The sequence below is a fragment of the Corvus kubaryi genome, unplaced genomic scaffold (assembly GCF_017639235.1).
Source record: "Corvus kubaryi isolate FWS band 111438036 unplaced genomic scaffold, C.kubaryi_AGA036_p1.0 65097, whole genome shotgun sequence".
NCBI lineage: Eukaryota > Metazoa > Chordata > Aves > Passeriformes > Corvidae > Corvus > Corvus kubaryi.
This window is the reverse complement of record NW_024581764.1, coordinates 53272-116899: the sequence shown is the minus strand read 5'-3', so window position 1 is coordinate 116899 and position 63628 is coordinate 53272. Positions and strand designations below refer to the sequence as shown.

General features: G+C 43.7%; 1 long non-coding RNA gene across 1 annotated transcript; it reads left to right on the top strand.

Moving 5' to 3' along the window:
* Window positions 1-10736: 10736 nt before the first annotated feature.
* LOC121673015 lies at window positions 10737-24600 on the top strand. Its single transcript, XR_006019114.1, has 3 exons — window positions 10737-10823; window positions 17624-17711; window positions 24455-24600. It is a non-coding gene; the product is annotated as an uncharacterized LOC121673015 (long non-coding RNA).
* Window positions 24601-63628: the final 39028 nt, after the last annotated feature.

Below are 63628 nucleotides of genomic sequence, written 5' to 3'. Positions count from 1 at the left end.
AACCTCCAAACCCCAGCTGTTGTCCATGGGTGCAGAGGTGTGGGGGGCTGGGAATGAAAGGAACACGAAGCACTCCGAGGGATGTGATCAGATAATAAAAATGAAGAGTTTTTTGGCTGCAGCCAAGCTAAGAGTTTAGAGCTAACCTGGCTTTCTCCAGCATACCTCAGGAATGACAAAAGGGGAAAGCAGGTGGAAACAAATCCATCCAGCTGCCACAGCCGAGGGGAAGTTGGAAGGAGCCTGGATCCAGCAGGTCCCTGCACGTCATGTGGAAAGCGGGTGCTTGTTCACATTGCAGTGGTGAAAAGCCCATATTTCCTTAATGCCTTTTCAATGAAAACCAAAAATCAGATGCAGGAGAACTTTCTCATTCCTTCTGCTTTTAGCTTGGCTCTCAGGCGTCTCTGAGTTATCTGAGAGCTCCCTGTAATGCTGGGCAGTTCAGAAAGAGAGGAGGCCCACTTGGAAAAATCTGTTTTGGGGAAGGTAAAGGCTTTTGTTTGGCTCTGAATGACTTCTGCAAAGGGAGTTCATTCTTTACATTCTGTTCTTTGTTGTGGCTCTGCCGAGTTATGAGTAAACAAAACACTTAATGCCCATTTCTGCGTAGGATTTGATGAGGATGACGTGCAGAGTTTGAAGGGAAAGTTGCAGCTTTTGGGGTGAATAAAAAAAGCAAGGCTTGAGAGGGGTGAATTCTTCCTGCTGAAACGCTGGGGAACAGCAGATTGTGCAAGAGTTCTCAAAAAGATAGAAAAAGGAGGGGGATCAGTAATGGTTCCGTGTGTTTGCTGCCTTGAGAAACAGGCTGGGAATGAACTGTTCCCTGCTTTGGGCTCTTGTTAAACAAACTCTTCTCCTGGATATTTTCATCCCACTTTCAAGAGAAATTTTCCCATCCTACTCAAGAGCATCAAAATCCAAAAGGAGGGTGAGGAAGATGCTGTGAATTTGAAATCCTGTGAAATATTGCAAATAATTTTGGTTAATTATTAACTCTTCTGTGGTCCCTGGCTTGTCCTTCCTTCTGGCACAGAGAGCAGGGCTCGGGGAAGCAGCTCCTCGTTTTTCCCCCTGGATTTCTCACGGCACAGGCGATTCCCTGTTCCTCCCTTCACCCCTAATCTCGGCTCCCTGTGTGGATTTGGTGCTGTGATTCATGCAAATCTATTGCAGAGCAATTTGCTTTCTCCCTCAAAAATCAGAGACATGAAAAGAGAGAGGGAGCGTTATTTTGGCAGTCCAGAGAATTTTCCTTCCTCTTTATTTCTTACCGTGAGCAATAACCTGAAAGCTCCCCGTGAAAGATTTTGGTGGATGATTCCAACTCTGAAAGATATTGTAGAACCTCACAGAAATTAAACATTTTTCTTCAGGGGGATGGTGTCTGTTCCTCAAAATTGTAAATAATATTTCATTTTTCCTACAAGGAGTCTGAGTTTTTCCCAGGAAAAAATCTGTATCTTTTTCTAGTGGGAGCTACTGGGTTGGGAATGAGAAGGGTGGCCTTGAGGTCTGGTGATTAAAGGGGGCTTTAAATGTTTGAGACATTTCTCACACTGAAAGTCTGTACAGGGAGAACAGTTAATATCCCAATTAACCTTTGTTAAAATGCCTATGATAACCTGTTCTGTTCTATTTGATTAGATTTATTATATTGCATATATAATGTAAGAAATACAATTAATATAGTATAATATCTGTTTTTCTGGTGTGATAAATCTGAGTTAGGGCTCTACATCATACAGGAGCAGCATCAGAAAAACAACCATCAGGAATTAAGCTGAGTTTTTGTCACCTGATTCTGTGTCTTATTTAAATCTTGTCACAGATGTCAGTTGAACATTTCAGTGGTGGTGGCAAAGAGTTCAAGGGTGAGAAAAATGATAAAGAATAATCCAAATTTGATTTGATTATTGTGTCCAGTCCTGGTGTCTTCAGTGTAAGAAGGATGTGGAGCTGCTGGAGCAAGACCAGAGGAGGCCACTAAGCTGCTCCCAGGGCTGGAGCCCCTCTGCTCTGGAGCCAGAATGGGAGAGCTGGGGGTGCTCACCTGGAGAGGAGAAGGCTCCAGGGAGACCTCAGAGCCCCTTGCAGGGCCTGAAGGGGCTCCAGGAGAGCTGGAGAGGGACTGGGGACAAGGGATGGAGGGACAGGACAGTGTCCAGGCCAGGTTGGACGGGGCTTGGAGCAGCCTGGGACAGTGGGAGGTGTCCCTGCTGGGAGTGGGATGAGATGAGCTTTAAGGTCCTTTCCAACCCAAACCACTTTGGGGTTCTATTCCTGGGATTTCTTTGAGAGCCTCCCACGTCACCCAGCTTTGGATAGAATGAGGCCAGCTCAGCACTTAGTGCTGGAACTGGACATCGACTCCGAGTCTTTTTGTCTTTAGTAAGGAATTTTTCCTTCTCTCCAAGTGGTCTGGAAGATCCCAAAAGTCAAGGCATGATCATTTCAGCTATTTCTGGAGGGGGTCCTGTCTAGTGAAATCCAAGCTACTTTGAACAGAGAAATAAACCAGGGCACATCTATGGGATAATGCACTGAAATACTGAAGTGAAAGGGGACATTTTTCCAGAACAAACACGGTTCCATTTCAGTTCTACATAAGCAGAGCTGAGGGAACTGAGCTGAGCAATCACAGCACTTTGCAGAGTCAGAAAAGTAAATAGGAGACTCAGGAGAACGGGCACTGGGAACCCAGGAGAGCTCCAAGAAGGAGCTTTGGAATGACAACAACAACAACAAAAAAGCAAGAGGAGTGTTCAACGTCAGCCTGGCAGAATCCCCTGTGTCATCTGTAAAATGAGCTCATCTGCCAGAGCCTGCTGCCAATCCCCACATTTCCCTGCCTTCACAAGTCACAAGTGTGCAGCTGGGAGGCTATTGAATTTCATCACTGTACACTGGCAGCTCGGGAATTTGTCAGCGGGCGCTTCCATCCCGGGAATATCTGTGGAGAGCCGTGGATGGTCTCTCTCTTGGATGTGCTCGGTCCAGTCTGCGAGTGCTGAGCAGGAATCTCTGCTGGACTGCAGGCAAAGGAGCTAAACCACACTGTTTTCTTACTGGTTTGCATTTATAGCTGGGTTTTTGAGAGATCTCGATTATGACTGGAACTTCATTGTGGAAAATAGTTCGGTGTATATGTATATATGTATATATATATAAATATATATATATCCATTCCTGGAAGTGTCCAAGGCCAGGTTGGACAACCAGGAATAATGGAAGGTGTCCCTGCCCATGCCCATGAGCTTTAAGGTCCCTTCCAACCCAAACCATTCCATGATTCTCTGATGATTCCATACTGAAATAGGGGAACATCATTCACTCAAATCACCGTTATTTTCTGTTCTTTGCTTTTTTTCTGTCTAGCCTCAAAGAACTCTTATTTCCCACCATGCAATACCTGAATGCCAAAATCTTGTTGGTCTATTATTTAATTGGTATTTTAAAATATTATTTAAACATGCTAAAAATACAACAGCAATGGTTTTTCATGTACATAATTTTTCTTTTTTTTCTTCTTCTTTTTTTTGCATTTCTAGTGAAAAGTAAGGAAGCATTGCTTTGATAAACAGAGGAAGCTAAAATGTCTGTTTCAAGTAGTTTGCTGAAGACCACGTAGGAAATCTCATTTTTAGCGATGGTCTGTGGACTCATCTCTCTTTAACTGAGTATTTGAGAGATTCTGGGCAAAACTGTGCCTTAAAGGAACAGCTCTGAAGTGATATCTGTGTGGAAGAAAGGAGACCTAAGAACAAAAAAGTCTCTTTCATTTGGAGTTCACTTTGTAATATCTGGGAAGCACATTTTGCAGTGGGAAGGCTGCCAAAAGCCTGGCTGTGTAGTAAATAAACATTTTGGGGAAAAGCTGGCTGAGAGAAGATGGTTGGTGAAGGAGGATCTTGAATGTTTGGTTATTCCTGTATTTATTCACTTTAATAACAACCTTGTATACGGCGCCTTTGTCTGTACGGTGGGTTACCGACAGCTTCATCCTCCTGGATCCTTGGACCTGGCCAGGTTGGATGGGGCTTGGAGCAATCTGGGATAGTGGAAGGTGTCCCTGCCTGTGGCCAGGGGTGGCATGGGATGAGATTTAAGGTCCCCTCCAACCCAAACCATTCTATCAAAATCAAACGAACCAATATCCTGCCATGGCTGCAGGTGCCGACTCTTCCTGCTCTGAAACGTGGTCTGAGGAAGCCCCATCCCACACGGAGAGAGCAGCAAATCCCAGGGTGTTGCTGTCTCCTCCTAACACCCAGATCCTGCCGAGTGGGGTCTGCTTCAGGAGTGGAATTGTCACACACAAAGGGGAGAAATGTGAATTTTTAGGTTAGTAGGAGCACAAAAACATGTCTTGGGAGAGGTCAGACCCTATACCTGCTGTGCTCTGTAGATATTTGGGATTCTGATGACAAAAGGAGGATGACAGGACCTTCCCCGGCTTGTGCTCTGGGTTGAATTAAGATCAGTAACTTCCCTCGGTTTGATCAAACTGTGCCTTACAGTGATGGATCCTGCTTGGCAAAGCTCCTGCTGCAAAAAATGCTGGAATTTGATTGCTTCCTTCGTCACACCCGCCGTGCTGGGGAGCACAAAGTTTCTGTGGGGGTTGCCCTGAAGGATCCTCAGTCCAGCACGTGATGAAGAAGGTGCAAATTTAGAGCTGGGTTTTCCCAGTGTCTCACAATCCGAGGCTGCTGGAGCTGCGAGCTGATTCAAGCACGGCTCTCGCTGGGATTATTCATCCCGTGCTGAAACCCCCACATGGCTGGGAATAACAGAGCTCTGCAGAAAGTCCAGGTGCATCCATGGAGCTGAACCTTATTTCACTTTCCTCACCAGCTCAGGGGAAGATAAACCTAAAATCCTTTTGCTGGCCATAAGTAAATAAACAAACAAACTCGGGAGTTCAAGTATGTGTGGCATCCTGCTTTCCCTGAGCAGGCAGTGTAAACAAACAAAGCAGCCTTTTTTCCCCCCCTCCTGCTGCAGAACTTTGCCAATTGATACTGGAGTAGGAATATTAACACATGCCTGCTCCAAAATGTGATACCCTTTGGGGTCTTGGAGATGAGTTCCTCTGAAGTGCTTTTTCTCCGGCTGCCTGACAAGGTTTTTGGCTCCACTTCAGTCTGGTAAGGAGACAGCTGCTCAACTTCTGACACAAATGAAGAAAATTGATGAGATGCCATCTCCAAAATTCCCTTTTTCCTGGCAGGCACTTCTAGGCTGAGTGCTAGGAGTCACTCAAAGGTTTGGGGTTTTTTTTTTAAACCTTAGTTAGAGCAGGATTTGAGGTTTGCTTTGTTGGCTGGGCTGTTTCTAATAATGCTCAACAAATGCATGGAAACGAAATCTTTGGGAACATAAACAAGGATCCCAGAATTTACACTTCCACTTCCACGGCTTGTTTGCTGTTGTGTACTGAATGATATCCATGGGTTTGCATGGTCCTGAGCAGTTTATTTATCTCTGTTTGTCGTGGAAATGCAGGGGACAGAATCTCTGGGGGGGGGGGGGCTGTAAGGAGGGGTCTTCTTGGGGTGTTTCTGTGAGTCTGGGTCTTCCGAGGATATTTCTTTTAGGAGGGTAGAGATGCGTTTGTGTGACCAAGAGGAAAAATGTCAGGAGCTCCCAGAATTTGTGTGCCCACGGTGAAATTCCTCTGTTCCTTCTCTCGAGTGGGAGAGCCTGGAGGTGCTCTCAGGATTTTGAAGGCCACTCGTTACAGGGAAAATGTGGTTACTTTTCAACTGAGCACAAAGGAAACTCCTCTCATTGTGCTTCACTGCCATGGTTTTCCTGCTCCTCAGGATAAAAAAAAGTTACAGTTTCCAAGTTCTTCTTGAGCTATTTCCTCAGAGTTTCATCTACAAAAGAGCTCAGCTGTGTAAAGTGCACCTTTGGTCCTGTCTGGCTAAAAAGTATTAAATTTATTGCATGGCCATCCTGTTACATTAGAAATAAACCCCTGTGCTAGTCCAGCTTTAGTCTTTATGTCACTTCATGATTATCTTGATCGTGGCAAAGGGTTTGGGTTTGACACATGGTTTGCTGTTCCTTTTTAAACCTCCCTGGAAAAGCAGCCATGGAAAGCTCTGAATAATGCACATGACATATGCTGCCTGTCTCTCAGAGGGATCTGAAGAACCTGACAGCAATTTGCATTTTTGGAGCTGCAGAAGTGAGGCAGGAAACTTTAGGCAGGAGTTTTTGGGACTCTGAGGTCAAATCAAGAAGAGGAGTTCAGAGAGGCTCCAGTGGAGATGGGAACTGGATGGAGAGCAGAGGATGAAGCACAGAGCTGGCCTGAGATGAAATATAATCCAGTTGATGTCACTAGAAGTTCATAAAGACACCGTTTTCCTTGGGATGGTAAAACTTTTGTCTCATTTGAAAAATTTAGAGGAACAGGCACAGGATCTCCTGGTTTTCCATGCAGGGAAATGCTAATAAAGGTGGGACTGTTGATTTCTCATGGCAGTAACTGATGGCTCTGTGCTCACCTGAGCTCTGTTTTCCTCGTTAGAGGTGGAGTTATTAATTAGCATCAATTTTCATTACTCTCTCCTGTTACTTAGCGTTCCCTGAGATCTTGTGGGAGATGGGTGATTCCTTTGCAGTAGCTGAAAGGAGGGTGATAAAAATGCCTTGGTTATTTAAGTAGGCAAAAATCCCTTGACCAAATATCATGGAATCACGGAATGGTCTGGGCTAGAAGGGACTTTAAAGCCCATCCATCCCCCCCCTGCCATGGGCAGGGACACCTTCCACTATCCCAGGGTGCTCCAAGCCTCATCCAAACTGGCCTTGGACACTTCCAGGGATCCAGGGGCAGCCACAGCTGCTCTGGGCGCCCTGTGCCAGGGCCTGCCCACACTCACAGGGAATGATTTCTTCCCAGTATCAAATTCTGTATTGAAGTCTGGCTGTTACTAATCCAGTACTTTGTGGAGGTAACCAAACACAGTCTGATGAGCAGCTCTGAGGGAAGAAGATTAAATAACAAATTCAGTGAGGTTTGGGGTTTGGTTTCCTTTTAATAAAAGAAATTAATTTACAAGAACCAAATACTGCACCCCCAAGCCCCATTTTCACTCCCATCCTTCACTGCAAACCACTAAGAGGCACAACCAAAACTGCCACTTTTCTGTGGAATTCTTGGACGAACTCTCCTGTCAGCTCATGGAATGGCATTTGGAGGTGCCTGCTCTGTGGCAAGAGAGGCTGTGGAGACACTGCTGTCCCTCCCTGCCTCATCCCAACAGCACCAACTTTGCATCCTTTAGTGACTGACATGGGATATTCTTGGATTGTATTAACTGGGAGCCAGTTTGGATGTTTTCATCTCAAACAAGTCCACTTTTATTGTTGTTGTCGTCGTTGTTGTTGTGAGGATCTGGTTTTTGTCTGGCTGAGCTCTCCCAGTGCGGAGGGTTTGACTTGGAGCTTGTGCAGGTGGGAGCGCAGGACTCGTGCAGCAGAATTTACCTTTTTAAAAATATTCCCCCAGCTCCTTTGTCTCTTGGCAACTGCAAAAATAACTCCATCAAGAATAAACCTGCAAACAAGGGCGAAAAAGCAGAACTGTGTGAAGACATGAAATACTCTCGTTTAAATAGTGCTGGAAAGCTATTTCCTCCCCCTGTACCCTTCCAAGGCTGGAATGATGCGCTCTGATTCTTAAACACGAATCCTGACTTGCATAAATTCAGAGATTTCATCTGTGCAGAGCTGCAAATTGCTGGGATAGTAATACCTGGATATTTTATGGCACATCCTTAAGTCAATAGGCAAAAGGGTTCTGAATAAAAGCCTTAAAATTACCTCATGAATTATTAACTCTTCCCTATATTACCTTTGAATTATAAAAGCCTGGAAAAATAGGAAGGAGAATTGAAAAGCATCAATCTCAGGTCCTTTAAAAACGTAATACTGATCATTTGAGCAGTGTAAAAATCTTTTATTAAGGATAAAGAGGAAGCCATACTTTTTTATTAACTCCAGGATATGTTCAATCCACATGATTAAAAATCTCATTACTAACTCAAGTCAGGGAAGTGATTTATTGCTGAAACAAAATCGGAGGGGTTTTGCTGCCCAAAGCTGTATTTATGGTGAAAAAACCCCTCTCAATTTGTATCTCCTTTCCTGGGTTAGGTATTTCTAAGGGTGGATTGGGTTTTCCTGCGAATGATGGGGTTTCACTCCAGCCTGCAGCTGAAACACTGCTACCTTAAGAGGGAAAGCCTGAAGTAAAATTATAGGTACCAAGAGATACATTTTTTCCTCTAGTAAATTCAGCTGGAGCAAATGATTTTGTCTGATTAGGTAATGGGATGTGCAGAAAAAAAAAAAAATCAGGATTTTATACATAGTTACCATTCAAGGGGAGCTAATTCTGTAAAGAAAGTGTAGATATTTTAGGGCTTCTTCGTGTATAACATATACTAATATTTCCTGATCACTACAGTAGGGATGTACTGTTCTAAAGGAGCCCTTGAAGTCTCATTTTACAACGATAAAGAAATGATCAACCCAACGGGATTTTTTCCCAGAAACACCATCCTACTTAGGGAGATATGTCTGCATATCACAGATAATATTTTTGTCCTGCTGTACCTGAAGCAGGTCAAATGTTTTGTGTTGTGTTCGGCAGCTCGATGGGTGAATTGTACTCCATGTCTCAAACACTGAATTATGCCCAGGACTATTTATATTCCACCCTACAATGTAAAATGGAGATAATACTGAATTTATTTACGTCACAGCAGCTGTGGAGAAACTGGGTTAGACACACTTGCATATAAAGACAAGACACTAAATGGTGCCATCAATTCCTGCAAGCCAGCAGAAATAGCTTTTCTCTTCCTGATAACCATGCCTGGATGGCTCCCAAGGCTGAGTGCGAGTTTTGCACATCCCACAGGAAGTTTGGATTCTCTCCTGCGCCGTGGGTGGAAAATGCCTGGTATTATGGTGACAGGTGCAATAGGTATTGAAACGTAAACCTTTCCCTGCTCCTGGGGAACATATTGCCAGTCCTGGGCTCTGCTCCAGAGGGGTGTTTTGGGAGAAATTACAGATCTTGAGGTAGAGAAACAGTTCTGGAAATAGGTTGCCTTCAAAAAATTGGCAGCTTTTCAGCTGTTCAAAATGTTAGGAGTGGGGAAGATGGAGCTGGAGCAGTGGGAGGAGGGAGGCTCGGGGAGCAGCGAAAGGGGCATCGTGGACTGTAAAGGTGTGGCAGAGATCTGGTGCTCAGCCATCGCGGTCACTCACGGAGGGCTTCCCGTGGCAGTCGGCAAAACGGCCACCAAGGGGTTTGTTGAGCACCAGGACTCGCGTCCCCTGTTGTATTTCCCTCTGGATTCTGGGGTGGATGCACTGAGCAACTTTCACTCACCAACCCCAAAACTTCAACTATTAAAATATAGCCAAGGTGAGAGAGCGTTTGCAGTTTCGTGATTTAAAACTTGGTCCTGATGATCTCAGCGGCGACCCAATGTAAAACACTGTGCATGTGAGCTGGAGAAGTGCTGAGGGGACTTTTTCCAGTGGGTAGGATGGAAAAGTTGTTTTCTAGCGAGAATCATGGAATCGTGGAATGGTTTGGATTGCAAGAGACCTTAAAGCTCAGCCAGTACCACCTCCTTCCATGGGCAGGAACACCTTCCACTATCCCAGGTTGTTCCATGCCCCGTCCAGCCTGGCCTCAGACACTTCCAGGGATGGGGCAGCCAGATATTCTCTGGAATATCTGAAGGAGGACATCTTCAACTTCCAGAAAGACCTAGGAATTCCAGGGAGATGTCAGCAGGCACAGCACTCTCAGCATGTCCCTCAGACTTTGTTCTGTCCTCAGTAAACATTCTCTGTGAATTTGCAGCCTTAAATCTGCCGTGTAAATGTGTCTTCAACTTGAGAAGTTCTGGAATATCAGGAATTAGAGGTGGGGTTCATCTTCTGCCCGTGTTTGGCCTGTGCTAATTAAGCCATGTGACTGTCAGGAAGAGCAAAAAAAGAAAAATGCCCCCAAACCATCTTTTGAAAAGTCTCCCTTAAATCTATCTCCAAAGTGGGTTTTGTTGTCATAATTTTGGCAGTCAAGGGAGGCTCCTCAAGAGAACAAGAACTTGTTTTCTCTGGAAAATATGCTTTTCTTTCTTTTTCCCTCCTCTATTTGCACGAGTGTTGTTATGTTTTCATTCCCATCTGGAAGGTACAATCTCACTCCGAAATCTCTTCAAAGCTGTATGAAACAGCACCAAAGGAGGTGATAATGAACACATTCAACATCTGGTGGTGATTAACAAGGGGGTCCCAAGATCCTGCTTCCTCACGTGTAGGAATTCGTGTCGGCAAATCCATTGCATGTCAATGTCTGCCCAGCCTGAATCCTTCAGGATTTCTCCAGCTTTCAAAGGAATGTTTTAGGTTGGGTTGGGAGTGTCATGTCCATATTTCTGTACTTAGGGCGGCACCTTGGAGACCCCCAACACCAATATTTTGCTCCATTGGGATGCTGCTGTTGGATGTTAGGGCTCACTAATTGGGTGAGGTGTCATGTTGGATTGTGACACGACATTCCTCGTGTCATGTTGAGAATGAAAAATCATTAATTAGACAAGATGAATTTTAAAACTATATGCTAATGTAGATGATAAATGGCATAACTGCTCAGTCTGGAGCTTCTATGGATTTTGCTTTTCAGGAATATGGTGGCAGCTCACAGATACTTGCTCAAATTCCTGCAACCTGGATTTCATCTGCCAGGCCCTGATTCTTCTCTTCATAAATCCTTGGTGAGTTTGCATTTGTGATTTGGCTTGAGTTTAACTTTACCGTGCTGTAACTGCAGCATAAATTTATCGTGAAGGTTATCGGAAAATCCGATTTGGAAAATCTCAGGGAAAGACAACAGCTTGAATGAGGAATGGAAAAATCACAGAGCTAAATAGGCACCCAAATAGTCTGTCTAACAACTATCAACGTGATAAGTTTGGATTAGGGTCTAATTTACAGCTTCTATATATTGTAACTTTTCCCGTGGAACACCAAGTCGATGTCAATGATTTGACATTGCTTTCAAAAAGTACAATTACAGTATATTCCACAGAAGAGTTACGTTTCACAGGAGCCCTTTGTTAGACTTGGCAATAAGTTTGACACAGCTTGGTTCAGAGCTATTTAACATTTTTTCCCCCAAAACATCGTTCTATAAGATGCTCAGAAGACAAAAAGCACATCTATCAGAACAGTATTTAATGGTATTTATTTGTGTTCCTGTGCCTGCCTGTATTTTATGTGGAGAGATTGGGAAGTAGGAAAAGTTTTCCAGGTCGAGGCTGGAATACGCGCCAGACCTGAAGAGGTGCATCTCTGATAGGTGTGTGATAACTCAAGAAACACCACAAATACCCTAAAAACAGAGCTGTGAAGAAGAGCGTGGTGTTGAAAGGGAATTAAAATGCGTATTTTTGTGAACGTCTGCGTCGTGTGAGAACAGATCCCTTCAGATCTGGCCTCTTTGTGGGGAGTGCTGTGAGAAGGGCTCTTTGTTCAGCCTTTGCCTGGTGTCTTCTCAAATATCCCTGTGGCTTTTCAGGCTGGGTTTGTGTCTTGGTATGAACCCCGGGGCTATGGATGGTTCTTGCTTTCACCTCATCCCATGCCAGCACAATTCCTTCCTGAAACCAGGGCTGGGAAAAGCAAAGACTGAAACAGAAAGCAATATAGATAATTTATGTAAGACCCTGTATTATAGGGGGTCTTTCTGCTGTGTTCATCACCCCAAATGTGCTTTTTGGGGGACAACCACAGGGAAATTTTCACATTCTATGTGTAAATGAAGGGTGGGGCCATGAAGTGCCTTATCCTGACCATGGCAAAATAAGGGTTCTGTTTTAAAAAAAACCCACTTAAATATGGAAGTAAGGCCTCCTATGGAGAGTTGAAGTAGATTAAACAGGTAACTCCTGGTAGTTCTTAGGGAAAACGTTACATCTTCAAATCCCCTGCATTAGCTGAAGGCTAAACCTGCTCAAACCCACCCCTGGTGTTAATTGTATTGGAAATACTCACATATCTTCTCCCAGCCGATGTTCTCAGGTAGTTTATGGATGAAAGGATTTGTGTAGTATTCCAAATTCTCCTGGCAGCACCTTTTTCCTCTCCAGTTTAATACTGGGACTAGAAGAATGATGAGAGCTGTATTTTAGTTCCTATATTCTGGTGGTGAAAAGCTCCTGTCCTGATCATCAGGACATTCCCCACAGCTCTGGAGGATCCCTCTTGCCTGACACGGGACCGAACTGACACAAAAGGGGAAAAAAAGTCACAAACACAGGAGTCTTCATGAAACATCATTCTAGGGCAGTTTTTGGGCATCTGAACACAAAACTTGGATGATGCTGAGTTCCAAGTTCAGCTGGGAGAGGGGATGTTGTGCAACATGGCAGCTGAGTTATCTCATGTGGTCAGTCCTCTACTGTTCACTGCCCCACTTTTGGAATCCCCCAACCTTCCTGACAGCAGGCATTTCAGGAATTTTAGGATTACCTGGTCCTTTTGGATTCACTGCCCTAAAAGTGATACCATACTTTGACAGATGGTGTCAGCTTCGCCTCAGATCTAAGATGTTTGCAAGGAGATATTGGCTTGAAAACACAAATTTTGGGGACAAAACAGTGAAAACAAATAATAATAATCCCTGTTAATACTGCCTGCAGTAATAAACTCTGCTTTATTTGCTGTTATTTCCAAGTTGTTTCCCCACTCCCAAAGAGTTTCCAGCTCTTTGGGATTGGTGCCTGTCATTAACTGGTTCTGAAGGACATTTGCTGGGATGCTTCAGGAGCAGAGATCCTGCCCTTGCCATGATTTACTTTAGGAATTAGGTGATTCCTTCAAATTCCCTCAGTGGCGCTGCTTTGGTGTAAAGGTGCTAAAGCAGCAGCTTAATGAGGTAATTATAATTAATATTACACAGGGGTTTAGAGCCCTCAGGCAGGAGTCTCAGCACCATGGTCTAACTCTTGATTTAAGGGAACATCTTGAATGTATTATTTACATCAGATATTAGAGCTGCTGTGCCAGTGACTGTGAGCCAGGGGATTTATTAGCAACAGATTGACTTTTTATTTGGAAAAAATTCTGTGTAATGAGCGAAGCTACAAACTCAGGTTGGAAATAAATGAATGTTAGTATCAGATAAATGATAGATAAGTTCAGCCTGGCTCCCGAAGAGATCAGGGCAAATGCTCTGTTGGAGATTTAATGTTAATTCAGGGATTGTTTTAGGATATCATCCCCAGTCTCATGACACATTGGGCTTCTGGAATCTCATTGCAGAGGTCTCTTGGATTTTAAGATATTTCAGCTCTTCTTGTGTTTACTGAAATACACTTGGCTCTCTTCATGTTCAAGTAGCTTCCAAAGCTTTAACCCATTTTGTTCCTTGATGAAGGAAACCATTTGTGGCTGTGAGATGGGATGGGCACAGGGATCCTCAGGTGCAGCTCTCAGACCTAATGGGGATTATTGAGTCCAGCTGAAAAAACCCTTAATGTTCTGCAGGTCCCCAAAACTCTCTCTGTGGAAGGAGACTCTGGTTTAATGTAGTTTTAAACATCCATTTTTTTTATCTTGAATGTCTATGAAGTTCTATGGTTTTCCTGTTAATATTTGGTGCTATTCCTACTGATATTACGGACAGGTTTTGAGGTAAGTCTGAGCAAGTTTTTCTCAATGAGTCCTGGCAGGAGGTTATGGCAAGGTGGGGGTTTGGCCTCTTCTCCCAGGCAACCAGTGATAGGACAAAGGGAAATATTTTCACCAGGGGAGGCTTGGGTTGGATATTAGGAAAAAATTCTTTACTGAAAGAGGGATCAGGCATTGGAATGGGCTGCTTGGGGAAGTGGTGGAGTCACCATCCCTGGAAGCCTTCAAAAGCTGGGTAGATGTGGCACTTGGTGGGTGATGTGGTTTAGTGGGAGTGGGGATGTTTAGCCAAAGGTTGGACTTGGTGATCTTGGAGGTCTTTTCCAACCTTAATGACTCTCTGCTGTGATATTCAAATGGATCAACAAGTGGAATAACTGAAGGAAATATGGGAAAAGCCTGAGTGTGGCAATGCTGAATCCTATTTGGGAAGATGCCCTTATGTCTGCCACAAATGCTGCAAGAGCACCTCATAAATTCTGGATCTGGGGCTTGTGTGATAACTCTCCTCTGGATTAAGATTTCCAAAAATACAAGGGACTGATTCCCCTGAAATGTTGGCACTTTGGGTGCTCTCTCTCTCCCTCCCATGAAGAGACATCTGCAGTTTTCCCTGGCGGTGTGAGGAGAGCGGAATGAGGCCTTGTTGCAACATTTTGCTGGCGTTGCTGGTTTGCCCCAAAAGTGAAAAATTCATGGCTCCAGGTGACATCAGTGTGTAAAAAAGAAGAATCTGGGCTGTGGCTGCAGCTTTCCTGACCCAGGAACTCGCCTGCTTGGCTCATGTTCCTGAAAGCTGATGTCCCAAAGCCAGCAGAAAAACCCTTTCCATAAGCACCTGCTGCTCCCACTCCAGGGCTCTGCTAGAGGAGGACTTCCTCCTGCAGGTGAGACACAATTTCCACAGTAAGGATATTTTCTGTAAGTGCTGCAGGTGAACTGAGTGGAAAACCAGAGTTTTGCTGATGCTGCTGTTCTTTGCTGTGGTTTTGCTGCTGAGGCCAGAAATTCCTTGATCTGTAAACGTGGGTGGGTTTTTGTGACTCCAAAGCAGCTTAATTCCATCAAGGAGAAGGCAACTTGTGCATTGTCTTTGTTCTGTGCCCTGCTCCTCCATGCACCATATAGATCTGTAAATTTGGGGATGAATACACCACTCTCTGTGGTGGGATGTAACATCAGGCAGTCTTGGTAAAGATTTTGATAAATAACTCCTGTAAGTACGGTCCAGGTCAAAGCAATTCTCCTCCTGCTTCTGCTTAGCTCTTTAATTTATTATTATTTTTTAAGAATTCATTTCTTGCCAGCACATGGGGGAGTGCTGCCCACCGAGCTGCAGCTAAGCAGGATTGATGGTTTGCTTCCTACCCACCCCAGTTTAATTAGGCCGTTACTATTTCCTGCCCCTCATTACACCACCCCTGCTCACCGGCACAGCACTGGAAACAAATTATTAGCAAAGCACAGAGGAATACAAGCTGCTAATTTGTTTTGGTCTCTGCTGGAAAATTGCAGTTGTACATATTGCTTTCTGAAGTATTTTATGGGGCCTGACACAGAGCGTGGTTATCTAACTGTTGCTTTTCAGAGGAGAAAGCTTTGGCTGTGTTATTAATTGTGGATAACTATAGATATAAAAATTATCCATTTCTCTTAGGACAGAGAAATGGTTCACATGGGCAGCTCAGGTGGATGCACACCAGGAGGGCTCTTGCATTCCATGACTGCCCAGGTGTCCCTGCAGCCACGAGGGAAAACAGGGGAATTTTCAACAGAGATTAACCAACACGTGTTGAATTCAGGGGCTGAGAACAGAAGTTGTGATTTTAGTGTGTGTCAGCTGGCTGAGTGAAACCCCAGGTCAGGGCAATGCAGCAATACAGAATTCTGGCAGTGTTTGGTTTGCCAGGAGGAAAAAAAATAAACACGAAAACAGAAACAGGAAAAGAAATGAATTCTGTTTGTGCTTTTCTAGTTCAGGATTTAAGAGTAGCAAGTGGAACAAATTCACAGCTGTGTGATGGGTTCAGGGTACTGGAGTGGAAGGAGCCACAGTCACAGCAGGGTGGCAAAGGCAGGGAAACAGCCAAGAAGAGACCCTGGTTAAAGGCTTACACTACACTGAGATCCCAGAAATTGTCAGTCAATGGGAGTTACAGATCCTAACACCGTTTTGAACTTTTCTGCTTGAAAGTTGAAATTTTGTCATTAAATAGTGTGAAATATTCATAGTAGTGACCTGGATTTGCTTGGTTTATCCTCATTACAAATGCACACTTCATTCATTAACTGTGTGGGTTTTGGGATACTTTCTGGGGGAGGAAGAAAGTTTATTCTGAATTAACAGCACCACTCTCCTCCCTCAATTTTCTGTTTCTGTGCCATGAGGGTTTGTGGTGTTTATTGTTTTGTAAGGTTTGGGATTCCTTGAATTTGAGAAAAAACTTCAGACAGCAACATCCAACCTGGCCTTGAATATTTCCAGGGATGGGAAATCCACCACTTCTCTGGGCAACCTCTTCTGTTCAGTAGGAGATAATATTGATACTGGAATCTGGGTTGGAATAGGATTGTATTTCATGTTGAGCAAAAATCTGCTTTGGAAGATCATTTTTATAGCCTGACAGAATCAAACCTGTTGTGGAAGGTGAGCTGGGGGAAACCCAGTTCTTGAGCTAAAGAACCAAAGTTCTGGACCAGAGCATGACCTCTTTTGAGTGAGAATTGACATCTTTATTTCTGTGCTCTCCTAATGAATCATGCAGGGAGAGCAGGACCTCAGATTCAGTTTGAGATTCTCCAGCTTGAGATAAGGAGTAAAAACAGTCCAGGAATTTACAGGAAGGGAGTGGATGATGTTTAAACATTTCTCCATCCTTCCTAGAGTGTGTGAAATGACAGCTGAGATTAAAGCAGGTCATCTCTGGTGAGTGATTTCACAATATCCCAGTTCCTGTGACCCTGTAAGATGGGGAAAGTCAGCTGCTGGCACGAGGCTGAGGAGAGAGGGTTTCGAAAGGGCTTTGTTTGCACAGCACACCCGAGCGAGGACGTTCTTTGAGAGCCTCCGAGCTCGTGCTGTTTACCAAAAATCCCTTCTCTCCAGAAATGTGAGTCAGCCAAAATGTGGTTTGAAGCTCTTGGGCTGGATCCCTTCCTGGTTTGTGGAGGACAGAGGGGAGCCAGTCCCACAGGCTGCAGTATTTCATCCCTGAGTGGTTGCTGGAACCACTGCTCCTTCCTGTGACTTCTGTCCCGGATCGTTCTGGGGGAGCCGATTCCGGAGGGTTGTGGCCACAGAGGGGACAGTGTGCACAGAAGAAATACAACCATTTCCTGCAGGGAAGAAATTCTTTCTGTGCTGTGACAAGTCAAATAGTAACAACAATGTTAAACAGACCAAATTGGTGTTTGCAGACCTTCCTACCTGTTTTTGTGTTAAAAAATTATAAGTAAGAAGTTTTCTGGTTCCCCCTTGCAGGTGGATGTGGGACTGAGCTGCTGCCAACACCACTGGGATTTTCTTTCTCTCAAATGTGGAACATCCAAAAATATTTCCCCTTTTGTAGGGGAACTTTTCGTCTTGGAGGGCTTAAGGGGAGTTATGTCAGCTGCTCTTGAATTAATTAATAATTAATAACAATTAATTCTTCCCTGTGAGGCTGGTGAGGCCCTGACACAGGTTGCCCAGAAAAGCTGTGGCTGGAAGCGGCCAAGGCCAGGTTGGATGGGGCTTGGAGCAACCTGGGATCTTTGGGGTGGAAGGTGAACACATGGAAGGTGTCCCTGCCTATGGCAGGAGATTTGGAACGAGAGGATCTGCGAGGTCCCACCCAACACAACCCAACCCATCCATGATTCTAATCCGTGTTTTTCATTGCAGCACCTCAGCTGTGACCAGGGGACTCCAGGGACCCCAGTGCAACCTCTACCTCCCTTGTGAAAGCTCCTTTTCCCTGGAAATGCTTCAGGTACCTCCTTTATCCCATTAAGTGCCTCAGCAACTAGGAAATTTCCAGAATCAGTCACAAATAAATAGGTTTTTTTGGGTTTTAGAACAGCATCACCTTCCAGAAACTTTGTGAACAAACTCAGAAGTTGCTGTGTCTAGATCTGCAGTCATGGCAAACAATAGCATTAGGGGGAAAAAAAAGCAGAAAGGATACATTTTTCATTTTAAATTATACCCAGCTTTCTTAAAGCAAATTAAATTGCACTTAACCAAAGAATACAGATAACAATATTAAGCACAATAGAACATTTTAATTACTAAGAAAAACAAATGTCCGTGTCCGTAGCTGTAATTAAGGCGAGCTGTATTTGCTGTGCATTAGTGTGACTTGTATGTCTGAGATACAGTAATTGCCCCAATCCATCAGGTGCTTCAGCCTTGACATCTTGGGCATGGAGAGGCTACATGGGAAGGCAGGAATGGGGTGAGGCTGTTTGGTGGCGTGTCTGACCAGTGATGGGGCAGAGCTGTTGTTGGTTTTCACCACAGCCCAGTTCCAGCTGTGCTGCAGGAGCCGTGAGCTCCCTGGAAGCTCCGGGTGTTTGCCATGGGTGACACTCCATCTCTGGAGTCTGGCATCCTCCGCTGTGGGATCAGGGATGTGGGGCTCAGGAGACATCGTGGGGATGGGAGACAAAGCAGAGCTTTGCTGGAACTCTGTTCTCCTAGTCACAGGAAGGGGTTTGGGAAGGAGGAGACGAAGGAGAGGATGGATGAGAAAATGAAGGAGAGGAAGTGGCTTCAAGTTGCACCAGGAGAGGTTTAGGTTGGATATTAGGGAAAATTTCTTCATGGAGAGGGTTGTCCAGCACTGGCACAGCTGCCCAGGGCAGTGCTGGAGTCCTCATCCATGGAGGGTTTTAAAATCCATGTGGGTATGGCACTTGGGGGCATGGGCCAGTGGTGGCCTTGGCAGTGGGAATGGTTGGACTCAATCTTAAAGGTCTTTTCCAACCTTAATGATTTGGTGATTCCATGAAACAGGGATTTCAGGGTGCAGAAGGTGCAGAGGGAAACCTGCAGGGATGGATGGGAAGAGCCTAAGAAGGAAGAGGCCACTCATATTTCCCAGATTTAGTCCTTGCTCTGTTCTCTCCTCTCGTTCAGGATGCCCAGTGACAGTAACACAATCCTCAGATATGGAAAGGGCTGGGAAGAGAAAAGAAACAATTTGTTCTCCATGTCCCTTGTGATAGAACATGAGTAATGACAGCAAAAAATCACAGCAGGGAAGAGTTGGTTAAAAATGAGGGAATGGTTTTTAATATTAAGGTAGTTAATTACTGGAATTAATTCCCTCTGGAGACTGTGAGAAGTTCTTCAGTGGAAGTCTCAGGGCAGCATGTGAGGAAACCTTCCTGAGAAGCACCATGGGGGAGCTTGTTCCATCCTTGGCTGAGGTGCATGGGAATGGGAATGGGAATGGCTCCTGGTATCTTTGGCCACCTCATCCAGCCTGATTCCTGTGACTCCAGGGTGGACTAATCCCACTGTTTGGGAGATATGTGAAAGACAGAAACCCCACATGGGATTGCCTGGAATGTCTCTCTTGGTCATGCAGTGGAACTGGCAAAATGGGCTCATAAGTGACCTCTCAAAGGGAAACAAATCCAGGGAGGAAATGATTCCTGGAGGTGTAACCAGCTCCCAGTCTTTTCAAGGATTAAAATAGGTGTGATGAGCAGACCTGGAATCCCAGAATCCCAGAGCAGTTTGGGTTGGAAAGGAACTCAAAGCTCACCCATTCCACCCCCTACCATAGGCAGGGACACCTTCCACTTGGTTGCTCCAAGCTCCATCCAACCTGGCCTGGATCAATTGTCTTGAATTCATTTCCAAGCAGAGATCTCCTCTGGCTGGAGTGGGCAGTGATGTTGTTTGTCCACAAACCCCACTAAAATGTAGGGAACGACCTCTTCTGACCCATAACTCTGCTCTAGTTTATGGCTGCAGGTGGGAAGAGAGAGGAAACATTTCTTACACTGCAGATCTGCTCCTCCTGCTGTGGCCTTTCAGTTACCAAAAAAGTGGGAGAGCTTTGTGAGGAAAACTGCTGGTTAATGGTTAATTCCCGGGTTTGAATGCACATTTCAGAGACGCCAGAGCTGATGTAGTTAAGCAATAAAATCCAGCTGTTGATTGCAGCAGTCCTGGTGTGGTGTCACAGTGCACAGGGTGAGGAATGAGTGACTTGACTGACTGGGGAGCTCTAAATCCACTGCTGGCTCTGAGGAGATGGACTTTGAATTAAAAAATCAGGGAAAAAAAGCAAGTAAACCAGGTAGAACTGTCAGTTTACTGAGTGTCAGTGGCAGAAATAGGATTTACTTGGCAGCCAGTGAGAAAACACTATTTATGCAGAAGTGCCAGTATAGGATTTGCATTGCAGGAACAATAAATTGTAGTTATTGTATAACCAAGTGATATATTTGATCACCTAATGCTGCAATATCTACCTCAGCAATGCTGTGCTTGAAGTTGTGTGTTGGATTTGAGGTACTTTCGCATGTGAAGTTCCCGAATAAGGTTAAAATAACCATAAAATTTCAGAACTTTGTTACTCCAGAGGTGCTCTGTGCAACCCTTCAAACAAAACAAAAAAAAGTATTTTCGCTTTTCCTTTTGGGCCATTAAAAATGACAATTCTAGGGTCCTTGATAGTTTTAAAGAAAGAGAATCCAAGCAGATTTCATACCCACCAAATGCAAGATTGAGTGGTAAAAATAATCCTATTTTATGTGGAAAAAACCTAAAGGGACTAAGGAAAAATCTTGCATGTGAGAGTGACCAAATAGTTCATAAAATCATGGAATTACAGAGTGGTTTGGGATGGAAGGGACCTTAAAGATCATGGGCAGAGGAGGGGGCTCAGCTCCCAGCAGGATTTGCTCCCTAAGCCTCCCTTCAGGACTGGAGAATGTTTCCTGGTTTTCCAGCTGGGTTAAGCATCATTCTCTGGTGTACATACCCTGATCTACTTTTATTTTCACCGATTCTCTGCTTTCATTTGGAAACTTCTTGGTTTTCCTGAGCTCAAAGAGAGCTGGCAGCTGTCTTGGGACATCACCCTGAGCTGCGGAAATCTGGATGATTCATTTGCCTCCAAAGAGAGAGCTCAAACCTTGAAACCCTTTTCAGACTCAGTAAAAGACATGGATTAGGGGGATCTTGGTTTCCATCTCCCAGAGAGCTGCCAAATTCCCTTCTCCTCTCCTATGGTTCTTATGCCACTCTTCAGCACTGTGCATTAAATAACGTGACTGATGTTTGTCATGTCTGACTTGTCCTTTTGGGCCTCTCTGGAGGCACAAATATGTGCATTGTTTTGACTGGCTCTTTTAGGGCTTTTTAATTCAAATATATTTCCCTGTGGCTGTTTGAGGTAGCAAGTAGTGTGGGGCAGCGTGGGATTTGGCCTGGAGAGCACTTTGCCTCCAGAGAGAGTTTATTCCACTCTGGGGTTAATTCCTAAGAAAAGTTCTTTTACAGAAGGACTCTGCTGTGTGAGGAACTCATGGCTGTAGTGGCCGGTGGTGGGGCCAGAGCAGGGAGGTGCTGGCAACCCTCTGGCTGCATTTGGTGGATTTTTATTCTGACTCTTTGTGGTCTGGTGCCATGGGAGAGCACCCTGGGGCACCATGGATTTTTCTGGGATGTGTCTTTTAGTTTGGCTTCATAAAATCCCAGCCTGGTTTGGGTTGGAAGGAACCTTAAAGATCATCCAGTCCCATGGCACCTGCCACTGTCCCAGGCTGCTCCAAGCCCCAGTGTCCAGCCTGGCCTTGGACACTTCCAGGGATCCAGGGGCAGCCACAGCTTCTCTGGGAATTCCATCCCAGCCCCTCCCCACCCTCCCAGCCAGGAATTCCTTCCCAATCTCCCATCCATCCCTGCCCTCTGGCACTGGGAAGCCATTCCCTGTGTCCTGTCCCTCCATGCCTTGTCCCCAGTCCCTCTCCAGCTCTCCTGGAGCCCCTTTAGGCCCTGGCAGGGGCTCTGAGCTCTCCCTGGATCCTTCTCTTCTCCAGGTGAGCACCCCCAGCTCTCCCAGTGTTTCCCCATAGGAAAAGAAGCAGAATTCCATTCCCACAGTGTGAAGCAAAGTTCAGGAATCAGGAAAGCATCTTCAAAGCTCCTCTGCTAATCAGAACCAAAACCAGAGTGTAGCTGCACCCCCAAAAATGTCGTTGATCAGAGAAAAGAAACCTGTGAAAAATTAAAACTGCTCATCAGATGTGTAATCCCTGTACAAAAAGGTGTCACTAACACTGAGAATATTTTTCCCAGGATTTTTTTTTTGGCACTTCTACTCCTGCTATTTTATTACCCTGTTAATAAGGGCACCACTATCACCAGCACAAGAAGCACACCCAGCACCATGCAGACTTTATGTATCCCAGCTCTTGTTCCCTGGTTAATTTATGGCCCCTGACCTTTCTCTGCGGCTCTCACGAACCGTAGGATGACTTAATGTGCCTCCTGTGCAAATCATTTCTGTGAGTTCAGCATGTCTCTAATAATCAGCCCCTATAATTTGGTTTGCTCCATTCATTGATTGCCCCAAATATGATTTTGCAAGGCGAAGCTCCCCGAGTCATAACTACAAAAATGACAGGCAGTACTTTTTGTAATCTCCATATTTGACGCATGAAAGAAGGCTAAATTCCTGTTTGAATAAACAACATAATAAGGTTATTGAGAATAAGACCATTACTATATAAAATTATGTCTAAGTGGCAGATATAATTAACATTGGATTGTAATTACACTAATTACAAGTCACATTAAGATACTCCAGTAATGACAAAGTGAGCACCCTATAATTGAATGGAATAAGCAGGGAAACATGCTGCTCACACTAATTACCTAAATGAGCTAATATGTCTTCGGAGTGACAGTCATGCTCAGTGTTATTACACAGGCAAGACAATTTTGTAAGTTAAAAAAAAATCTAATTTCCTTCCTTCCTTCTCTTCAGGACCCATTTCAAATCATCAGCAGCTTCAGAATTTCTCTCTTGAGCCAAAAATAGAGAGATCCCACAGTTCAGGCCTTTGCTAATTTTCTTCGACAAAGGACAATTTTCAGGGTTATGCTGCGATTTTTGACGTGTTCCTGCTGCTTCCAAAGTAAAATTGGGTTTGTTCTGGGTTTCTTGGTGGGCTCCTTTGGCAAAGTTGATCCACTGTGATTTTTTTTTTTTTTTCACTTGTCTAAATTCGAAGCAAACAAAATAATGTAACTTAAGCTCAGCGTGCTCTACAACATAAAACGGACTTGTTCTGTTGGCTCCAGAGTAACAAATATGGCTCAGAACAGTCTGGCTCCAGTTGTGCCCTTGAGAGTGGTAAAATTTGAATTATTCAAGGCAATTAGTGGAAGCATTGCAGTGGAACTCAAATTTCAGCTTAAAGCTTCTAAGAATAAAAACTAATATAAGAATAGGAATTCTCCATATTGTGGAAAAAATGCACATTACTTTTCCTTTAAACACCTCCAGCTGTCTGGGGCTGGGAGCTGGGAGGAAAAACAACCTAACAGACAATTTAACAATCAAAAATAGTTCGCTAAGAATTAACAAACATGAGCCAATGCACTTCATCAGATTGTCTGGGCTTCAAGCTTATCTGAATGATGGATGATAATTATTTTTGCTTTATGGGTGGTTTGATTCTCAAGGACCTGGAGCACGAATGATTCCCATTCTTTTGGTGATAGCCAAAAATCCCAAGCATATGGTTCCCGAGCCATAGTTCTGCCTGTTGTTGTTTATTTTTATCCCGGGGCGTAGGAGGTTCACTCGCGGAGCACTTCGGTGCCAGCACTTTGATGAACTCTTTTCCTGTCACCAGGAACGCCGTGGCTTTTTGGGAAGCATCTGAGAGAGGATGAGGAGGCAGCTGAGTGGGAGGGTGTCCTCAAATGTAAAGAGACGTCAAAGCTGCTTATGAAAAATGCGATGTTGGGGTGTCTGGAAGGCACATCCTCCCCTACTGGGAGCAGAGATGGGGGGGAAAAAAAGGAGATGGAGCCTTGGAAGCTTAGGTCAGGGGAAAAAAAAGGAGCTGGCAAGGAAATTGGGTGATTTGTGGTTTAAAAAAAGATGGATTCGTGGTTTTGAGCATAAGAAGTAAAGGAGATTTGCTGGGGGCCTGTCCTTGGAAGACCTGAAGGAATCCCAAGGTAGGGAAGAGGAGGGAGGAAATCTGGAAGAGACAGGAAAGGAAAGTCAGAGAGAGGTGGTAAAGCAGCACCAGAGAACTCTGAAAAAAAGGAGGGAGAAGGGGATAAAACAAGGAAAAAATGGAGATAGAAAGAGAAAAAAAAATTAGAAAAAAGGATCAAAAAAGAGAAAGGGCAATGGGAAGCATCAATGGGAACATCAGATGTTTTTAAGACAACAGAGGCCAAGTACAAGTTTGTACTATGAGGGGAAAGGAGAGGAGAGCAAAATGTTAAGGGAGTGTGCAAGGAAGACAGAAAAGAGGGATCATGAGGAGAATTAGAAGTAGGGCTCAAACAGGACACAGCCACTGAAGGAATAGGAGTGTGTGAGGAGAAAAAGTAAAAACCTCTCTTAGTCTTGGCTTTAGAGAGACTGCACAGAATTAGTTCAACTTCAGACAACTGCTCTGGACAGTGAAAGTTTGATTTGGCTCACAGAGAGTCACTGGTTCCAACCATCCTTTGCTATCCTTGCAGGTTTTAAAAGGAAATAAAGGATTAAATTCTAGATCTGCCCAAAATCTTTCATCTGGACTCCACCTTGGTCCTGTGTTGCCTTGTTCCTCCTCACGTAGATCCAAGCAGGGACTTGGTGAGTTATAAAAACATCTAAATCCTTCCTTGGGAGAGATGGAAATGTCAAATTTGACATGGCATTAGCAATCCCCTTATCTAGGATGACACAAGAAAAAAGAAATAAATTGATATCTGAATTTATCCCAGCAGCTGTGTTGGTTCATTAATGTGTATCCTGATGTAGGTGCATGTTTTGCAACTGTCTAGAAAAGTCATTGCTCATATTAACAAATAAATGAAAAATTGTTGCTAAAATGAAAAAGCATGTTTAAAAAAAAAGACCTTCAGTAACCAAATTTTTTTTGATTGAAAGCATTTATCCAGAAAAAGTTACCTGAGAATCCGAATTTCAGAGAAAATTGTGATTTAAATTCAGAAAACCATCAAATGAATAATTTTAACAGATTCTCAGCTCTTCTTAAACAGATGACTGTGTGTTTGCAACTGAATGTTTGATAAATGAAAAGAGACAAAATGTTCTACTTTTCAGCACATTTTTACCCACAGCTGGTGCACAGACTGAGACTCAGTGTATGTTGCTTTAGCCGTGATTTTTCAACTTGAGGTTTACTATATTTAGCTCCACATATATTTAGAATTGATGGAAGTCAATTTGTTAACTTTGGGAAATGGTGCTGAGCTGGACTTTGGGCCAGCTGAAAAATATCAGGAGTGCTCCTTAATTCCATGATGCTGGGAATTGCCAGCTCCAGGGATCCCATCCCAACACTGTGAGAAGTTTTCACGTATTTGCACCAGAAATGTAGCTGTTTATTATGATCATACATATTTGAGGAATATTGTACACATCTGGGAAAAATAAGGATACCTGGGGAATTGCTGAAGCATTTTTAACAACAGTTAATGTGTGAGAAAGTGTTGAAATTGGCTGAAAGCTCGGGTATCTATTTTCCTAAATGGCTGTTTGCCTAAGGGGTGTGGTGACAAAAGGCCATTCCTATTCCCAGTCGTGGTCAGGAGGTGTGACTGTGCTCACACACCTGCTGAAACATTCCATGAGGAATTCCCAACACGCTTCAGTCCACGTGGATGCTTTTGCACATTCCCTGTCGAGCTGAACATACCCTTAACTTCTACAGCAATGATTTTTCACCACATTCTGCTGAGGACTTTGTGGCCGGGCAGAAGTTTTTCAATAAAATGGGGCAAAATTGAAATGTTCCAAAAATGAGTAAAGTTTCAAAAAACAAATGGAATTTTGTGCTCTGGTTTAGCTGACATGGTGATAATCCAGTTCAAGGTTGGGCATAATGATCTTGGAGACCTTTCCCAACCTTAATGATTGTAAGATTTCTGTGTAGTGCTTGTGTTCTGGTTCTGATATTGATATTGGTAACTTCTCTCAGTTTGCTAAATGCTGTTCAAGTTCTAGCTTAGGAAAATGTTATGATAAAGCTGTTGAATAAAAATGCAGTTTGAGTGATTATAAAATAACCAGCTCAAGGCTCTGCCCATGCTAATCGAACCACCAAAGTTAATTTAGTTGTTATTTAGAACAGCAATTCATTCAGATCAGCAGGAACACAGTTCCCAGCCACTCCAGAGAAATAACGATCAGGAAAAAGGAGTGATTTATTCCAATTGGATTTTATCTGCACAAGGCTGCTGCAGAGAGGGGAGGAAATTGCAGGCTTGGTAGCACAGCAAAGGTTGGAACACTGCTCTGGGTTGTATCAGCATTTGCTGCAGGTTCCTGCCTTTCTCTTCCCAGGGAACAGGGACAGGACAAGAGGAAACAGCCTCAAGAGGCACCAGGGGAGGTTCAAGTTGGATATTAGGGACAATTTCTCCACAGAAAGAGGGATTAAACCCTGGCACTGCTTGATTGGGCATGGTGGTATCAGTTGATGCTTGCACTTAATGATCTCGGAGGCCTTTTCCACCTTCAATGATTCCATAATTCTGTGGTTCTGTGACACTGCTCAGGGATCTGAGCCTGGGCAAACTCTTGCTGTGCTGAAGGCATGAATTAACGTGGCAAAGATTTGCATATGAATTTATGTGGCAATACCAGTACTGATCCTCTGGGTTTACTCTGAAATGAAATACCTCCAGTGAGTCACTTCTTTCACCAATGCAAATCTTTACGATTTGTAAGGAATATGATATCCAAGGGAGGATCAGACTTCCCTGGTCAGCGTGGAAAAGGAGAGACGTGAGAGTGAGCGACTGGGGGATTGTGTTTGCTTAGGTGAACAGAGAGACTTTGGCCATAGAAGCCAACCCAAATCCTTCAGAAGCCCAGCTCTTATTCAGACTTTTGTTAGAGAAGGTGGTGACTCCCTAAAGCTCTGTGGGATGATAAAAATGTGCAGAAGTGGAAGGTGTCTGGACAGGCCTGTTAGCACTGAGATGTTTTAGTCCCTTTTTGGGGCTACTGAGCTTGGAATTCTGTGTTCCTCGGCCAAAGTAGGAGTTTAACATTCCCTTGCTGATGGATGTATGGTCCTGGGAAAAGTGCAGATCTCCTGCCCTTGGAATTCCAGCTGCCTTCCAGCCAGCAGGATTGCCCATCAGCACTCCCCAGCACCAGCACCAGCTTGGGATGCATTGAAAAGGTGGAGAGGAAAAGCTGAATTTGGTAAGAGCCCACTGAGGAGCAAAGGTAATCGATGTGTCTCCATCCTTTCAGAGCCACTACAGCTCGGGATTTATTGTGAATAAATCTCACTCAGGTTTTAAAGTAAGCAGAGAGGATCCGTCTGGTGATTTTACATCTCATGGACCATGAAACGGGCTCAACTGACAGCTTTTATTGCTCTGTTGTCTCAAATCTGAAAGCATTCAAAGTTTTTCATCAGAGGGAAATACTGATCAGGAAACAGCCCAGACTAGGAATTCATATGAGGAGCAATTACTGCCCCGTTTGGTGATGTATTGAGTACCAGCCCAATTTAGTAATTTTACATTTTATAAAAATAAATGGCTGTGTGATTAAAGCATCGAGTGTTGTGTCTCAGGCTTACAGGAAACAGGGACTGAATTAGTTCACTTAATACTCATCCAGCTTACCCAGGTCTCCCATGAGGAGTTTGAAGCTTTTATTCAAGGCTTGAACTTGGATTTTGGTAAGTTTGGATTAAAAAAACCAGGCAGGAATCCTAATTCACAGATTCCTTCTCAATCTGGAAGTAAAAATAATCCCTTTTCCCCGTCCCCACCCCATACAATGCTCGGTCTGATGAGTCCCACTTGTTTATTCCTGTAATTCATTCATAAGCTGCTTTTTTTAAATATAAATTGACCAGGAATAGAAATATTCCCAGTGTGGTTTGTCTTTTAAAACTATTTAATGTAGAAATGCTACAATATTATAAAAGCTGCTAAAATGACTTCACTTTTGCACCATATCTGTGTGTAATGAATCAGTGGAGATACTAAAAGCAATTTGGAATGCAAATATGGGCCTTGCCAAATTAAGAGATTAGGGAAAGTCTCTATTAGGAGTTAAAAGCATCCAGCCTGTTGCCAAAACCAGCTCTGCTTTTAATAAAAACAATTCATTTGCAGAAAATAGGAGGAAATTGGACAGGGTCTTTTAAAAAAAAAATTCTAAAACTGCAATATTGCTTATTAGAACCAGTTATTAAAAGCTGGGAAAGGGCAAACTGAAAATAAATGAGCTGAGATGAATCCTGCAGTAGATGAGCATGTGAAGGAAAGGGTGTTTTGTGCTCTTTTTGCATTTATTCCCTGGGAAATGAATGTAACTTATCAGCCATCAGACTCGGAGTAAAGGTGATGGCCAGGGGGTTGTGCATTTTCTTATTCATCTTTTTCTGGTGAAAATTACACGTTGCAAGCCTTAAATCCGTCTCGTTCATCTTTTCTTCTTTTTTTTTGGGAAAAAAGGATGGATTTAAGGCTTAAAACAAGGCAAATCCCAGAGAAGGATCCCTGAGGAAGGAGAGATGGAAAGGTCCCTGTTGAGAATGTGATCCCCAATCAGCCCAATTGACTGTTTTGTTTGGTTTTATCAAAAAAAATCAAAAATACAAAAAAAAAAAAAAGTTTCCATCTCTTGACCCAGAGCTGGAGCACTCCAAGACTGCTCCAGGTTGTTGAGCCTGATGGGACAGAAATTTTATTGCATCTTTTCTTCATCTTCCTGGAGCTGGCTCTGATTGAGGACTTCTTTTCTGGGAAAGCACTTGAGGAATAAGTATTGAAGACACACCTCGTTTTTTAGTGACCCGAGACACAGGCACATCTCGAGACTTTAGTAATTCCCTATTTTCCATTTATACTGCTGAAATTCCACAGAAGCCTGAAATTTAGCAGGACACTAATGCTACTTCTTGTTTTTCCTATTCCTTCCATTCTCCTCCTGCATTAAAGATGGAATTAAATCAACATAAAGCTTTGGCCAGTCTGGCTCTGGCTACTGGTCTGTGTTGCACCCTGGTGTCACACAGTGGCTTTAAAGCCATGACTGAGCAGTTTCAGTTATTTTAAAGTTTTATTTAAAGGCACAGGATGGAGAGTGATGTGGTGCAGCTGAGTTTTGCTCTCAGCTATGGAGTTTCTGATTAAACTCCTGCCTCCTCCATTCCTGTTTTGGTAGATTTATGGCTGAGGAATACAATTTTCTATGTTGACCATGAAGGAAATGTGTGGCTAGTGCCTCCCAGCCCATGGTTGTGGCCTTCTGGTTCTATAGAAAATTCAGTATTCAGCAGTTTCTGGCTAAATTCTTCTCAATTCCTAGGATTCTTCCTTGCTGACAGTTTAAAAACTTGCTTTCTGTAATTTATGTCATCACTGAGGCTCGTGTTGGATGAAACGTGTTTGGATTCCGAGCTAAATCCAGGAGCTGCGTTTGTGTTACTAAACCAGTAAACCATTCATTTGCATTGAATGAGGCTCAAGCTGATCCTGTTGTGGTTGTATTTGGGACCCTCAAGCAGCTACAGGGGTAAATTTCAAAATGAAAGTACTTTTGGGGTAGAGACTGTGGAAAATGGCTCCATCAAAGACACCCAGCATTAGTCTAATGAAATGACACCATAAATTATGTCAGTGGGAAGTGAAAACTCTGGAGTTCTGCTGCAGAAAATGGGACTGGCAGCATCTTCCTCGCTGCCAGGTGATAAAGTTTCTTAATTACAGCCCCAGCTGGAATGAGAAGTCTTTGGGAATTGGACTGGGTTCACACAAGCACTTACATTATCAGGAAATATAAATAGTTTATTTATTCATGGGGCAGCTACCAGCTTCTTGCCACAGGTTCTTGATGGACACTTGTGCTGTCTCAATCCACTCAGAATTCCAAATCGTTCTTTTGTGCACGAACTCGATGGCAAAAGCGCTGTAATTGAATTTAGCACAATGTCTTTAAAACAATGATGTTTGTTTTTTAAATGAATATTTTATATGTTGTGTTTAATTAAAATAAAAGTCTGCTACTGATCTAGGAGACGCAAAACAGACTCGAGTTCGTATTTATGAAGTGTAACAATATTGGCAAGAAACAACTTATCTTGTTTATGAGACATTCCTCCCATTACTGCTCCAGATTGCAGACGTTTTATTGCTGAGCTTTCCATGGTTTACAATTCAACAAATGGAGCGAAACTGTCAGCATGGAAATCAGGCTGTAAATGTAGGTTTGGAGGAGTTGGGTTTTTGAGGGGAGTATTTACAGATCAGAAGTGTTTCCGGTAACGCCGCGCTCCGGGACTTTTCTAGGGTTTGCATCCCTGTAAAGACAGAGCAGCCCTGGGGAGCACTCTGAGAATCATGGGATGGTTGAGGTTGGAAAAGCCCTCAAAGAGCATCCAGTCCAACTGTCCCCAGCACTGCCAAGGCCACCCTGGCCCGTGTCCCCAGATGCCACATCCACACGGCTTTTAAACCCCTCCAGGGATGGGGACTCCATCCCTGCCCTGGGCAGCTCTGCCAGGGCTGGACAGCCCTTCCCATGATGGGATTTTCTCAACATCCACCCTGCCCCTCCCCTGGCCCAGCCTGAGGCTGTTCCCTCTCCTCCTGTCCCTGTTCCCTGCGAGCAGAGCCCGACCCCCCCGGCTGCCCCCTCCTGTCAGGGACTTGTGCAGAGCCACAAGGTCCCCCCTGAGCCTCCTTTGCTCCAGCCTGAGCCCCTTCCCAGCTCCCTCAGCTGTTCCATATCACACCTGAGCTCCTCCAAACACAATAAGGAAAGAGGTGAATTTTTTTGCTTTTATTTCCAATATGACACATTTGAACCTGGCCTTGGACACTTCCAGGGATCCAGGGGCAGCCACAGCTTCTCTGGGCACCCTGTGCCAGGGCCTCTCCACCCTCACAGGGAGGAATTCCTTCCCAATATCCCATCCATCCTTGCCCTCTGTCATTGTGAATTCATTCCCCTTGTCCTGTCATTCCATTCCTTTGTAAAAGCCCCTCCAGCTCTTTTGTTGGCCCCCTTCAGGTACTGAAATACTTTGCTCTAATTAATGAAAGCACACCCAGATCAGAGTCCAACCCAAAACTTTTATATTTTCCATGTGTAGCCGTGGAGTTGCACATCTTTCCAGGATCCTCATTAGTGTGGAGGATCTGTACCTCAATAATATTAATAATAGCACTGCGAGCTGAACACTCTGCTGGGGGAAGATGTAATTAATTAAAGCAAGGACCCTTGTGATGCCAGCAGATCATTCCCATTTTTCATGTGAGAAAAGGGGAGGGGAGCAGTGATGTGGATTTGCCATGCTTGTACCAGAGGCACTGGAAAAAGAGTGGTGGAAATTCATGGCATTGTCCTTCCAGACAGGGAACACAGCAGGTGTTAATTCAAACTGCTGGTGATGAGACCGCTCAGTTCACTCCTCCTCAGGGGTAGATTTTCATGGGAAAATTGTTGTGTTCCTTCATATCCACATTTATTCAGTGGCCATGCAAAAAATAGGAACACAATTGCATAGATTGGGCTACAAAGAGACACAAACCCCTGAGCAGCTCTGATGCAGGACTTGTTTTTGAGACCTCCTGTCTCTCTTCCCTTCTCCTTTTCATCCTGAGCGTGTTCCCCGCTGCCAGATTTCTTCTGAGGTTTAACAGACGACTCCAAATCCAGGGATTCATTATCCTCTTACTCATTTTTTCACACAACAATATTTTGACCAGTTTAATCATCTGCATGGAGAGTGTGGAAGTCTTGGCAGCTACTTGGCATACTAAGATAGATTCCCAAAAAGACCAGATACGCTTCAGAAATGTTGGAGGAGAAGAGAGGAGATGTAATTTGCTTATTAATCATGCAGGAGAACAGACAGAGGAATGTCTCTGCTCCTCACTTACTTCTCTCCCTCTCCTCAAATTCTTTCTTGTCTGAATATCCGAATCCCTTTAGGATATAAATCCCTGCATTGTTGTTCCATGCGCAGTTGGCTCCATGTGGTCTTTAGGAAAGCAAACTGAGTTCCTTAAATGTCGTGCTTAGTTATTCTATGGGGTTTTTGTGGCTTCTAATAAAGTTATGTCAGTGCTGGTTCTAAATTTATATCGTTTTAAGTCTGAACAGTGTAAGTTTTAAGTGCATAAGTGATCACCAGCTCTTCAGCAAGATTCTTTTTTCTTCCCTTTTTCCTTGAGAAAACAGTGAAGTGTGACCTTTATCTTCATTGGCCATTGGTCACTGATGCTCTTTTAACACTTCATGCTTAAAATTTCCAGTATTTGTGCTGAGATAAACAGGACTGCTTTAGACAGTTGGATTCTTCTGGGTGGCAAATCCACGAGAAATCCAGGCTGTATTAGACAAAGTCAAATGCCTTTTCCGTGTGAAATGGGAGGCGGTGTGAAATAACACAGCATGCACAAAGCTACTATTATGTGTTCTCTGATGTCTACACAGACAGACAAGTATCAGTGCAGAAAGTGATTATTCCAACATATTTCAAATCCATATGTTTATTCCTCCTTCCTCACAAGATGGCAGCTTGCATGGAAGGAAAAAAAAAATGTGCAATAGGCTCAGATCCGTCGCTGTGTAAAAGCAGGAAGGTTCTGGAACAGGAGTGATCTTAATATTGGCCTGGATGGGACTGAATCTGCTCTTCTTGCTGTGGAAACCTTCAAGTCTGGGTGTTACAGATTTAGAAGTGCCCAGAGCAGATTCTGGAGTAGGGACTGACCAGTGGGGTCATTGCACCCAGCTGGAAAATATGAAGGAAAAAAGGAGACGAGGCATTTGCAATGACTGACAGCTGCTGTGTTATTCCTGTCTTTCCAAGGAGTTTCTGATTGAACCAGATAGAAAAGTACAAAGCTCTACTCTGGGATCTGCAGCCTGTCCTAGGCTGGGCTTCCTGATGTCAGTCAGTGCAGATGGAATGGAGGGATTCAGTGGGTTTTGGACACGCATGGAGCAAAGTCAGTTTGGTAGGGGCAGAAGAAATTTAGTGAATCATGGAATGGTTTGGGTTGAAGGGACCTTAAAGCTCATCTAATTCCACCCCTGTCATGGTCAGGGACACCTTCTGCTATCCCAGGGTGTTCCAAGTCCTGTCCAGCCTGGCCTTGGACACTGCCAGGATTATCTCAGTTCCAGTGCTAACACATGACGCACTGAAATCCCGTCTGTGACACTGCTAATGCCTCAAATAAATGCTGCACCCTGCTAAAGGGTTTGTGGGGCCACAGAGGGGATAAGGAGTTACTCTTTGCTCTCCGTTCCTTTGGGCATGCTGCTTGTTTGCTCTTCCAAAGGGAAGTTTCTCCCCAAACCAACTCTTCTGGATTTAACAAACTTTAGCAAAGATGTAGGGTAGAATTTCAGAGCTTGTGTTCGCTGCAAGATTTTACAAAAGAAACAATTCTGTCCCTGTTAATTTTTCAGAAGTAGTTTGTTGATTATTTCTGAATATCCCATCATCTGAATGTTGGAATCCATCATTCAGTTGCAATCCTGGACCCCCTCCCAGCAGCCAGTGAGAAAAATATTACTCCAAATTCTGATAATTAAGTATGGCCTCCTCATTTTCTTTTCAGTGAAAATTTATCATTTATATTTCATTCCTCTCCTGTTTTGCTTTGTGGGTTTGGTTTTTTTTTTCCTTTTTTCCAGATAATTTCAACTTCTTCCCCTGCTTTCAGATGTTGTTCCTGGAATGTTTCAAGGTTCACAATCTTCTGCAGATCATGCCACAGAAAACAATGCTAATCATGTTAAGTATTACCTAAGCCTTGTATGCTCACATTTTGTGCCTGTCACCTGCAGCACCTTTGGAGCTGTTATTTATTCCCAGATCCAGGAGCACCACACGATGTCCAGGTACATTTTGGATCTGAAGACCATTAAGTTTGTCAGTGGAAGCTTTTAGCTCTAATCTCAGCTTTGGATGGCTCGGAGTGAAAAGGGAGGATGGGGAGCATTTCTTCCCTTCCCTCATTTCCACCACTTCTTGTGTCTTCACTAAATTTCCTCCCAGGCTTTATCCCAGGGCTTTTATCCCTTTCTGCCCCCTCTCCCACCTTACCTCTCCCCCCTGCTGATCCCACTGCTCCAGAGGATGAATTCTCCAGCCCCAATCCCATTTCCACTGTCTGTCCTTTGCCTGTGCCTCCTGTCAGGGTGTTTTTTTATGACATTAAAGGCATTGCAGGGACCTATTTTAATTCCCAGCCCCGCGATCCATCTGAAGACGCCTCGTTTTTACGTTGGCTGCTCCAAGTGCAGAAGCAAAAAAGGCTTTTACGTAGGAAAAGATTGAGAAGGAAGGTCTCAAAAGCTGGGAAAGCTGTTCTGCTTCCCTGGCACAGGGAGCCACTTCCACTGAGTTCAGCTCAGACTTCTGGCAGCCTGTTAAGCTCAGTGTTGCTGAGCTCAGTTCTATTATGTGTGTAATTATTTACTGAAAGTGTTTTTGTCTTGCTAAGTCACAGATGCCAAGTTCCAGTTCCATTTGCAGCCATGATCCTGTCTTTGTGGACATTCTGAAGTACTTGGAGAGCAGATAAATTCTTCAGATAATTTTATTTTTGATTGATTTTCACGTTTTAGTACCACAAGTGGTGATCTATCCAAACACGTGACCACAAAACCATGTTTGAAGGTTGCAAATCCAACTGTTGCAAACACAAAATATCTCTTGAGGAAAGAAACCTTGAAACGTCACTTGAGGTGTTTGGAAAAAGTTAAATTCGTTTCTGATGGGCTGTCCAGCATGATCCATGCTCAGGGTAATATTTACATCTTTGTGTGGGTAGGGATGGGTGGCATTGCTGCCCTTGGCAGGGGTTGGAATTAGATGAGGTTTGGGTCCCTTCAACCCAAACCATTTGGGGATTCTGTGATCTCAAATGAAGATAATAATAATAATAATAATAGTAATAAACAAACCACTTTCCTCTGTCAGCAACACTTGCACGTGTGCTGAAGGTACTCTAACAGGCTGTCATGCTTTCTAATGACTGTAATTCATCATGGGAAGCTATCAGCTTGGAAAAAAAATATTGCTCTGTGGCATGGAGATTGATGGCCGTGGCCTGTTTATTGATTGCACTGGAAAAATGAAAAAAATGGGTGGAAAAATGTAAGTTTTTGAAAGCCAGTAGCACCAGGATAACTGATTTGAAGTCTGCCATTTTCCTTTCTTTTACAGTTCTCTACTGTGTGGCTGCAACATGGAAAGAGACAGAAAATATGGTGTTATTGTGCAAAAGCCAACTTCATATTATTTTCTTTCCATATGCTTTTCAATGCATTAAATATTTAAAACAGTGTCATCACTCCTCAAAAATGAGTATACCCACCACTCACCCCTATTAGTCTCAGATTTTGAAGAGCCCTGAATTGTGTAGTAAAACCTTTCTGAAATCAGAGCAAAGCTGATTGAAGCAAGCATGGAACAGGGCAGGGTGCTTCTTTTCCCTAAATCAATTGGATGACATCTGATTTTCTCATTTCTACTCAGTTTGAATGGAGGGAAGCAGTGCCTGATTCTCCAAGTTCTGTCTGGTGAGAGGAGAGCCAGCCCTTAAAATAAAGACCTTAGACTGGAGGACAGGCCAGTGAATCCCAGAATTCTAGGATCACTGGGGTTGGAAAAGACCTCCAAGGCCATCGAGTCCAACCTGTGACCAATTCCCACCTTGTCACCAGCCCAGAGCACTGAATGCCACATCCAGGTTTTCCTTGGACACCTCCAGGGATGGGGACTCCACCTCCTCCCAAGGCCTGACCACCCCTTCCATAAAGAAATTCCCCCTCATGTCCAACCTGAGCCTCCCCTGGCACAGCTTGAGGCCGTTTACTGTAGGACAGGTCAGAGAAACCTCAAATCAAACAAAAATTAGGGTCGAGGGTGATGGCAGCATTGGAGTGGATGCTACAAAATGGACTAAGAGATCCACGGATGAATTTGGCCCGGTGTGGGTCTCTCCTCTTCCCTGTTTGGGAATAGCAACTGAGAAGGTTTTCCATAAATCTGAGTCACAATTATTGTGGATCAAATCATGTGCATTCTATACACTTCACTGGCTTCCAAATTCAGCAGTTTGGTTTGATTCCTAGTGGGGTAGCCATGGTTACATCCACCCCAAAGCCATCTCCACTCTGGAAAAAAATATATGACCTTAATGTCTTTTTGTGAAAGTAGGAAAGCACAGAGACATTTCCAAGTATCTGTGTTTGTTAAATTCCAAATTTCTAAAAATACAGTTGTGAACTCCTTGGGAATTAGAAGGAAGACATATATTTCAGAAAGCACATTTTAAAGCAATTTTAGGCTGAAGTGAGGCCTAAAATTCTGGCCTTTTGTTCTTGTCATGGAGACACAGGGAAAGAAAATCCAGTGGTCATCGTTAGGTTACAGCGATCAAAATGAAGAACATTTTCAGATCTTCTTCCACTTGAGCTGTTACTGATTTTAGTGGAACTCATCATCTTCCTTCAGCTGCAAAGTCCAGGACCAAACTCTGTTCCATTGATCCCGTTGGATTTTGGGGAACTAGTTAGCAGAGAATTTGTTTCAGACTGGTCTAACTCTGATGGCAGACTCAGATGTGGTTTAGAGGTTTTTAGTCTTTTAATTCTTGCTTGCCTCCAAATTTGGAAATGATTAAATAGTTTAAGAATTAGAAACCAAATCAGTGTCAATGGTTTTCTGGAGAAGAGGAGGCTCAGGGGGAGCATCAGTGATCTCTACAACCCTGACAGGAAGGGGGAGTGAGGGGGGGGTCGGGCTCTTCTGTCGTGTCCCAGGTGAAAGAACAAGAGGAAATGACTTTAAGTCTCACCAGGGGAGGTTCAGATCAGATACCAGGAAAAAAATACTCCCTGCAAGAGTGGTCAGGCATTGGAATAATGTGCCCAGGAAGGTGGTGGAGTCACCACCTCTGGAAGTGTTCAAGAGGCCCCTGGATGTGGCCCTTGGGGACGTAGTGCATCCCACCCACCCCCATTAATATATATGGGTATTACTCTGCTGAGTTCCAAAAATATTTGAGTTAAAAATAAATAAATCCAACATGTCCAGTCAAGGATTTGTTCTAAGCAGCACCTACAGCTCCCAGGGTTTTGCTCCATTTTAATTTTGTTTTCACACTACAAAGAGAAGCCTTTGTTTGCACTCAGGAAGAGCACCTGTGGAATCTTTTAAACATTTTCAGGCATGTTTGAAAAGCTCAGCCTTGTGGTAAAGATTTAATCTATCAAAGTGGTATAAATAATGTAGACATAGCCTTAGGTGTCACTTCTTCCCCTTGCAGGTCGGAAAAGAACAGAAGCATCGCTCTGGTGCATTTTAAAATATTGCTCAGGCAGAGCAGTGACAGATCCTGGGCGGGCCTGGAATTATGGATGTCTATTTATTACTGATTATTTATGAGGGCCAAAACCACACTTACAAACCACCAGGATCCAGACCAACATAAACAGCAAAAATAATGTCTTATTAAAAAACCCAAAAAAAGTCACAGGCTTGCCTCTAAAGGTTTTGCTTTTCAAGTAATTAAAAAGAATTACTCAGCAGAGGTTAATTGATTTATGTTTGACAGCTGACGTGGTGCTTGATGAATGTCTCTGGAAAACTAAGTCTCCAAGACAAAGGCACCTTTTTGTAAGATTTAAGTAAAAATACCTGCAGTGTGCAACATAAAACATCCTTGCAGATTTCCAAAATAATCACGTTTTGCTGAAAGTCTGTTTTCACAACAGAATCCAGGAAAACAGCTGCAGCTTTTGTGCTCCAGAGTGAGCTCACAGATCCTGTGAGGTTCCCCTGGTGCTGGAGAGGTCATTCATTAACAGAAAAAAATAACTCCAAAACTTGCCTGCCCATTTTTATTAAATATCTGCATTTCCTATCATGTCTTAAAAGACGTCTTTTCACCTGGACGTTGATGTATTGTGAATTCTGGTTAATTTAATAAGTGTAAAATTAATCATTTCATGCAGTATTGTATTTATCATACTTGGATTCAGAAAGATGTTTTCCACTACAGAAAAAACGATTGGGAAAGGTGATAATTTATGAGTGAATGGTTCAAGTGGAAGTAGAACCGATGAAGAGCTTTACTGGTTGGGATGTACAGCTGATGAGGTGCTTCATGTGTAGCTGCTTTTATGGGATACGCTGATAAAACATGGCATTTTGTGCCCTAAAATCTGAATGTGTGAAAAGCTCATTTTATAATGTGAAGATTAGAGTTGAAAAAGTCATATTTATCTGTTGCTGCCTCAGACATCCTGAGCTGCATAAATATCCTGCTCTGTGTGGTTGCCAGGTATGGGCTCCAATGCAAAAGTGCAGCTCCCAAACTGGGAAAAACGTTTGAAAAATGGGTTCAGGAAGTGGTTTGTGTTTGGGAATCAGCACTGGTTTGTGGGGGTGCTTGGGGTCCCTCTGTGGGTTCTGTACCAGTGCAAAGGGGCCCCCAAAGGCGGGTGGGATGGAGGGGAGGCTGTGCTTGGAGGGATGTCGGGGCACGTCCCGAGGATCGCGCTCCCCTTCCCCACTCGTGTTCCCAGACAGAACCGGAGCAGTGCGAGCGTAATGCTGACACTTCCCCACATACCCGAAGGAACTGCAAGCCCAGACTTAACAGACACCTGCTCCTCCTTTAATTTAGCTTTTCAGGGGAGCTAAGCCTGTGAAGGGTGTTGCTGTCACGTCTTGTTCCCATCACCTTCCGGGCGTTGGAAAGGCAGCTCTGGAGGGTCTGCTCCGGAGTGACAAGTGTGTCCACAAGGAATTTCTCCATCTCACCCTGTGAAACAGAGCTACCCCACCTGACTCACAGCAGCCCTCATTCCTGAAGGTTCAAAAGGTTCAAATAACCAGTGATGATTCAGAAAATACATGGCTGAAACTTTTATCCTTGGAAATCCGTGTGAGATTGGACACAAATGACTGTGGTGTCTGACCCCTGCCTGTTGGATGTGTCCATTTCACAGTCTGGGTTTCCACAAATACTCTCAGCACCTGCAGGATGAGGGTTGGGTGGTTTGAAATCCATGAGGAATAAGAAACAGGGAAAGGAGCTGATCCTCAGCCCAGTGTTGCTGTCACGCGTTCAGCAGGCGCTGCTTTGTCCATTCCAGAGTCTTGGATTAATTCTTTGAAAGCTTTCGGCCAGATCATCAGCGGTGTGGAAAGATATATAAGGGAAAAGGGAACAGAAAACACAGTGGTTTTCTGCATCCAGAGTTGTGTATGGGAAAGAAACAAGTGTTCTGCAGCTTATTGAGTGCATCCGTCACTGAGGGACACGGCACAGCTGGAGGCGTGGGGAAACGCTGTGGGCATTTCACAGAATCCTGGGATCACAAAGGCTGGAAAAACCTCTGAGCCCATTGAGTCCAACCATTCCCCAGCACTGCCAAGGCCACCACAGACTCACGTCCTCAAGTGCCACATCCACAGGGCTTTTAAATCCCTCCAGGGATGGGGACTCCACCATTGCCCTGCCAGCCTGTGACAAGGTTTGGCCACCCTTTCAGTGAATAATTTCCCAATATTGAACCTAAACCTCCTCCAGTGCAACTCAAGGTGTTTCCTTTTGTTCTGTCCCTTGTTCCCTGGGATCAGAGCCAGATCTCCACCTGCCTGCACCCTCCTATCAGGAGTTGTTGGGAGCAATAAAGTCCCACCTGAGCCTCATTTTCTCCAGGCTAAACATCCTCAGCTGCTCCTCATCAGACTTAGCTCCAATTCTGCTCTGGGGTATGTCCTGCCCCTAAAGAGGCCTGGCAGGGTCTTGGGTGGTTTATTAGGGAAAGCAAAGTGAGGAGGTAAATCCTGCTGGGAGCCTTGTGTGGGGAAGAGCCTCCAGCCTTGTTCCTTTGTGCTGCTGAAGAAGTCCAATCTGGGTGTGAAGGGTCACCTCTTCTGTATTCTGGACACTGCACAGAACCATTAGGATGGGTGGTGTAAGTGGCTTCCATTTATTACTGATCTTACTGCAATTATTGAAGTTGCTCTTAACTCTGCTGTTGGCAAATGAAAGTCAGTGAGGTGTTGTTTTACTAGAAGGGAAAAATCCAGAGTGATGAATGGGCTGCAGAGATGAACAACAGGAATCTGTGTAGGTGTTTAGTGTAAAATATTGGGGGATTTTGGTGTGGAAACACTTAAATAGAAAGTAGTTGATGAAAGAAAGTAACAGAAAAATATCTGAGGCCCAACCTGATGCAATAAAATCATTTCGGTGTCAAAGCCCAATGTCAACAGCAGCCTTGGTGCTTGAAGTAATTTCCTTGGTTGTTCTGGGATGAGCTTCACTCCTTTGAGGTGGACATACAGAAAAGTTGTTTGTTTTAGCTCTTAGGGAGTTATGAAGCCACACAACCAGTGTATCTCATCTCTGCCTCTGAAAATTAACACACCTCCTGCTTTTTACTCATGGAAATGAGGTTGGAAAGTTCATGTGTTCCTGTCCCACCATGCCAAAGTTCTGTAATGGAAACTCTCACTGCTTCCAGATTTTATATTTCAGCTACTGGCTTTGTAGAGGTGAAAAATTTCCATCGCCCTGTAAAGTAATCCCTGTTAAACCTTCTAATTCCTGAAAACTTTTCTAAGTCTCCTTTGGTTTTATATGCTAAGGATTGAAGTTTTTTAGAGGGTGGTATTAAAAAAAATAGTCACTTTCAGGTACAAGAATTAATTAGCCCAAGAATTTCAATTTTTGTAGTGGCAGGTCATACTAAATTAGCTTTCCTGTGGGAAAAAGAAAAGCTCAATTAAAACAAAAGACTTGTGTGGAAGAGATTCTACGACCTATTTCAGGTTTGGTTTTCAGATGGGTGTCAAATTAAGAGTGATATTAAGATTTTATTCAGGTCTGCGTTTTAAGAAGCTCCAACTTCTACCAGAGAGCAAGAGATAAACAGAGTCAGTTCTGCATGACTTCTGAGATAAAAACTAATAGGATGGAAAATTACTTTTAAGTAGAAGATGTGGCTCGATATTAGATAATTAGCAGTGCTTAGTTGAAGTTCTGTAACAGCTGAGTGACAATGAGGATTCTCTGTCTATAACCTGAGAGCAAAGGCTCCTCTCGACACAAGTGATTTAAAAACATTTTTTGTGCTTTAGATATTTTTTCTTATTCCTCGTAGTGTGGGCCAGATACCCAGGTGCTGCTCAGAGCCCATCTCAGGGTTTGATGCAGCTGGCCAGACTCATCTCATTTATCCTGGAAAACTTATGGAGAGCATAAATTCCTAGTGGTTTTGGTCCTGACTTCTTCTGTGAGGACAAATGAATAATTCGTGAGGTCCATACACTCTGATTTAGTTCTTACACTCTCAACACTTACCAAAATTTAAATTAGCTCATTTAGTCTGGAACAAATCACCTTTGCATGTGGGTATGACCTCAGGTGGATGAAGTTTTCCAGCTTGTTTGAGGAAGAAAAGGTTTTGAAAAGCACCTGGGAGCATCTGATTGTAAGTCAGAGGCAATTTTATCACTAATAGTGAAATCGCCATTGCAGAGGAGTTTACATGAGCAAAGGAGATCAGGGCAGAGCCTGGAGGACAGCAATGGAATTCCATTCCTCTTTGCCATGGTGGTTTGGAGTCACGTCCAGGAACATGTCCTGACTCCTGAGCTTTCTCTGGCTGTGTGTTCTGGTGGACAAGTAACAATCACTTTGGTTTTGGTATGAAAATTGATAAGAACATGAGAAATGGTCTTCTGAAAAAGGCTTGGCCCATCCTTCTGCCTCTGGAAGTGCAGTGGGAGATGCTGTCCAGGGAGACCAAAGTTTTCCACAGAAACACAACAGCTCAGAGTTGTTGCGAAGCACCAGCAGTTGAAGTATTGAGGCTGAGCTGCCTTTCCTTTTCCCTGCTTTTTTCCCCCCGGATTCTGGGTGTCAGGAGGACATCAGGAGTTCATTTTGACACTGCATTTCTTTTTGGAGCTGTTGATTAAGTAATTCTCCCTCTTATTTTTGGCTTAATTTGGAATAATTGCCATGAATTCTGAGGGCTCAGCTATCTCATTATGTTATTGTAGTTTAACCAGTTACTGCAATTCACCTTCAGTTTGGCCAGAAAGCCTGCAGGGACTTTGTTTGGGTTGGGTGATTTGGTTGGGTCCTTAACCTACAGAAATTTGCTTCCATGCTTGAATCCAAGAAAAACAGTGCTGGGCTGGATGTGTGGTGTTTTGGGAACAGCCATGGAATTCTGGTGGTTTGATGGGGGAGAATCCTATCTTTGGTCTACCCCAGCATCCCACAGATGGATGGGAAGGGAGCTGAAAAATGGGAAAATACCTTTGCTTGGGTTGGAAGAACCCAAGAACTCTCTGAGGAGATAAAGACAATGGAAGAGAACAGGGAACACATTCTGGAAAACTCTAAAGGATGAGCCAGCAAGAAAAGGGGTGTTAAAAGACATCAGGAAACAAGGGCAAATTCATGAGAAGAATTTTCCAAGGGTGATTTTGTGATTTTTCTCTCTAACAGCTCCCAGACTCGAGCTAATCAGAGAAATTAGAAATTCAAAATATTTTGCCAAGGCCTTTCTCAGAGCAAGGCTTTCGTGGAGACCTTGTTTTCCCCAAGAATGCCCCGAGCCCTGCCTGGCTTTAGCATGGCTGAGCCTAAATTAACATTCCATTTTGGCTGCTTTGCAGCCACAATCTATCTGTAACAGGAGATTTATCCCTGCAGCTGGTGTGGCAAGTGCCTCAGAGAGATGAGGCCATTACTACATACAAATACTTTCTTTTTCCACGCTCATACTTTGAAGGGATCACACATAACAAAGTTCAGGACAAAACTGCACCAAAGGAGAGGTAAAATTTCAGAATTCCTCCTTTTTTTCTGGCAGTGGTTACTTTCCCTTTTACTGGGAAAGTTAAAAAATCAAGTTCCATTTGCAAGTAATTAGCAAACAAAAAGATTTAATAAGTATTTAGCACTCTGGTTTGCAAAATACCATTAATATAGATTTTTTTTTTTCCTGTTAAGAATGCTCCCCAGCAAGAACAAATCTCTCATGAAAACCTCCTCTAAAGAAGAATAAAAATGGCTTTTATGTGACAAACTCCTGAATTAAGTAACACTTGGATGTTGAAAGATCGCAACAGAGCTGGAACAAAAGAGAAGAGTCTGACTGAAAAAGCAAATCATTCAAATGTGCCTGGCAAAGGATATTCAGGGTTTGCTGTCTTGAGGGTTTTCACCCATCACTCAGGCTGCTGTCACTGTCTGTAGGAAACAAAAGCCTTCAGACTCTCTGGGTACAGCCACAGATTGTCTTCTTCTCATTAGGGCAGGGAACCAGTGGGAAATGATCGGTGTCCTTCCTTTCTGGTCAGGAATTTGTGGATTGACAGTGTGGTTCAAGTGTTTGGGAATGAAGGTTGAGACCAGCAGCCTAAAGGGGCTCCAGGAGAGCTGGAGAGGGACTGGGGACAAGGGATTGAGGGACAGGACACAGGGAATGGCTTCCCAGTGCCAGAGGGCAGGGATGGATGGGATATTGGGAAGGAATTCCTGCCTGGGAGGGTCTGGGATAGAATTCCCAGAGCAGCTGTGGCTGCCCCTGGATCCCTGGCAGTGTCCCAGGCCAGGTTGGATGGGGCTGGGAGCAGCCTGGGATAGTGGGAGGTGTCCCTGCCCATGGCCAGGGGTGGGATGAGACACAAACCCAAGAATTCCAGGATTCTGTGAGGAGAGGGCCGTTCATGCTCAGAGGAGCAGCTCACGCTCAGAGCTGTGAGTGGGAAGTGCCTGGCAGGGGCTGGGCTGGCAGATTTGGAGATGCTGATGGAAAGAACATGGGGCAGAGCTGTAGGTGCACCAAGGCTTCTTCCAGCAGCTGGAGGAAACTTCAGAATTCCTTTGGGAGGCTTTAACCAGTGCTGCAAGGGCAACAGGTTGGGGTGGAAGCCATGTAGGAGATTGTCCCTACTGCTCTCCAGCAATTTAGGGATATTTTCTCCCTGGGCTGGGTTGTTTAGGGGAGGTGCTCTGCTGGATCTGCTGGTGCTGAACGGGGAGCAGCCGATGGGATGTGCAGCTCCATGTCAGCCCTGCTGCAGGGCCCTCGGGATAAGAGCATTTCAAACCTTGAAATGCTGTGGGAAGTGAGCAGGGGGATGAGCCCTGCAGTGATTGATCTGCCTGTGAAGCTGGCTCTGCTTGGAGCAGGTGTTTGGAGCAGACACCTCCAGAGGTCTCACAGATGAGGTTGTTCTGCGAGTCTCTGGTTTCTCAATTTTGGAAATTTCAATTTTCCAAAATTGGAAACTATGAGAGGTTTGTTTTATGAGGCCCACGTCTTTGTTCTGGGGATTTGTTTCAGTATTTGCTGCTTTGTAGACCTGTTTTTCATCTTTCCCCTAACCCTTCCCTTGTGTCATTATCTGACTATGACTTCTTGGAAGTCAAGTTTGGCTTCTGGTCCTTTATCACAAAGGAAAGGCAAAATATAAAAGAAAATATGACACATAGGCAGGTCTTCTGGACTTTTAGTCCTAATAGTCTCAACTAATAGATGAATTCACTTTAGCCTGTTTCTGTTGAACCATCAAAATACAAAGGAAATGAGAATTCATGTTTGTGCTGATTGGAAATGCAGTTACTGAGAATTTGATGAAATAGCTGGCTATAATTTTAGAGCATTAAGATAATTTACTAGCCCTATCTACCAGCGCTAAAATAGAAATATCATTTAGTTTTCTCAATATTTTACTCTTTTTTACACCTTTTTCTCTTGTCTTTCAATTCTCAGTGTTTTCACCCAGTTTCTACTGCATTTGTGGAACATTAGTGGTTGGCCTGTAAATGTAATTTTATTTAGTTATAAGAACTAGATCAGTTTACTAGGAAAAAAAAAACCCACTAGTGATGTTTGCATTTAATAAAAATTTGTTTTCCTAAACTATATTGGGCCAACATTGATTCAGCTACTTTGCTTTGTTATTTTTTTTTTTTTTTGAAAGTGCATTACCTGTACTTTCTTACCTTAAAAGCTGCTGATGTGCTTGGGGAGGCTGATATCTGCATCCAGGTGAGGGGTTTGAGGTTTAGATTATTTCCTAAGAGCTACAATTCTTGTAAAACACCAGGTAAATTTATATGGAATTAATTGTCCTATCCCTACCAGCCTTCAAAATCTCAGAGAATACGTGGATTCAGACGAGAGTTTTATAACTCATGTTCAAATTTTGCTGGAGTTTTGGTGAAGGAAATGTTCAGCTTTTTTGTGTACTCCCTCTAGTGCTGAAGGTGCTGCATGGCTGAAAAAACAAACACAGATTTGTATTCACCAACCCAGGGGAAGAATTAATCTCATCTCTTATTTCTTTGTTGGTTTAGTTCCTTTTGGCTCTGCTCTTGTGGGAACTTTGGCCCATTTGAGCTGGTGGCAAATGTGTTGTGTGACCAGCTGCGCTTGAAAAATTAGGGTTAAGTTGGGCTTTAAAGATAGAATTGTTTCAAAATTTGCCAAATACAAAACAACAATGAGAAAAAGCCTTTGCTGTCGGTCGGTGCCTGATCGTTAGACAAAATGATTGGTCCCTAAATTAATCTTATATTCAGGCATCTATTTGTTGCAGTTCCTTGCAGCCACATTTAAACTGGGGCTGGAAAGAAAGACCTGGATGAAAGCAACTCGGATTTTTCAGTTACATAAAACTCTGAAAGGCTTTTACAAATTGCTTCTGTGTGGGAGGCAGCTTGCTGCAAAGCTGTCACTTGAAACTTTATCAATCAGAAGACAGTGCTGGTTTTAATTATGTAGATTTTCAAAGTAAAATAACTTTTTTTTTTTTTCCTTGCCTGAAAATGTAGAACAGAGTCAGGTGAGCTCTGGAACAATCTGAAAGATTTTTGAAGAGTTTGCTGGGCTTAATTGAAATAGCTTCAAAAAGCTGGCTTTTATGAAGTGTAGTGGAGTCGAAACGTTTTCAGCTTTCTTCTCTTTAAAAGAAAGATCTTTTTCTCCTTGTACATTGTGCAAATTGTCACTAACTTCTAATTATCTCTCTATCCAGCCATGGTGCCCATCTCAGTGCTGTAAAGATCTCCACTCTCTGCATTTTTATGGCCTAATTTCGGTGCCTTGAGCCCTAAAATAATGTGATGCTGTAGAATTTTGTGTCGGTCGAGGCGCAGCGGGGGCAGCGAGCGCTGGGCTCTTTGCAGAGCTCTGACAAATCCTCTCCTGGCACTGACATGCTGCAGTTGCCACCAAACAGGTAAAATCCCTGCAGACGTGCTGGAGTTTGCTAGGAAAGCTCCAGAGCTCCGTTAGAGATGCCATGAAGCTGCCTCTCCTGCATCTTCAGAGAGGAGAGACAATGAGCTGGATTTTATGCTGCTCTAGCAGGAGAGTCGGTGGGAAAGGAATGTGAATTAATCATGAACACTCCATTTTGCTAATGTGTTTGGTGATGGGGGAGAGAGACAGACAGAGTGTTTCCTTTTGCTCTTTTCCTTTTTGGGTTGTTTGACTTCATTAGGAGTTGGATTTTGCTGTTTGTTCTCACTCTGGGAAGCAGTCAGCACTAACATGTCATGTCGTGGTGACGGATATGTTCTCCAAAGCCTCTTCTCCAGTGTTTATTGTGCAACACAGTTGGCACCACTACCTGTGGAAATTGGATAAAATCATGATTTCTACCAGAAAAAGGCACTTGGGCTCTGATTTCTGCTGGTTTTGACACCGGCTCCTTCTTTTCCCAATTTTCACATCATCTTTCTTAATTCCCTCTCCTCTGGCAGTGCTGTCCTTTTTTTCAGCCTGGTGCTTGTAGGTTGTCTGAGAAATCTTCCTGCTGTGGGGGTGACTGAGCTGTGCAGGGAATAGCTGCTGATAAAAATGATGGATTGCAGCTCTCCCTCTGGGCTCCTTTCAAAGGCCTGGGTGACCCAGTGCTCAGCTGGGACAGGGTCACAGGTCCTCACCCCGACTTTTTGCAGATTCCCTTTTTGAGCTTCCGTTGCTTTTTCCGTGTCCTTTTCCCGCCTCTGCCTGGAGTCAGCCTTCTGGCCACTTCCCTTCCCCTGGCTGCTTTGTCTTCTCCTCCAGCTCTGTTTTAAATCACGTTGTATTTTTGGATTCCACACCTCCAAGGCTGTGACCTCTTCAGTGAACTTGAAGAATGGGCTTTTCTGTGGCTTGGAGTCTCTCAGGGTCACAACTGTCTGGGAGTGGGGCACATCAAAGTCAACTGTCCCAGTTTTTGGCATTCAGACTCGGAGCCAAAAAAAGAAATGTGGCTGTATCTTTGGGAATTTATGGCTCCCAAACCCTAGGTTCTTTTAGGTCACTCAAACAAAGGTGCCAACTGCTATGGATGAGCTCTTCTATCCCTCCTTTCCCCAAACTCCAGGTTCAGAAAAAAAATTAATCAGGAGTGTTGCAGATGTAGAGGCCAGTCCCTGAAGAGATTCCCACCATGCCAGAGATCCCAATCTCCATCTCTGCCCTTCCCTTTGTGCCCTAAGACCTCTGAGTGCAAGGACATTCCAAGAGAAGCTCATCTGAGTACTGGCTTCCCATTCTCAGACTGGCAGAGAAGTCCTTGACTCCATCCCAGGGAAGGGAAAGCTCAGCAGAGCCCTGCACCATCCTGAGACCAAGGAAAAGTTCCCAGGGGAGCCCTGGAGCAGCACATGGAGCTTGTGGGCCCTTGATGATCCATTTTATGCATTCCCATGTGGCCCTTGGTGCCTTCAGAGCAATTGTGCTTCTGCAGGAACCACATCCAGAAACTTCTCTGGAACAGAGTCATGGAGTCATTTAGGCTGGAAAAGCCCTCTAAGGTCAGAGCCCAACCATTCCCAGCACTGCCAAGGCCACCACTGACCCATGTGCCCAGGTGCCACATCCACACGGCTTTGAAATCCCTCCAGGGATGGGGACTCCATCCCTGCCCTGGGAAGAGGACCCTTTTGGGAAGGAATTGTTCCCAATATCTGATCTAAACCTCCCCTGGCACAGCTTGAGGCCGTTTCCTCTCATCCTGTCCCTTGTTCCTTGGGAGCAGAGCCCGACCCCCACGTTTCTTGCTTCTCTTCCATCTCCACCAAGATTTGAGGGAGAGATTCACCTTTGAGCCTGTTCTTGGTTTCTGAACCCAAGGAAGGATTGATGTTCTCACAACACTTCAGAAATCCATGTAGAAGCCAAATTCCACTCTCTTGTTTACTTGTCTATGAATTATGCCTGGAATTACCTAAATTTATTTGCAGCTAGTTGAGCATCTTGTGATTTATAGGTGTCTTCCCAGTAGTACTGCAGGAGATGGTTACTCACATCTAGCAAAGCCTCCAAATTTTATTTTCAAGCTGCAGGCTGTGAAGTGGGATTGACAGTTGCTGAAATTTGTGGCATTTGTAGTCGTAAAAGAAAATGTATTTGAAGTAGCACCCAACTGTGTTTGGATTACAGGTTATACACCCAAAGCACTTCTGACATTTCTGCACTACCCCAAATGCAGAAGGATGAGGAGAATTCACCATTTAAAGATTTGGGTCTAAAAGAAGGGGTCTAGAAGTTGACAAAATCTGCTCTTAAAATTCTCTCACCTCGTTTAGGAAAATGGGGTGATTTAAAATGCCATTCTGAGATTGACATGAAAATTTGAAGCCTGTATCAGCGACTGTTATGTAAATGGTTCTTGAAAAGTCTCTGGATCATTTACTCAGAGGTGTATTTAAAGGAGGAAATGACTTATTCATACATTGTTTCATGAACTCATACTGTGGGTTTTTTTTCCAAGCTACTTGAAAGGAAGCTCAAAGGATTATGAGAGTGTAGAAAGCCACGTGATAAACAAGGGCAGTGGAGTGGGTATGGAGGTGACAGGAAAACAAAGCCTGGCAATAAATACTGAACAAACAACTGAGACAACAAAACAAGCTGAACTAAATTGCTGAGACAAGTCTTGACTTGAGATGTTTTCACTGGGAACGTCAGAAATTCTTTCGGGACTTTGACTTGCAAACAAATGATCATTTCCAGGGAAGATGCACTGATAATATCCACCTGTCTTAGGCATTGCTCTGGGGTTAACTCTTGCTTAGGAAGGATTCTGGTCTTTTCATAGGGTACTGTGTGTCTTAATCCTTGAGAAATGATGATTTTTTTTTTACCCAGAAGGGCATTAGGAAGGACCAACCTGGGCAGCTGGGAGTCACCTGTGACCCATCAGATTATCTGGGTAACGAGCAAAGAAAGACCAATACAAAGATCCTTCCCATAATACCACTGCTGAGCCCAGGTTCCATCATAGTGTATTTGTGATTTGATTTATTCTTTCTAGAAATCTTTTTAATATGTTTTTATAGCTTCTGATTTAATTAATCCCTTTCCAGTTCTTCTTTATCTGGGTTGTTCTGTTTATCCATCAGCTCATGCAGCCTCAAGGTTATTGTAGCTCAGAGGAGCTTTATGTGTTTTGTACCTTTGCTTAGCAGGGTTTCTGTTGGTTTTTTTAATACTTTCTTAATTCCCATATGGTTCAGATCTATGGGAAACATCAAAACATCTCTGTTTTTAAAGTATTTGGTAGAGAAATGTTCATAAAGAAAACCCAGTTTGTTGTAGTGCATCAGGTTCGTGTTGGAAGCTGTGTCCATAGCAGAAAGGTACCATGGAATATGTTGGATTGGCTATTTCTGCTTTTATGAAACTGTAATTGAAATATTAAACTTACCATGGGCTTTTCTTTAGGCTCATATTAATTTCTAAGTTAAGAGATACAAGCACCATCTCTACTTTTGCATTTGGGCTTAACTTTAAGTATACCCTTCTTCTTTGTTCTCGAATTATTTTACTTTTTATTAATCATTGCAGATCAGTTTGACTGGATGGAAAATAAAGTCTGGAAAAGGCTTAATCTTGACTGCAATGAAAATATATCTTTATATCTGATGGAGCAAATGCCCAGAGGGAATAGATTTAATTCAGCAAGGAGGGTTTTTCAAAAGCTTTTGTCTTCTGCCCTCTCACAGACAAATTTTGGCAGAAAAAGAGGGTTCTGCAGCTCAGTATAATCAATAACTCAACTGCCTTTCTTCAGGCTCCTTCTGGCTGAGTTTTAATTTGGTGTCTTTCTGGAATCTGTGCAGACCCTGTCAGAATCACTAGGGTTAGAAAAGACCCCCCCCAAGATATCAAGGCCAACCTTTGGCCGAAGCCCTCCATGCCTGACCACAATTTCAGTGAACAAATTGTTCCTAATATCCAATCTAAACCTCCCCTGGCACAAGTTGAGAGAGGACCTTAGTCTGGAAAGAGAAGAAGTTTCCAGCAAGGCTGGGTTTGGCTTTGTGCAGGTTGGGGAAGATCAGTTTGTTCTGGCATTGACAGCACTGACCCTCAGGGAAAGTCTGACTGCTGCTCCTTCAACCTGAAAAAATATTACATTTCAGAGATGCCTGGCTGTTGCTATTGGGATATTCTCAGTTTTATCTGAGTTTTACCTGGCCATGAAAATTTCCCAGGATGTCAGGGTGACTCTGAAATGCTGATACCTCGGGGATACAAATTGGAATGAAACCGCTGCTGGCTATAGGTGCTGCTGTTGAGATAGAGAATAACACTGATAAATTTAATGTAGAGCTTCCACTCTTGCATTTTTATTTGATCTTGGGGTGACTAACTCCAGTTTGGATGTAGAGCTGCAGAAATCTTCATGGTTTGGTCATTCACATCTGTTAATGGCTTTGAATCAATAAACCAGAGTCCATGTATTTGCCACAGCCATGGCAGAAGAATTATGGCTCAGATCTCCTTGACTTTAATGTCTCTGTGTCCAGCTGGCTGTGGGCTTGAAGACAAAGGTGAATATTCAGGGTCATGAAAGTGAAAAGGTATCAGAGATTTTCTCCTATTTATCTTTGCCAGTTGTACAGAAAAGACACATTTGGACTGAAAACTCCTCTGTGCAGTGCAATGATTGATTGTGTTACATTGGGAGTTATTTTTCATAAAATGTAACTCAAAAAACTGAATTCTGAAAGTCTGTTTGCTCAGTGTCCCTTTTCTGGGGCTGGTTTAGAAATGTCCTTGGAGGAATCCTGTTGTTTTTTTGCCTCCCTGAGAGCTGTGGAGAAAAAGGGTGCCCTGAGCCTCTGTAGTTAGATTTAAACAAAGATTTACTCAATGCAGACACTATGATTGGATTTTATGGTATTCTATGCCTGGGCCAAAGAAGAGAAATCTTGTGTTTGAAAACAGAGTTTGTGGCAGCAGGAAGAACTTAGTCATGGAACCTCGGAGTTGCAGGAGGCAGAAAAGCAGGAAAGTGGTGCATAGGAAAATTAAGCTTAAATCAAGGCATTGTGGTTAAGATTTAATCCTTGTTTTTCAGCAGAGAAAAAATGTGTAACTCAAACACTGAAGAAAGTACACTTATAAATCTGAATAATAAATCAGGCATGTGTTTAGGCAAAGAAATTGCTTGTGTCCCTCTTGAAATATATATCTGTGGTATTTCTTATTTGAGTTAGGAAATAAGAACTTCAGGACAGTAAAACCAAAATTCTTTGCTTGGCTCCACAAGGTAATAACTCACCCAGTCCATCTCCATGTGATCCACACGTTTAAGACAGATAAATCAAGTGATGATAAGAGTTATTAGTTGCCCACATAAAAGAGCTTGGGCCTGACCTCATGCTGGTGGAAGGGATGATCAAACCAGAGTGGAGTTTGCAGAGAAGGAGGCAAGAAAAAACCCTTTTTGTGTATCATCCCAGATGTGTTTTGCCCTTCCCTCTCCTGCCATCAGCTGTTTGTCTTTATGCATGGTGTGGGAAAAGTGGAATTAAACCTATTCCTTATTTTGCTGCCCTGTGTTTAGTCCCTTCAAACCCTGGTAAATGTCCATCTTACCTTTCCTCTGTGACCATGGATCACTTTTATTCAGAGTGCCCGGACAGCTGGTTGCCTTTGGGTCCTTTTAATTTACTGTCTGTGTGTGAGTATTTTGTTAGGATTGAGATGTGGCAGTGAAACAGATGCTGATCTGGACTCTGTGTTTCTTGCTCTGTATATTGAGGTAAAAAAGCAATAGATGTGCCTTGAGGCTTCAAATCCCACAAAACTGGATTTTCCTTCTGTTTTATTGGACTGTATCAGTGTTTTGTTGCTTATTTTTATTTGCTGTTCAGAAAGTGAAAATACGTAAGTGACTGTGAGTATAAACTTCACTAATTCTGATAGGCAGCTTAATAAATAATAAATCCTGTATTTTTCAGTGTGACCATCACTCTGAGGTCTGAGATGCCGAACACTTTAGAGGCAAAACAAGCTGGATCCTTTCTTCTGAGATTTGTGTGTGCAGTAGCCCCAAACCCTCCCTGCTCTGAAGAGCCTTTTGTGCACACAATCATGTCTTTTAGGTATTTAGATATTCTAAGTACCTTCTGTGCAGAAGCAGCAGAGATCAGGGCCTAATGGGACAAGAAGCAGAAGAAAGAGCTCATTGTCAGGAGGTAATAACTCCTTGTCATTCTCTGTGGGAGGCTGGTGGAGGTTAAAAAAAAATGGGAAAGAGTGTTGCTAAGCACTTGCCATATCATGTCTTGGTTAACCAGGATAGCCTGGTTTTAAGATCTCCTCTCCAGCAAGTTTTAAATAACTGTCCTGCAGCCTTTTGCTGGGAAGTGAAGCTGAATTTACTTAGTCAGTCTTCTGAGATTAATAGATAAATATTAAAAATACAGTGTTGTCTGACCCCTCTGAGACCCTTCTGGAATATTTTGTCTCCCTATTAAGGTTGTCCCATCAGTACCTAGTATTTGTCAGGCCATGTTGCTTTTGATCCTCTTGACCTTGAGCAGCACGTTGCTGGAATGTGATCCTGAACCCCCATTTTCCTGGAAATGCCCATTTTTCTGTAGATTACCCTTTTGGGGATGTGAGAGGGGACACTTTGGTGGGGGCAGTGTGGCCATTCCTCACCAACTCATCATTGGTTGCTCATTATTTGGACTCTTCCTTCACCTCCATCATGGAAACTCATTTCCCGACTTGAAATCTTATCAGAACCCCCTGCTGCAATCGAAGTCTGGTGACTGCCCTCCAAAGCCAGGAAGGCTCTTTGACATTTGTTAGCTGGCTGATCTGTTTGAGAAATCTTACATAAACTCCAGCAGGGGAGCTGCCAATTCCTGCACGTTGGAGGAGAAATGCTTCCTTATTTGGAGAGGTTTGCTCCTACTCGGGGCCACAGCAGTGGTTTCCAAACGCCTCTGGTATTTGATGACTGTGGCATAACTTTGGAGGTCTTTGTGTGCTTTGTGTGCCTCCTTTCAGCTGTTTTGAGATCATCGGGTGGCAGTCGGGGACAGTCCTTCTCTTTGCTGCCTTTGGAGTGGAGGGCAATGAAGGGAGGGATGGGCTTGTTCTATCCCAAAAGCAACCTACAGAAAACCCCCAAATTAAACCACCTCCTTCTTCCTTTTTGTCTGTATTTTTTTGTTTGTTTTGCTGAGGAATAGAAAAGAGCAAGATGAGAATCTCTCCAAATTTCTGGGAGACAGCAAGGGTGGCTGCTCAGCTTTGGGAAGGGTCCTCACCTTCACCATGGACAGGATGTCCTTGGGCAGCAGCAGCAGGGGCTGAGTCCTTGGCACGGTGTGGTCCTGCTGTGGTGTAGTGCTCGTGGTCCCTTGGGACAAGGATCCATGTCTGGGGAAGGGAATGGGACTGGGGAAGAGTCTGGAGCTCCAGGAGTGGCTGAGGAAGCTCAGCCTGGAGAAAAGGAGGCTCGGGGGGACCTTGTGGCTCTGCACAACTCCCTGATAGGAGGGGGCAGCTGGGGAGGTTGGGCCCTGCTCCCAGGGAACAGGGACAGGACAAGAAAAAGTGTCCTCCAGCTGTGCCAGGGGAGGTTTAGGTTGGATATTGAGAATAGTTTCTTCCCAAAAGGGTCTTCTGCCTAGGACAGTGGTGGAATTCCCATTTCTGAATGGATTTAAAAGCTGTGTGGATGTGGCTTTAAAGATGGTTTAAAGGTCTTTTCCTTTTGAGTCCATGATTCAGGTCCATGATTCCATGGCCACCAGGGTCACTCCTGCAGCACTGGTGTGAGGCCACGTTTGGGGGACGGAGCTGAGGCTACTTCCATGGTAACTTCCATCAGTGGATCAAGTGCAGAAATGCCAGTAATTAATCACTTTTGCAGTCTGGGGTGGTGATGCCAATTCTGTAATGGGGGGGGCTTCAGAAATACATTGGAAAAGAAAGGCTGAAAAATCCCTTTCCCTTTCCTCTGACCTCTGTTTATATTCAGTGCACCCCCTGCACAATGCTTTCCTCTCTACACCTATTTTTCTCCACAAAATGTTTGTTTAGGAATGCGAGTTACTTTGTGTTGCTGCTTCTCTGGAATTTATTTGTTGCCATCTCCAGAGTTGGTTTTACATGTTTAATTTTATGATGTTCATGAGGCAACGTTGGCAGGAACGGCGCTATAAAAAGCCTTCATTTCATGGAGTGGTACAAACATGTTTTCAGCTGAATTGATGACACTGAATATAAAACACTTCTCATTTGCTCTTCCCCTTAAGGTTTGTTTAATGAACTAAAGTTTTTCTTATTACTTAGAGGTGCAGTTCTTCCTACCCATCCAGAAAGGATACAAAGCATAATGTGCATTTATGGCTGCCATTTCTGTGAAATAACCTGCTTAAGGAACCTTTCTCTGTGCATCTTGGGGTGCTATGGAAATTACTCCACTCTCTTCTTTTTTCTTACTCTTTCTCCTTGAACTCTTTATTGTGAATAAAAATGACTCTGAATGAGATCTTTATTAAAAAGCCAGTTGGGAAGGTATCAAAATTTGGATGCAGATTTGTGTTCGCACTCGGGCAATGTGTTTGAGGTAATTTTAGGGGTCGAGACCACCCTTTCTGGTCTTCAGATTGCATCAATGCTGCCTGTGAGCAGCCATGATTTATTGAATTTACGTATAATATCTCTCCCTGGCAGTGGGGTGATATTAATTAAAGTGTTCATTACTGTTTATGATCTGATACTTTGCAGGAGGCACTTCCTTAGGGGATTAATAAGGGCTGGGATGGAAACACATGTGTTTCCAATGCTGTTTTCCATACATTGGTGTCTAGAGGCTCAGAGTGGTCCTGTCTCCATCCAGGACTCATCTTAATGCTTAATTAGCTTTCTGGCAGTGCTGTCCAGGTGTGCCAGGTCACGTGGGGAAGCTGGGAAGGGGAAGAGGGGTGAAGCAGAGCCTGAAGTGAGATAATCTGTGCTGCTTTCCCATGCACGGGTGTGGACATGCAGTTAATGCTTCATCAAGGACTTGGTCTCCTGCCCACCACTTCAGCTGACCTAGAATCCAGTGTAAATATTAAAAAGAGTTAGAACAAGCTGTTGCATAAAAGACTGTGCCATAGATGCTCACTCTTGTAACTCTTCATCTTCCGGCGTAGCTTCTTTTCCCACCACTTATTTATTGACACGGCTCCATATGGGACAGCTCCAGTTTGGGCAAAAATCAGTCATTTCTTCAACTTCCGCCACACCTGAAGTGAAAATTAATGTCACCAACCTCAGGGTGCCATGGCACACCAATGATGGGCACTTCAAGAAGGAGATGCCACACCTCTGACTGAGCATCTGATAGACATGGGAGACTTGGAAGAGAAGGTTTTGGAGCCAATGACTTACCAAAGCCTGTCAGAATAATCATTTTCCCCCCAATTTCAGTCAACTGCTGCCTGACAATTGAAAAGCAGGGATTCAGAGAGTGTTCACCCACGCTGGTGCCTGATCCCCAGTGCTCTGCAGCCATATCCTTGGAATAAAAAGGAAAAGTACACATATGAAGCACCAACTGGAGTTTGTTAAACATGGAGCATATGTGTTATTTAGAATTGGAATGTGGTGAGGTTATGAAACTATTCTTGGAAAAGAAGACAAATAAATTCCCTGTACATCAAAATAATTTGTAACAAATAGATTCATGAAAAGCTTGCTGGAAGATGGGGCACGAGGCACATGACAGAGCCCTGAAATTCAGCTTCCAGCTGGAGCCTCTCCATCCTCCAATGATGGAATTCAGGCAGTTTTAGGAAGGTGATTAAACACAGGGCATGCTAATGATTGGTAAAGGATTTTAATTTATTTTTGATGGACTTTGCAGTCTCCTGAGTATGACTTGGAATCAGACTTTCAGTTCTCACCAACATTATTGAGTCTGAACTCAGAATTACGTTACTTACAGTGATGAGTGAATTCCAGATTAGTCGAGTCCAATGGGAACTCAGAATTCCACTGAAGGATCGTGGTCTAGGTGTACCTGTCCATGTGATTCTCAAAACTGATGGTAGAACTCAGAATGCAACATGAATTCATTTTTTATTGTACAAGAGGGGGGCAAAGAAGATGCCAAAGGCTGCCCCCAACCCAAATATTGTACAGCGCATATCAAATGAGATCTGAACATCAGTGATTACATTTTTAGTAGGATGAGTGTTCTGACTGAAATGCAGCAATCTGTCACTTGGCCTTTCTGTGACATTCAGTGCATTGAAATTACCAGGCAAAGATTGCTTTTTGACATGCTAAATTAACTAAGTTGGAAATTGGAGCTTTATCATGGCTGCTAATTGTTACAGGGAGGGGGAAGAGTTGTTTGTCTTTTATATTCTGAGCAGGCTATTCAAACAGCAGTTAATAAAAAAATTAAAATAAAAGATATTCTCCAGAAGGGTCATCTCTGGAAGCAGTAGAATTAGTTGTTTAAGAGAAAGCACTTTTAATCTGAGCTGTGGCAGTGCTGAACACCTTCCCTTCAATTCCAGCCTAACCAGAACTAGGGCTTATTGTAAGGAGATGGAAGACCTGGAAACTCCATTAATAGGTGAAGCAAAAAGGATTTAAAAGACTATTTTAGACATTTAGAAGTTTTGGTTCCCTATGAATGATGTTTCACTCCTAAATTTTTTTCTCTTGGTGTTGTTTCTTCAGATATGTAAAAATCCAACTTAACCTACAGCTAAATGATGATGCTTCATATGCTTTGCAAAAGCTGCTGTAATCACAGCCCTTATGTTTTACTAAAAATTGAATAATGCTTTGTGCAATTATGTTTTCTTTAGAATGGGCTATGTTTTGTTTGCTCTCTACTGATTTTACCAAATGCAATTTTTGTTTCTGAGACACAAATGATAAATCCATGTAAATTGTGGCAGGTGATGGTATTGGGACCCTCTCTGTAAAGTTGTGATGTTTCAGATCTGAAATTCTGTTTATTCAAGCAGTCATTGTCTACAAATGTCAACAAATCCTTCTATTTTTAGCTCCCAGACAAACAGGAGTTCTGGATAAACATGCAAATGACATTTCTGGAGGCTTTTAATTGGTAGTTCAGTATCTACATCAGCGACCTTGTTGTGAAAGACAATTGATAAATATCAGTGAAATCTGAGAGGTCTCCAACCTTAGCTTCCTATTCCTAGGTGCGAGATTTAATTCCTGGGCTTTATGCTAAGCAAATAGTTAGAGAAATACTTGGCTGGTTTGTGTGGGAGAGTAACAGAATCAGAGAATCTTAAAATCCCAGACTGGTTTGGGTTGGAAGGGTCCTTAAAAGTCATCCCTGCCATGTGTAGGGACACTTTCCACTATCCCAGGTTACTCCAAGCCCCATCCAACCTGGCCTGGGACACTTCCAGGGCTGTGGTGAAATTAAGAAAGGATGAAATTAAAAGATTCCTGCCCATGAAGTCTGTTAATCTCACTTTTATTGTTTTTCAAGCAGAAAGAGTTACCAAAGTGCATGAGAGAGATTAGGTGATCCTACACGTTTTGGGTTAATACTGATTTCAGGACAAAGTGGTGAAGTTTTAAGCTGTCCTTGAATTTAAATGTTTATGTGCATGCCCAGAGGTTTTTGGCGCTCTCCAGCCCCAGGTGAGCAGCGTGGGCAGAGCAGTAATTGCAGCTGTGCACGTGGAATTGTGAGTAGAACATTCTGTGGGCAGCCTGACACTGCCAGGCAAAGGGAGATGAATGGAAGCATCAACTGCTGCGCTTCTGACAGGATGGGAGTGCGTGAATTAGGGAAGGCTCTGCTCATTCATCCCACTCCTGCTCTGGGAAGGAGTTTCAGGTACCAATGGCAGCTCGATGTCTGTTCATGGAATTCTGATTTATGAGGTGTTGCCAGTCCCGCTGCCCATCCTCCCTCTGGCAGTGCCACCCTGGGAGCACATGCTGAATTAAGGGAGTGGGATGATCAAAGGCAGGGAAAGCACAGCATGTGATTTGTGTGCAAACCACACAGGCCTGTATAAATCTGCTTGCTCCCCTGTTTGCATCCAAGGAAGTAACTCTGACCCAGGATGAAACCACGGGAATTCAGTGGGATGGTGTGAGCAGCATCCTTTCCCAATCCATGTGGTTAGGGATGGGCAGTGTGGGGACAGCTGCCTGCAGAGCTCCTGTTGGGACTGAGAGTCTAGCAGGGGATGTCAAGCTTGATGTGATGACAATGCATTTAATGGCTAATTCGGAAACATTAAAATTATAACTTTTAGGAAACTGTGAGGATGTTTCTTTGTCAAGTCTTTACTTTTTCCAAATCATATTTGGGGACAAAAGGAGCACAAGGCACTGACAACTTGATCCAACTGTAATTCAAAGTGTGTGCGAGGAGGAAATGTGCATGATCCAAGGAAAGTTTTGCCTTCCATTCCTTCCTGTGCATGCAGTGCTGCCTTCACAGGGTGTTAAATTCACATTAACACCTAAATGTCTGCAGCCCCGCTCCTGTCAGGGCATCCTTGGCTTCCCTGGGATCTTCCAGAGGGATGGAGCTCCTGTTGCCAAAGCTGTCCCAGGTGGGGGAAGACCAGAAGCTGGAGATGCCCCATCCCTGGAAGTGTCCAAGGCCAGGTTGGACAGAGCTTGGAGCAACCTGGGATAGTGGAAGGTGTCCCCCGTGGAAGGAGGATGGAACTGGATGAGATTTAAGGTCCCTTCCAACCCAAACGATTCTAGAATTTCATGATTATTATACATCAACAAATACATTAAATAAATGAAATATAGTTTGTTAATTAGAAAAATTAATGGTGTGACATGGGTGGCACAACACAGGGAGAGAGGAAGTGAAGAGTAAAGCAGTTGTGTCGCTTTATTGCAAGGATTGCAGCTCTTTTAATTACAGACTAAGTTAGTTAATGCAAGTAAAGAGAGAAAATGAGACCCCTTGTGAGGAGGATGCAGAGCACTGTCAAACCCTCTCCCATTTCCTGGTAATTAGTGGGTAGGAGACCGTGGTGCTTCCCGTGCTGCTCACCTCCTGTTCCACAATCCGCGTTTGTACACACGGATTTAAATCAGGGAGCAAAGGAACTGGGTGTAGGTGGGAGTTGTGTCTCAGAAGTTCTGTCTCGAAGCTTTTGGATTGTGTGGCCTTGTAAAAGAAGTGAGAGACTGAGGACAGGTGTGTAATAATGTTCCCCAATATTTTGACTTGCAGTGTGAAGATACCTTTTTAAGGTAATTGTTATAATTAGAGTTTGCAAAACATTTAAAGTGATACAAAGGTGCCGTGAAGGAACGTGAGGTAGGAGAAACATTCTTGTATTTTAGGAAGATTTTTGATAAATTACGAATTTAGTTATTGATAATTTTCTTTTTTGAATTTGCTCATTATAACCTATTCTAATGCCTCTGAGGGGAACGAGGGTGGAGCTTGGTTCAGTGCCTGAATGGGCTCCAAGAGACTGCAGATGGACTTTGGACAAGGGATGGAGTGACAGGATGAGGGGGAATGAATTCACAGTGACAGAGGGCAGGGTGAGATGGGATATTGGGAAGGAATTGTTCCCTGGGAGGGTGGGCAGGCCCTGGCACAGGGTGCCCAGAGCAGCTGGGGCTGCCTCTGGATCCCTGGAAGTGTCCAAGGCCAGACTGGACATTGGGGCTTGGAGCAGCCTGGGTTATTGGAAGGTGTCAGGGGTGCAGCTGGATGACCCTTAAGGCCCCTTCCAACCCAAACCATTCCATGATTCTTTGTTGCCTTCCAATACAGGAATCCCTCTGGTTTCTGGGTCTTGCCTTTTCCAGCCTTGGTGCTCTGGCATTTGGGAGGGGGATCCCTCACCTCGGGGAGGTGCTGTGTCTCTGCACCCCACTGAGTCCAGCAGGACTGGGGGGGCTGAGTGCTGCTGGCATCACTTTATTTCCAGGACTTTTTGCCAAACCCTAAACCATCTGTGTGGTGGTAGATGAACATTCAGAATTTGATTGTGGCGTTTTCTGCAGTGCAAATTGAACAGGGTTGCAGGAAAGGCTGTTTTGCAGGAAATTGTTGTTTAGGTTTTGAACTAAATGTTTGACATCAGGAAGGAGTGGATTTAAGGCTGTGGGAAGCCCATCCAGTTCCCTTTGCTGCTCGGGGTGTTTTAGGCTGTAATTAAATTCCCTTTTCCACAGGAACCCCAGCTCATGTTCAGTGCACATGACAGCAGCAGGGAGGGGAGGATCACGATGCCAGAGCAAGCTCAATTTGACTCATTTAAGTTGTGATTTAAATATTGTAAATGTTTCTGTGTGCCGAAAAACTCCACTTGGCTGCTTTAGCCCCTATTTGGTAACGAATTATGTCAGAATAGGTTGGTGGGACACATTTGGGCTGCGTGGTTACACCCCTCTGTGTGGATATTTTCAAATCCTCTCTGGGGGACAGCAACATAACTTATGGGGCAAAATACAGAAGTTTGATGTCTCACATATTTCCAGGCTCAGCTTTATCTTACTCTTTGCCTGTGAATTTGATTGATATTACCATCTTGGTTTTCAGACAGAAATAATGCACCTCTCTGTTTTAACGATAAACTTCCTCTGTGTTCAAGTATAAACGAGGATAGTGTTACAAAAATGTACTTTTTTCTCCCCAGCTGAGGATTTCCTCTCTTCCCAGCTCTCCCAAGGCTTGGCTGGGATGATTTGGGATTTGTGAAGGACCGGGGTTTTGGCGTCCTCCTGGACCCACCGGTTCGTTCCTCCTTTGGTTTCCTCGCCCCTAAACGTGTGAATTTTTGAGGACAGGGCTCCCTCGCGTGGTGGCACCACACGAACCTCAGCTGCTTCCCCTGCAAGGAGAACCAAAATTCTCTTCTTTTCCCGCAGTTTTCACACAGTTGCTTAGGGATCTTTCCCACTGCTGGAGAGGCTGAGAAAAGAGAAAAACATCACTGAGCTCTTCTGTTCCTTCCAACCCAAACCACTCTGGGATTATAACCCCAAAACATCACAGGAGTTGTGTTATACAAAAGTCTAGAGAGCTTCAAGCTAAGCAAGGGTTTAAAGATTTTATTTTCATTTTTCTTTTGCTAAACCTTAACTCTTCCCGAGGCTCCAAATAAGTTTTTGACTTGGAGTTGTAGAAAATAGAGAGCAGGTTATTAATATGGTGTTGCAGGAAAAATCAGTGTTCCTAATGAAAATCAGTGTGCTCAGAATAGGACAAAAATTTGGCAATCAGCTACTGCTGCTTCATGAATATTAATTAAATTACATCAGTGTACATGGTGTATCTATATAGTATATATAGACACTATATATGAAGTGATAATATATTAAATACATATAAATAAAATTTATTTTTATTTATTATTTATAATCATTGAACTGCTATATAAATAGATACATATAAAATATATGTTTAATGTATTATCAGTTCAGATTGAAAACTTTGGCTGTGGTTATCCATGTGCACCTTCATGATGTGGAACTTGGGTCTACTCATTGTCCATTGCATGGGGCACTTCCAGTTTCTGTAGTGGAACTTTTTTCCTTAAAATTCAGCTGGTGAGCTCATCTCTCTTCTGCAGTCAGTGGGAATTAGTCCTGTCTCTATAAACTGAATTTTCATGGAGTTTAGCCTAGCTGAGACACAAAGGGAAGAAGGAATTTTCATCCTCTTCTCACTGTTTCAGTGTCATGAGGGGGCAGAGAGTGTTTTCATATTTCATAGCCAAAACTTGTATCATCTATTTTTTTTTAATTGTAGGTATTGTCTTCTTTTGAGAAGAAAACACTTGCTTTCACTCTCTCCTAATTCTACAAGTATTTTAAACTACATATATCTTAAAAAGTATTGGGCTGGGAGTATTTAATTAAGATTTTCAATTTTTATTTTCAGTTCAAGAACAGATATTTCACTGACAGATTAAAAACCTCTTTCTTTCTCTTTATGAACATTACAATTAAATGCTCAGCTGTAGAGTATTTAACCACCAACCCACCTCTTCCTGAGCTGATCCCTTTGGGGTGGGGCCTTCCAAGCATCCTCTTCCTCATGTTTAGAATTCCAGAATGGTTTGGGTTGGAAGGGATTAAAGCTCATCTCACTCCACTCCCTGCCATGGGCAGGGACACCTCCCACTATCCCAAGTTGTCACAAAAGCCATCACATTCCCAAAATATTGTCTGGATGAAGTCAGATCTGCTCTTTGGGATCATGGCTGCGGACAACCAGAATTTCCACATGTAGGGAATCATAAGCAAAGCTGCTTTTTCTTGCCTGATGGTAAATATGGAATATTGGAATTATTCTCCGTTTGCTTTTCTGCTGAAAATTATTCAGGGAGGAAGCTGAGCTTTTAACGCTGAGCTCAGGGCTTGTTTTGTCCTCTTTCCACTTGCCATGGGAGGGTGGAGAGGCTGCATAGATGGGACCCAGCACCCTCCAAGTGTCCCCACGGAGCGTCTGTGCTGCGCTGCCCGAGGCCAGGGGTCCCAGCCGAGACAGATGCCTTTGGAGGCGCAGACGTATGTGTTTCTGCTTTGTAAAAAAAATTAAAGTATTTTACAAAAAAAAAAAAAAAAAGCCACCAAAACTCTTGTGGTTTAGACAGCTGGTCTGGCAGTTGGTAATGTGAAGGCCTATTAAAATATTTATGCTGTTTGTTATTTAACTTCATTTGTTTTTTCCAAAGAATTTGGAAATGGGCTGATTAAATAAAATCGCGTGAGGCCGCCTGGGTCGGGAGTGACAAGTATTGGCAGGAATCTGGGAACACTGGCAGCACAGGGGACTAATATTCTGTCTTTCACTCTCCTGAAATCTCGTCGTTCTGTTTGCCTTCTGAGCGAGAGGAGGTGCTAATAAATACGCTGAAAATATTTTCACACTTCTGCTGGGTGGAATTTTGATTCGGGAGCTGGGGCACAAAGGCCTGGCTTCATGGAAACTTTGGAGTCGGTGACAAGGCTCCCTTTGACTCAGCCCCAGCAGTGGAAATCAATGTTGAAAATGACACCGCCACCTCAAAGTTTCAGTGGTTTGTTATTTTGGGTGCTCACAGAACTTGCTGTGTAGGTTTTAGTGAGGGATTCAACTTTCAACTTCTTAAACTTCTCAGCTGTTCAAACCGTGATGTCCCAGAGTTTGGACAAGTTTCAAGGAGCATTTAATTGTTTTCCAACAGGGAGCAGCTCTCATGGAAATGCAGAGTGGGGATTTGGATTGGAGAAAAGTAAAAAGAATAAAATCGAGTTTAGCATCCTCAGGGACTGATGACCGTAAAATCCCAGAACCATTCAGCTTGGAAAACCCTCTCAGATCATCGAGTCCAGCCATTCCCAGCACTGCCAAGGCCACC